We start from the raw sequence: 66656 nt of genomic DNA, 5'->3' as shown, positions 1-66656 counted from the left end.
CATGTCTGAGCTGGTGGTCCTTGGTTTATAAGAAAGCAGGCTGAGCAAGCTATGAGGAGCAAGCCAGTAAGCAGCACCTGCCCATGGCCTCTGCATTGGCTCTTTCATCCAGGCTCCTGCTCTCACTGCTTTTGATAGTGAGATGTTATATAGAACTGTGGGTAGAATAAAACCTTCCTCTGCAAGTTGCTTTTGGTCATAGTGTTTCATTGTAGCAATAGAAACATTAACTAGGACAAGAGACAGACAAATAAATAATATATGCAGAAAGTATGAAGTACTTGTACACAGAGATAAGCACTAGGGAAATAAGGAAAGTTAAACACACAAGCTTATTTCTTCTAAGGAAGAAGATGTTTATCTATTTCCCACCAAGAAGGGAGTCAGGGCTGACCTGGTCCTAGATGACACAGATGTTGCTTAAGCTGTTGTAAAGTACAAATGACTTTGCTCATAAAGATGAGTTTTATGGACTGAAAAGCAATGCTCAAGATCTATGGGGAGAAATCTGGGACAAAAACAAACACAATAATCTGCAGAATTTGGATGAAGTCTGGCCTTACAGATATCAAAAGATTACCAGATTGTAAACTACATCCATTCCCAACATTCTGGGATAGGCCCATGGTCTAGTAACATTCCTCAGTCTCACTGATTCAACTCGACTGCTTGACCAGTGCACCCCTGGGGACCTATCTGTCTTCTTCTCAAATACTGGGTCTACAGACATGTGCCATTGCATCTGGTCTTCACCTGGGTGCTGGGAATGTGAAATCATGTTGTCATGTTTACATAGCAAGCATTTTAATCATTGAGAAATCTTCCCAGTCCTTGTCAGTTTTTATATTTATATACTAACATGGAAAGGATTTCTTCAGACATCTGATTTGGCATATCCTTTTTTTAAAAGTTTTGAAATTTTTATATATTAGCACTGTATTTACATCATTTCTACCCCTCCCTATCCCTTCTCCAACTCTTTCCATGCCCTTCACTCATCCTCCCAAATTCATAACCACTTCTTATTAAATACGTCGTATACATGTATGTGTGAATAAGTATATACACATGCATATGTATATACAGCCTGCTGCGTCCGTTTAGTATTTGTGTGTAGAACTGACTGCTTGGGATTGGATAACACATCAAGAGGTTAATTCCTGGAAGAGATTCTTTCACTCGTTTAGCAGCTAATAGTTACCTGTAATTCTTCATCTAGGGGAAAGCCTTGTGATATTTCCCCCACCCACATTAGCTTGTCAACTTGTGTTGTCATTGGTAAGGTCCAGCTTTGGTGACTATATTTCTAAGATTTCACTGATTCAGTCATTCTATCATACATAAAGCATACTATCCCACCGTAGACATCCTGGTTCTCTTGCTCTTAAAAATCTTTTCATCCCCTCTTCTGCTTGTGTTCCCTGAGTTTACATGCTGTTGATGTATTGATTGAGGCAGACCACCACAGAGAATTGATTTCTGCATTTGTGGTTTTCTGTAACAGTCTCCATTTGCTGCAAAAAGGAGCTTCTTTGATTAAAAAAATGAGAGCTACACTTCCCTGCAATTGCCCAATGAATCCACTAATGAAGCGAACAGACAGCAGGAATGGTGGGCATGGATGAACTCAAAAGCATGGTTTCCTCTCATGGTGGATTTTCTGACTGCAAGTGCTGCTAAGTACCAAATATGTCAACAGCAAGAACCAACACTAAACCACAGCTTGACATCATTCTCCAGAGATATCTGTCAGTGATCTGGTTGCAGATTAACTACATTGGATACATCATCATAGTATTCTACTTGGTGTTGCTTTTGTCTACAAAAGTTAATTCATAATGAAAAAGAAAAAGGTGAATCTGATCTATATTCTCGTGGTCATATAATTCACTGATTTTAGCATGTCTCCCTCTACTGTGGCTTAATAGACTAGCTGCATTTGAAAAAGTTACAACACAAAGTAAGTGGTAACAGCTTTGAGGGCTGAATAAGATTGATAGTGATATCTTCTTGTGCTGAAACTACCCTTAAGTATGAAGCAAAAATCACTCTTGAAAACCCTATCTCTCAATCAGAGCTCTCTGACTCTACCTCACCAAGAGCTCCCACAACTCATATGTTTACCTTTCTCTATTTCCTTTTGAAATTGTTTCTCTTTTCTTTTTATAAACATGTAGATTAAAATATTTTGTTGCTAGTATTGAACTTTATTTGCATTACTTTCTCAAAGTATTTTAATCTCTCTATGTCCAGGTGCTAGAATATCTTATCAGTTTTGCCTCTATTTGTTTCTTAGGCAAAGTGAATACTTGTACAATTTATGCTAACATTTTAAATCAGTCCTTTATCTTACCTAAAACCAGAACAAACTAAAGAAAACACTAAATAACAGTCAGCATCTATATATTTATATATATATTTGTGTGTATGTATGTGTATATATATACATATATATATAATTTTCTGACTCTAAAATAAACACAAGAGCTACCAAAGGGAAGTTATAAATGGACATGACATCCACAACCTCAGAAAGAACTGTCAAAATGGGTACTAAACCAGATGTGGTGGCTCATGCATATAACCCTATAACTCAGGTGGATGAAGCAGAAAAAAATGTATTGATTTCAAGACCATCCTGGAATAGAACAAAACCCTGTGACAACACATACATATAACACATACTCACTCATTCACTTTCCTTGAGCATATGAAACATGCTAAAATGCAAACACTATTTCCCTTATTTGCAACACTAAGATACGTAGAACAGATTAGTACAACTCTAATACATCTTATTTGGTTATGAGTAATGGAGAAGGCTATGATATACAAATCATGATTTAAAGCAATTCTATTTAGAGGACTGAACCTGTGCCCAGAAAAATAAAATTAAAAAGCAGAGAAAAGGAGCCTTTGTATCATGGAAACTATGCAGAATACATGCAAACAACTAATGTAAAACATGCAGCTCATTCAATTCTGATTATCACAGAATATAAATAAAGGTAAATATAAAAGGAAGGGACAATTAGCATAAAATCCATAACATTAACAGATATTGAACAAGAAATGAATAAATAATAAAATCAAAGTCATAATTGTCACACTTATCCTAAGCTGATGTCCCTTACCACGCATGGTATTCTAAGAATATTGAGACATAGATAAATAAAATAGTTCTTTGACTGATAAATATGATTAGAGGGTTGAATCTCCTAAGAGTAAGTTTAAAATGTTCTTACACTTAGATTTTTTCATAGAAGCACATGTTTGCTTTTATTATTATGACATAATTTGGACAGTTATATGAAAGTTTTTGAGGAAACCAAGGAACAAATCACCCGTTCAGCAAAAAGCCAGATATCGGCACCTAGAATTAAAATTTTTCCAAACTCAGATCCCTAGATGCCAGTGTAAAAACACTGTTATTAATAGCCATGACAATATTTTTACACTATAGCATGGCACTGCCTTAAAAACATTCACAGAGCAATGCAATGAAGCCCAGAATTGGTCTAGGGAACAAAATAAATATGACTCAGCAAGCATATGCAACAGAAGTATAAACAGACAAGTGGGGCAATGTCAAAATAAAAGGCTTCTGTAAAGCAAAGGAGACAACTGGCAAAGACAAAAGATAGATCAGAATAAAATATTTGAATAGTATTCATCTGATAAAGATCAATGCTCAAGTGTAAGGAACTTGGGTGATTTGAAGCAACCGGTTGCTGTGGTCTTTGAGAAAGTATGGAATAGGGATCCTTCGAAGGAGAACTAGACACTTCAGGAATGCTGTCAAAGAATAGCTACAGATGAAAATAATACAGATTTGAAGAGTCTACCATATTCTAGCTGGGCCCCTGAAAATGAGTCCTTATCGGTGATCTGTCTGCAAACATGTCCTATACTAAAGATATTTGCATTATCATAACAATAATCAAAACTCATAGTAGGGCTGTTGGGGAATGTACACTTGGGACTAATCAACTATATTGACTAAAATGGTAAGCAAAGCACTGATTGCATCCTTACCAGTTATCTCTAGAGTGTGTCTGGTTGGTGTAACAGTATTGAGTGGTTTTATACTACTCTTATACCCAAAAATTTATCAACCAGCAATAGCAGTCACTCATAGTGTCTGTACTTTCCCAAGTACTTAGGTGTATAGTTTGGCACCTGTCACAGTAGCCAATTTCTCTCACCTACTTTTTGCTGGCTAAAGTGGAAAATTAGTGAAATAGCTCATGGGCTCTCTTAGGGTGCTTTACAATTTCCCTGCTGGTCAGCCTTACACTATCAACAGACTGTCTAGCAGCTACAAAGAGATACATCACCAAAATGTTCATGCCTTCAGTACAAAACTGGAGGGTGGAGTAGGAGCACATCTACCCATTAACTTTGTTTAACCTATTTATTGTGCCACTGGTATTTTTTTCTTTTAATCCGATCCCTACAAGGACAAGCTAAACTGATGAAACTCAGTACAACAAATTGTATTTGACCCCAGCACAGAAGCCTGTGTGTCATGAAAATTATAACTTCATTTCCCTTTTATTTTTGTTTATTTTTGTGTGTTTCTTCTCTTGTAGTAACCTTTAACTGTATCATAGAATAAAAATCAGTTGTAGAGTTTGGAGAAACTATAGCAATTCTCAATCTCTTTGCTCACTCACTCATTTTAACTTTGGGGCAAAAGTAATTACAACAGGACCTGTCACTGCTTGGTTTGGTTTCTATTGCTATAATAAACACCATAACCAAAAGCAGCTTGGGGAAGGAAGAATAAATTTAGTTTACTTGCCTGATACAGAGAAGTCAGCTCAAGAACCTGTAGTCAGGAACTAAAGCAGAGACCATAGAGGAATGTTGTTTACCTTCTTGCTTCTCTGGCTTGCTCAACTAATTTTATTATAGTGATCTGGGCCTTCCTATATCAAAAACACAATCAAAAAATACCCAAGAGACATGTCCACACACCAGTCTGATGGTGGTAAACCTCAACTGAGATTTCCTCTTCTCAGCTGACTCTAGTTTATGTAAGGATGACAAAACCTAACCAGAACAGTCAAGATACTGACATTTAGAAGCATAGTCTCCATGATGTAAAATATTCATTTTGTAAATGAGCTTGATCACATATCTTATTTTCTAATACATCAACTTCTCTAAAGAAGGAAAGTTGAACACACATTCAGAGCTATATAGCAAGACTATTGTTTCAAACAAAAAACAAATGGGGCTGGAGAGATGATGGTTCAGTGTTTAAGATCACCTGCTACTCTTACAGGGGACTTAGATTTAGTTCCCAGGACCCACATAGCAGCTCAAAAATTATACACATAAAATAAAAGTAAATAGTTTTTAACATAAAATTTTCTAAGATTTCCATTCTTAAGTTTTGTTTATTCTAAATAATTTTGGATGTGCATCTTCAAGAGTAATCAAGACTTACTGTTAAACAAATGAATACATATGTCCCTTGAGCATTTTTCACAATCCAAACAGACTCATTATTTTTTATATTTTTACTAACATTTGAGAATTTAATGTAATATATTTTGATCATATTCCCTCTCAAATTCTCCCCTTAGCCACTCCTATCTCCCCCAACTTCTTTTTTTTAATTTAGTAACCAATAGACTCCAATTCTGGGCACAGGGCCATCCAAGGTAGTATGATTAACCTAAACACACTCATTTTTTTATCCCTTGTTCTTTAAGAAATTCTGCACTCATTGATCCCTTCTTGTTTTCTCCGTGAAATGTGGGGCATAAATTGTTTAGTTCACTATTTCAAATATTTTAATTTGATCTATGTTACACTTACAGAATATTTGGATGAGGGTGAGGACTTTGTTATATTAGAAGGTGTGAATATCCAAGATTAGTCTACTAAAATATTATGTAGTAAAATGTTTCTCAGTAATTCTAAACAAGAATTAGTCTGTGTGTAGAGAAAAAGAGTCTGTGTTTACTCAGCCATAAACAAAGAATCTACTCTACCAAAGGCTCAGGGGACATTGCAGAAGGTGTGAAAATATTATAAGAGCCATAAGTGGTATATGACAACAATGAGACAATATTTTCCAGACACAGTAGTGCAGCCACACACATGAACCCACAGTGATTATGACAGCGTGCATAAGACTCATAAGAGCTCAAGACAGACAAAAATCTCAGCATGAAGGGGGACACGAAGATGGACATATTCCCATCCATAGATGAGGGTCTATTAGCAATTGACAGCTGCTGAGGGTGGGAGAATCTGTTTTCTTTAAGGATGTAACCCTTAGTAGGTCAATCATCCTCCAGGGGTTGAACCCACACTCAAGAGTATTTGGGCAACATAAATTGGACTCAATAGACTTTTATAAAAGTAGAGAATGTGAAGATGGAAGTGGGTTGGCCTGGAGGAGTTGTGGGAGGGATATGAATATGCTCAAAATACATCGTATAATATTGACACATATTTTATTTTTAAGAAAGAGTCTAAACTGGTATGGTGAATTTGGTCTTCCTTGTGCTTCTAGAAAGAACAAGGGTCTAGACATTTAGATGAACTTTGGTAGGGAGGATGGTAGAGCTGACCTTGCAATGTGGTCTCTTACAATTTATTCCTAAATATAAAGCTATCCTTGAAGACATTAATTATTTTGATAGACTTATTGAAATAATTGTAATGTAAAATACTTGCCCATATGTAGTGTTAGCAGTTAGATTAATTTGGAGATCATCAAGCATCTGTGATGATCATGACAATTGGCACTTCCAACACCTTTCAAGGTTTCAATAGAGTATTTTATATGAAAAGAGACATCTGTTGTAATCAATTGTGTGGGTTTTTTAGATTTATTTATTTATTTATTTATTTTTATTTAAATTAGAAACTAACTTGTTTTACACGTCAATCCTAGTTCCCTTTCCCTTCCCTCCTCCCCTGTCCCCCACCAATCTTCCTATGCCATCCCCTTTCTGCTCCTCAGGGAAGATGAGGCCTTCCATGGGGATCTTCAAAGTCTGTCATATCATTTGAAACATTTCGTAGGCCCTCCCCTGTGTGTCTAGGCTGAGAGAGTATCCCTCTGTGTGGAATGGGCTCCCAAAGTCCACTCATGTACTAGAGATAAATACTGATCCACTACCAGAGGCCCCATAGATTGCCCAGGCCTCCTAATCTATCAATGGTGTTTTTTTCATGGCTTCTTTAACTTATTGTATTTCACATCACAAACTAGGTGATATGGTGGTTTGAATAGTATGGCCCCGTAGACTCATGTGATTGTATTTGACCCATAGGGAGTGGCATTACTAGGAGGTGTGGCCTTGTTGGAGAAAGTGTGTCATTGTGGAGACAGGCTTTGAGGTCTCATTATACTCAAGCTACACTCAGTATAGGACACTGGTCTGTTCTGCTGCCTGTGGATCAAGATGTAGAACTCTCAGCTCCTTCTCCAGCACCATGTCTGCCTGCATACCACCATGCTTCTCACCATGACAATAATGGACCAAACTTCTGAAACTGTAAGCCAGTCTCAAATAAATGTTTTTCTTTATAAGAATTGTAGAAGGGAACAGGAAGATTGAGTCAGGAAAAATAGAAGAGAAAAAGAAAAGAGATACCATAATAGAAGGAGCCATTATTGGTTTAAAGAGAAATCTGGCACTAGGGAAATATCCAGAGATCTACAAGGATGATCCCAACTAACAATCTAAGCAATAGTGGAGAGGCTACCTTAAATGCCCTTCCCCAATAATGAGACTGATGACTACCTTATATGCTATCCTAGAGCCTTCATCCAGTAACTGATGGAAGGAGAAGCAGACACCCACAGCTAAGCACTGAACTGAACTCCTGGAATCCAGTTGCAGAGAGGGAGGAGTGCTGAGCAAAGGGGTCAAGATCAGGCTAAAGAAACCCACAGAAACAGCTGACCTGAACAAGGGGAAGCTCATGGATCTCAGACTGATAGCTGGAAAACCAGCATAGAACTTAACCAGGTCCCTGAACGTGGGTGTCAGTTAGGAGGCCTGGGCTGTCTATGGGGCCACTGGTAGTGGAACAGCATTTATACCTAGTGTACAAATGTACATTGGGAACCCTCACCCCATAGAGGGTTACTCTTCAGCCTAGACACATGGGAGAGGGCTTAGGCCCTGCCCCAAATGATGTGACAGACATTGATGATCCCCTGTGGAAGGCCTTACCCTTTCTATGGAGTAGAAGAGGGATGGGATGGGAGTCAGTCTGGGGCATGGGAGGATGGAAGGGACAGGGAACTGAAGTTGATATATAAAATAAGATGTTTCTAATTTAAATTAAAAACATAATTGTAGATGTGTTGATTCTTCATAGTAATAGAAACCCTAAGAGAGTGACCAATAAATATCACTTTTCCAGTAAAATGGTACATTAAGAAACATTATAAAGTCAACTATGGAAACTCGTGTCTATAATCCTAGAACTTGGGAAAATGAGGTAAAGGGAAGACTTTCATGACTTTGAAGCCAGCATGGGTTACCTAGTGAATTCTAGGCCAGTCTAGGCTACAGAGTATGACTTTCTACTTTGAGATTTCTTCATATATCCATCAGAATGGCCAAAATCAATAAATCAAGTGACAACTCACATAGAGTAAGGGGAACAATTAACCTCAACCATTGCTGATAGGAGTGCAAACTTGTACAGCCACTATGGAAATCAGTATGTTGTTGCTCGGGAAGAGGGCAATCAATCTACCTCAAGATCCAGTTATCCCATTCAATCATAGACCCAAAGGTCACTGCCACAGAGAGCCCAGGAAGGTTTAGAGTCAGCTCTCCTGTGCAGGAGAGAGGTCAGTCTGTACCAATGAGAGGTGGGACCAACTCAGCAGGACCTCCAGGCATCTGCATTCCCTTTGGTTATAACCAGAATGCTAGACATTGATGCAATCCCTGGCTGCAGTGGGGCCGTGGAACAAAACACGACTTTCTGCAACAGTTTGGGCCTGGATGAAACCATGGCCATGTGTGGTAGCACAGGCCACTGAGGTTGACATTGTCCTACTTGAGCTGGGTACTGTGTTGATGGCCATGTCTTTTCGGCTACAACCCAGACTTCTCCGTGGCTCCAGGGGAACAGCACAGTCCATCCTGGTCTGTATGGCCCTGATGGCAGTGTGGCCATCGGACACCAACAGGCCCTCAGGTGTTAACCCACGCCCTGGGCATCTGCACAGCCTTCAGTGGTAATAGCAGCCACTGACATTGATGCATATCTGGGCTACATTAGTGCCACAGAAAGAAACCAGTCAATACTTGGGCCACTGTTGGCAGTGCAGGCCACCCATATTGTCATGGCCCCGGTATCAGCATGTTCCTCAGTCTTCAGCCTGGCCACGGGTGGTGACTCAGAACATGGGCGTCTGTGTGACCCTTGATGATGACACTGGCCATGGACATCAACACAGACCCTGGCTATGTAGGGCCTCAGACCCAGACACAGCCTAGGCAGTAGTCCGGGACCAGACCACACCATGTCACTGGGTGACAAGCAGGTCTCCTACATCAGCCTGTTCTTCACAGCTTTTGACCCTTCTCTCTCTATAGGACATGAAACTCTCTGCTTCTCTCTCCCTCCCAAAACCCACCATATATTTGCTCACAATAATGGTGCCTGAGCACTTGGTGCCAGCAAGGCCCATAGCTTTTGTTCATCCACCCAGCACAATCTGCTCCAGACAGGCATGTGCACATCTACCCCTGGTTGCTCTTGGCTTGTTGCTATCCACCCTCAAGATGAGCATGTGAGACACTCATTCTCCCCCCCCCCCATTTTTTAATTTAAATTAGAAACAAGTTTGTTTTGCATGTCAATCCCAGTTCCCTCTCCTTCCCCCCTTCCCTGCCCCCCACCAACCCCTAATCCCATCCCCTTTCTGCTCCCCAGTGAGGGTGAAGCCTTCCATGGGGATCTTCAAAGTCTGTCATATCATTTGGATCAGGACCTAGGCCCTCCCCTGTGTGTCTAGGCTGAGAGGATATCCATCTATGTGGAATGGGCTTCAAAAGTCCATTCATATACTAGTGATAAATACTGATCCACTACCAGAGGCCCTATAGACTGCCCAGGCCTCCTAACTGACACCCATGATCAGAAAGTCTGGGTTGGTCCTATGCTGGTTTCCCATCTATGAGTCTGGGGTCCATGAGCTCCCCCTTGTTCAGGTCAGCTGTTTCTGTGGGTTTCCCTAGCCTGGTCTTGACCCCTTTGCTCATCATTCCTCCCTCTCTGCAACTGAATGCCAGGAGTTCAGCTCAGTGTTTAACTGTGGTTGTCTGCTTCTGCTTCCATCAGTTACTGGATGAAGGCTCTAGGATGGTATATAAGGTAGTCATCAATGTCATTATTGGGGAAGGGAATTTAAGGTAGCCTCTCCACTATTGCTTAGATTGTTAGTTGGGGTCATCCTTGTAGACCTCTGGACATTTCCCTAGTTCCAAATTTCTCTTTAAACCAATAATGGCTTCCTCTATTATGGTGTCTCTTTTCTTGTTCTCCTCTATTCTTCCCCTTACTCCATCTTCCTGTTCTCCTCCCCGAACCTCTTCTCCCCTTCTCTTTCTTCTAACTCCCTCTTCCCTTCCCCCAGGCTCCCAATTTGTTCAGGAGATCTTGTCCCTTTCCCCTTCTCCAGGGAACAATGTATGTCCCCCTTAGGGTCCTCCTTCTTTCCTAGCTTCTCTAGCAGTGTGGATTTTAGGCTAGTAATCCTTTGCTCTATGTCTAAAATCCATATATGAGTGAATACATACCATGTTTGCCTCTTTGTGACTGGGTTACCTCACTCAGGATGGTTTCATCTAATTCCATCCATTTGCCTGTGAATTTCAAGATTCCATTGGGTTTTTTTTCCATGCTAAATAATACTCCATCGTATAAATGTACCCCATTTTCTCTATCCACTCTTGAGTTGAGGGGCATCTAGGTTGCTTCCATGTTCTGGCTATTACAAATAATGCTATTATGAACATAGTTGAACATATGTCCTTGTTGTATGAATGTGCATCTTTTGCCTAAGAGTGGAATTGCTGGGTCTTGTAGTAGACTGATTTTATTTTCCTGAGGAACCACCATACTGAATTCCAAAGTTGCTGTACAAGTTGGCACTCCCACCAGCAGTGGAGGAGTGTTTCCCTTTCTCCACATCCTCTCCAGCATAAACTGTCATTGGTGCTTTGTTATTTTAGCCATTCTGACAGGAGCAAAACGGTATCTCAGAGTTGTTTTGATTTGCATTTACCTGGTAGCTAAGGATATTGAGTACTTTCTTAAGTGTCTTTCAGCCATTTTAGATTCCTCTGTTGAGAATTCTATATTTAGTTCTGTACTCCACTTTTTAATTGGATTATTTGGTGTTTTTGTGGCTAGCTTCCTGAGTTCTTTGTATATCTTGGAAATCAGCCCACTGTCAGATGTGGGGTTGGCGAATATCTTTTCCCAGTCTGTGGGCTGCCGTGAAACACTCATATATATGTATATATGTTTTTTTTATTTAACTTTTTACGCATGTCACTTTCAGTTCCCTCTCCCTCCCCTCCTCCCCATCCCCCAATCCTCCCAACCCTTCACCCCCCACTCGATCCCCCCTATGCTCCCCTGAGAGGGCAAGGGCCTCCGTGAGGGATTTTCAGAGTCTGTCACATCATCCTGGGAAGGGCCCAGGTTCTTCCCCATGTGTCCAGGCTGAGAGAGCATCCCTCCACGGAAATACTCATTTTTAAATGTGACATCTCTACCAAATCCCTCCCCTGACCACCCAAGGAACACTGGGGAAGAGGCTTAAGAGTGATAGGTGATGGAAGACATGAAGAAAACAAGCCCTTGGGGAAGAGGGGAGGGAGAGTGAACTGGGATTGACATGTAAAACAAGCTTGTTTCTAATTTAAATTAAAAAAGAAAAATAAACAAGCCCTCAAACATGATCAATGTACAGAGGAATTCACAGAATCCAAGACAGCAGGAAGTACACTTGTGGGGTCTGCACCAGGTCCTTTGTTTATACATTGTAGCTTCCAGTTTAGTGTTTTTATTTCTGAGAGGTCAAACGAGGGGGGGTTCCATTTTTGTGCCTTCTCTAGAGATTTTTTTTCCTTCTGTTTGTTTTGTGCTACTCTGATGTGTTAAGTTTTCTTAATCTTACTATATTGTATTTTATTATTATCCCTTAGAAATATGTTTGTTTTCTAATGAGAATCAAAATGCAAGTGGATCTGAATGGGAGGGGTGGGGAGAAACTGGGAGGAGCAGAGGGAGTGAAATCATATTCAGAGTATATTATGTGAGAAAAACAATCTATTTTCAATAAAAAGGGGAAACACAGAAAAATAATCTATGTCATACTCATGCATTTCTAAGAGTATTAAATATATTCCCTTGCCAGTAATTCTAAAGGCATGCTCTAATTGCTCAGTTTATCTTTTTTGTATAATTCAATTACAAATTAAAACACTTTGTTAAGTCTTAGTGGAGTATTGTTTTGAATTTAAAACATTTCTTCTCAAGATATCAACTCTGATTAACTTTATCAAGGTGATCAAAGTTCAAATTATTGAGAGTTCATAAATTCTCATTTTATTCCATTTCTAAACATATTATGGTGAGTGTGCTTTAGTCTTCTTCCTCAATTGTGATGTGTGCAGAAAGGAGCTGTGTACATCTGCAGAAAGCAAGCATTGTTGACAGAAGCAGAGAGACAGCAGTTCAGTGGTCAGGCAGTTCTCATAAACGTTAGGTCAGGAACATACTGTATAAGAATGTCTGGCTGGTTCTCAGATCCTTTTACTCTAAGAATTTATAGTGAATTTGTGCTTGCTCTAAGTGAACAAAGACCACTTAAGCCAAAAAAAAATTTAGCACTTAAAGTATCCTTAGAAATTTTTCACAAGTAGGCATAATTACGTTCAGCAGTTCACTCAATTGTAAATACTATCATTCTGTGGCTGTCACTTAGGATTCTTAATCTGATTGCTTTTAAGATTGATCTGTGTTCGATCTGTCAATCATTTTTCTTTTAAATGCCAAATAGTATTTTATGAATACAATTTGTTCAGGCACTGATTAATGATGTCTGGTCTGTTTCCAGAATTGAGAATTATGATATACACCATAACATGAGGGATCAGGAAGATTGAGTTGGAGGAAGAAAACAGAAGAGCAAGAAAAGAGATACATTAATAGAAAGAGCCATTATAGGCTTAAAGAGAAATCTGGCACTGGGGAAATGTCCAGAGATCCACAAGGATGACACCAACTAAGAATCTAAGCAATAGTGGAGAGGCTACCTTAAATGCCTTTCCCCTATAATGAGATTGATGACTACCATAAATGCCATCCTAGAACCTTCATGCAGCAGCTGATGGAAGCAGAAGCAGACACCCACAGCTAAGCACTGAGCTGAACTCCTAGAATCCAGTTGCAGAGAGGGAGGGATGATGAGCAAAGGGGTCAAGACCATGCTGGGGAAACTCATAGCAACAGCTGATCTGAGAAAGCGGGAGCTCATGGACTCTTGTCTGACAGCTAGGGAACCAGCATAGGACAGAATCAGGTCCCTTGAATGTCAGTATCAGTTAGGAGGCCTGGACAGTCTATGGAGCCCCTGGCAGTGGAACCAGTATTTATCCCTAGTGTAAAATTGACTTTGGGAGCCCATTCCCAAGGAGGGGGATACTCTCTCAGCCTAGATACACAGGGGAAGGGCTAAGCCCTGCTCCAAATGATGTGACAGACTTTGAAGATCCACTATGGAAGACCTCACCCTCCCTGGGGAGTGGATGGGGATAGGATGGGGGAGTTGGTGGGGAGCATGGCAAGATGGGAGGGAGGGGGAACTGGGATTGGTATGTAAAATAAGATTGTTTCTAATTTAAATAAAAATTTACATTAAAAAACACACATATATCAACAGATGTATAGAAATATACATTTGTTTCTGGTGGATAAACTTCATGATTGGGATGTCTAAGTTACATGTTTAAATTTTAAGGAAATGCCTTCCTCAGCATCATCACTGTTTCTTAGAAAGCATGCTGTGCCAGGTGGTGGTGATGCATATCTTTAATATCAGAACTTGGGAGTCAGAGACAGGTCGATCTCTTTGAGTTTGAAACTACCTAGTATACAGAGTGAGTTCCAGGATAAATTTAAAAGCTACAAAGAAACCATGTCTCCACAAACCAAAAGAGAAGAAGGAAGGAAGGAAGGAAGGAAGGAAGGAAGGAAGGAAGGAAGGAAGGAAGGAAGCAAGGAAGCAAGGAAGCAAGGAAGCAAGGAAGCAAGGAAGCAAGGAAGCAAGGAAGCAAGGAAGCAAGGAAGCAAGGAAGCAAGGAAGCAAGGAAGCAAGGAAGCAAGGAAGCAAGGAAGCAAGGACATTGAAGTGATCGTGTGAATGAAACACAGGTCAAAGCTTCAGCTGCTTGTTAACACTTGCCTTTGTTCGAGTTTTCTTCTTTGCACTCATTGAAGTCCATCTGGTAGACTTGCCATGCTATCCTAAGACAGTGCTAATTAGTTTTCCCATTAACTAATAATGGTTGCAAGTAACTTTTCATTGGCTTTTGTAATGTTTGTGTCTGTCTGTGTCAAATAAGTCTCCAGTGAAATATTTACATCTTTCATCTAATTAATAGAGATATTTCCTATTTGTTGCATTTTCAGAATTCTGTAATATTCCAAATATTCCAAGATTTTTATGATATATATGTTCGTAAGAATGTTTTTGTTCATTCTGTGGCTTATCTTTCCTTTTTCAGTACAATGTATTTCAAAAACTTTAATGAAGTACAATGAATCATTTTTTCCAAAAAAAGGGAAAGAAGGAGTGAAAAGAAGCGTTCATCACTCAACTAGTGTTATGTATAGCACAAATAATGTTAAAAATTGGAGGGCTAAGTTAGTTTGTTAAACATCCTTAAATTGTCCATCTTTCAATGTGGATCCAAATTTTAAATTCTTTAATAATAAACAGCATGATTATCAACCAAGATGGGAGTCCTCCAAAAATTTCAGCTGCTATGAATTTTTTAATTGTTAGAAAATTCTTAAGAGCTAGGTTACCTAATATAACACAGAACACACAACCAAATTTAGCTTCATTACTTCCTAAAAGTTTTTATCTTTTTTTACATTCTAAGTTAAAATATTCTTTTTTAAATTTTTCATTGTTTATCTAAAATAAATTTAATTGAGTGTCCTACATTATTTATTTATCCATTATAGACACTCTGTTGGAGTTAGTGGTATGATTACTGAATGCCAAATTTGTAAAACTTAGCCTCAGATAAACAACATGGAACTATAGGAAGGAGTTGGGTTAATTTGCATCTTGGCAAACGGTAGCTTAGCCTAAATTAACTGTGTGTGGAAAAGAATGACCTCCTGAGAAGATAAATGGACACACAATACCCAGGCTAAGGATAGACAAACACACTGTTTGTCAGATTAATTCAGGTTTAATTAGACTATCTCCAGTCTCACACAATACCCAGGCTAAGGATAGACAAACACACTGTTTATCAGATTAATTCAGGTTTAATTAGACTATGTCCAGTCTTCCTCACAAGACAGGCTACAACTTAAAGAGGTAAAGACAAGGACAGATCTCTAAAAGTGTAGAGATCAAACTACATCAAATCAGCCAGAAACAAACTGGATATTTCTCTAAATGGATACTACCTTAATGCTTGTGGCTGTTGGTGAGGCCTTGGTAGGGATCTCAGGAAACACATTCATTGCATTGGTAAACTTCATGGGCTGGATCAAGAGTAAGAAGATTGCCTCTATGGATTCAATCCTCACAAGTCTGGCCATGTCCAGAATTTGTCTACAGTGTATCATCCTGTTAGATTGCTTTATAATGATGCGGTATCCAGACACCTACAACACAGGTAAAGAAATGAGGGTTATTGACTTCTTCTGGACGCTCACCAACCATTTAAGTGTCTGGTTTGCCACCTGCCTCAGCATTTTCTATTTCTTCAAGATCGCAAACTTCTTCCACCCGCTTTTCCTCTGGATCAAGTGGAGAATTGACAAGCTAATTCTCAGGGCTCTCCCGTTGTGCTGTGTCCTCTCCTTGTGTTTTAGCCTTCCAGTCACTGAGAATCTGAATGATGATTTCAGACGTTGTGTCAAGACGAAGTGGAGAATAAACTCTACTTTGAGATGCAATGTAAATAAAGCTGGTCATGCTTCTGTCAAGGTAAATCTCAACCTGGTCATGCTGTTCCCCTTTTCTGTGTCCCTGCTCTCATTTCTCCTCTTGATCCTCTCCCTATGGAGACACACCAGGCAGATGCAACTCAATGCAACAGGGTACAAAGATCCCAGCACAACAGCTCACATCAGAGCCATGAAAGCAGTAATCTCCTTCCTTGTCCTGTTCATTGCCTACTGTCTGGCCTTTCTCATAGCCACCTCCAGCTACTTTATGCCAGAGAGTGAATTAGCTGTAATTTGGGGTGAATTGATAGCTCTGATCTACCCCTCAAGCCATTCGTTTATCCTAATCCTGGGCAACAGTAAACTAAGACAAGCATCCGTGAGGGTACTATGTAAAGTAAAGGCTGTGCTAAAGAGAAGAAACTGTTGATAGCATGGACAGATCTGAAGAAAAGCTCTCACTTTCTAAGGCAAAGGAAGACTAGTTCATTATCTTTCATTCTTACGTGAATATTGGTTTCGTGCAGTGACATTCTTCTGACAGCCTTAAGATGAATCTTGGGAAATTTCAAGTACAACTTTGTATGTATCTATCTCTGCTTCTCTCTCCTTCTCTACGGAACTGTCATTTCGAGAAAAAAAAACATTTCTGAATAAATTATAACAAATAGCCACACCAGAAAAGGACATTTTCATAGTCAGCTCTGGATCACTTCTCCAAATGCAAAGCCATCTGACAAATTCAAAATGACTGTAACAGCATCTCACTGTTGTTTGCATCCTCACAAAAAGAATGAGTTCATCCTTATGACCCTTACTTAGCATTTTCTTCTCAGGTCATCAAACTACGTTCATGATTGGAGAAGAATCAAGCACCAAGTGAGAGTTTTTGTTTTGGAGACATGTAATTATGGCTAGCCTGGAACATACTATAAGAACTAGGCTGGCCTAGAACTCACAGAGGTCTGCTTGCCTCTACCTCCCAGTACTAGGATTAAAGGTGTATACCTCCACATCTGTCTCAGGTGATGATTCTTAACATGTGCTTTGGAAATATATTATATATGGGAAATTAATAGTGATTATAAGGACTGTTCACATATAAATTGTGATTAAATGTTATATTAAATTCAAATTTTATATAAGATTATACATCAGTGGATGAAAAACATTCTAGAAGTAGGTTAGTAAGTTTTACGTAGAAACTTTCTTTTTAAAAAGTTCCTATGACTGAACATTGAAGCAAAATTTTCCACAAGGAACACCTATAACTTTGCTTCTGGATATAACTTCTAGACTGTACCAGGCAAAGATTATAAAGATATGATGACAGGATACAACCTTCAATACTAAAAGTAGAATCAGTTATACTAAACCTGGGTACATACCTGAAGACTATGTCAGCATGTACAGAGATACTTACATTGCCATGTTTATTGCAACACTATTCATAATAGCTAAGACATGGAACAAAACTATATATCCATCAACCAATGGATCAATAAAGAAAATGTATATATATGTAATGGAGTTTTATTTAGACATAAAGAAGAATGAAGTATATCATTAGCAAGAACATAAATAGAATTGTAGTTTACTGTGATAACTGAAATAAGCCAGACCTGGAAAAACAAAAACTGGGTGTTTTCACTTAAACAGAGAATATAGACTTAAATGGATGGATGGGTGGATATTGATATAGTATAAAAATATAAAATGGACTTCTAAGGATCTTATAAAAGTCTAAAGGAGCAGGGAAGACATGGGAGAGCATAACTGCGGTAAAAAATAAAGACAAATATTGCATGCCCCCTCATACATGGAACCAAGATTCAAAAGTGTGTGTGTGTGTATGTGTGTGTGTGTGTGTGTGTGTATGTGTGTGTGTGTGTGTGTGTGTGTGTGTAATAGGACTACTCAGAGAAGGAAAAGGACTAACAGGAGCAGCAGGAGGGGAATGACAGGGAAGTACAATGGTAAACAGTAATGATACATGCAAAGTACCATGATGTACACAGGTAGCAATATCATACAGAAACCCATAATTTTGTATGCCTACTTTTTAAAAAAGTACAATAAAAAAAGAGAAACATAACTGATGAGAGAAAAGGAAAGAAAATGCAAGGCCAGGAAAGGAAGTAAAGGAAACAAGAGAAAAAGGGGAATGGTGAGAAGTGAAAAGAAACAAGAAGTGGAATAAATGTGGCCTAGGATGAGGGGTTGAGCTATAGAGACCCCAGTGTGGTGAGGCATGTCTGCAACTCCAACACTTGATAGTCTGAGAGGGGTGATAGAAGGGGAATTTATGGCCAGTCTGGGATACATAGACAGACCCTATTTCAAAGAATGAGAGACCTCAAGGTTGAGGTGCATAAATGTTGCAGGGGAGAAAGAGAGGAGGGAAATTCTGTAATTATAGTAAAATACCAGGCAATTAAAAAATTGAAAACAATGGAACAGGAAAATGGCAAGACAAGAAGGGGCTTGATTAACAAGTCTGGCAACCTGAGTTCATCCTTGCTAGGATAAAGTTGTGTTAATTGTTGAAAACTGTGTAGAGATAAACAAAAACCTTGAATAGTAGATTTGCCCAGCTTCTTTTACTGTAGCAATGATGAGTTTTCAAGCTTTCTCTGTAAGAGTTCAGTGAATGGGTGACACATAGCAAAGCTGAATTCCTTTCTGGTTCTGTTCCTCACATGCTCAATAGAAAGCCATTCATACCTTGAACGGCTGGTTATCAGACACAGTTGTAGGTGCTGGAAATACATATGAAATATGATAAATCCCATGATCTTCTGTCAGGTACAGTCATGGAAAATACAATGGAATACAAATAATAGTCAAATATACATATTTACAAACCATAATTATGCAACTGAGAGTAACTAAAGATGAGGAATAATTTTATTATCAACCTGATTAGGCTTGGAATCAACCGACTGGCATACCTGGGTGGTTTTTCCTCGAACTCATTAAGCATGGAAGACTCTCCTCCAGAGTGAGAAATACTTTCTGGTAGCAGCAAGAAACAGATCTGAGATTGCTAGTGAGTTATTCTGCTGCTGCTTCTACCACAATCCTTTGCTGACACTGTAACCTAGATTTTTTTCAATCCTTCCAAAGTCAGATTGAAGAAGAGAAAATTCTTATGTATCCTGGAGCCCTTCAATACCAGATTGAAACTCCTGAGGCATCCGCCCTCCTAGATTGAGAAGATACTGTGTCCCCTGTCTCTCAGTGTGCCAGAGATATCATATAAACCAAAGTAATAAAACATGTTTGTACTATATTTGCATTCTATCAGTTCTATCTCTCTAACAATTCAGACTGAGGTGTCAGAAGTGGGGGTCACTGCTATGATAAACCTGGCCACGTGATTCTTAAGTCTTGCAAAAGAAGTATGGAAAAATTTATACTTTGAACTGTAAAAGCATTCAACTACAGTAAACAATGCTTAAAGGATCGTTGGAGTGGAGGTTTGGAAAATAAAAGTGTTGGAAGAAACACAGACAGTGGAGGTTTGTCTTATGGTATCCTAGAGGAGAAAATGGGTTGTATAGGCACTAGGTCAGTGAGAAACTATAATACTTAGTCCAGATATAATGACAAAAGACCTAGACTCTTCAGGAATAGACTGATTTCCAGAGTGGCTGTACAAGTTTGCACTCCCACCAGCAATGGAGGAGTGTTCCTCTTTCTCTGCATCCTCTTCAGCATAGACTGTCATGGGTGTTTTTGATTTTAACCATTCTGTCCAGTGTAAGAGTTGTTTTGAGTTGCATTTTCCTGATAGCTAAGGATGTTGAACACTTTCTTAAGTGCCGTTTAGCCATTTTAGATTCCTCTATTGAGAATTCTCTGTTTAGTTGTGCACCCACTTTTCAATTGGATTGTTTGGTGTTTTGGTGGCTAACTTCTTGAGTTCATTGTATATTTTGGAAATAAGGCCTCTGTCAGATGTGGGGTTGGAGAAGATCTTTTCCCATTCTGTCAGCTGCCATTTTGTTTTGGTGACTGTATCCTTTGCCTTACAGAAGCTTCTCAGTTTCAGGAGGTCCCATTTATTAATTGTCTATCACAATGTCTGTGCTACTGGTGTTATGTTCAAGAAGCAGTCTCCTGTACCAATTCACTCAAGGGTACTTCCCACTTTCTCTTCTAAGAGGGTCAATGTGGCTGGATTTATGTTGAGGTCTTTGATCCATTTGGATTTAAGTTTTGTTCATGGCGATAGATATAATCTATCTGCAGTCTTCTTCATGTTCACATTCACTAATGCCAGCAGCATTTGTTGAAGATGCCTTCTTTTTTCATTGTATAACTTTAGCTTCTTTGTCAAAATAAAGTGTTCATAGGTGTGTGGGTTAATATTAGGGTTTTTTGTGCCAATACCAAGCATTTTTCAGGCCCTATAATAGAGCTTGAAGTCAGAGATGGTGATGCCTCCAGAAGTTCCTTTCTTGCATAAGGTTGTTGTGGCTACCCTGGGTTTTTTGTTTTTCCATATAAAGTTGAATATAGTTCTTTCAAGACCTGTGAAGAATTGTGTTGGGATTTTGATGGGGACTGCAATGAATCTGTAAATTGCTTATGGCAAGATTGACATTTTTACTATGTTGATCCTACCTATCCAAAAGCATGGGAGATTATTCCATTTTCTGGTATCTCCTTTAATTTCTTTCTTTAAGGACTCAAAGTTATTACTGTATAGGTCTTTCACTTGTTTGGTTAGTGTTACTCAAAGATATTTTATGCTCTTTGTGGCTATTGCAAAGGGTGATGTTTCTTTGATTTCTTTCTCAGCTCATTTATCATCTGTATACAGTAGGGCTACTGATTTTTTTAGTTAATATCTTATCCTGCCACATTGCTGAAGGTATTTATCAGCTATAGGAGTTCTCTAGTAGAGTTTTTTGGGATCACTTGTGTAAACTATCATATCATCTGTAAATAGTGAAAGTTTCGTTTCTTCCTTTCCAATTTGTATCCCCTTGATATCCTTTTGTCCTCTAGCTAAGACTTCAAGTACAATATTGAAGAGATATGGAGAGAGTGGGCAGCCTTGTCTTGTTCCAGATTGTAGAGGAATTGTGTTGAGTTTCTCTCCATTTAGCTTGATGTTGGCTGTTGGTATGCTGTATATTGTTTTTACCATGTTTAAGGATGTTCCTGTTATTCTTGATCTCTCCAAGACTTTTACCATGGAGGGGTGTTGGATTTTGTCAAAGGCTTTTTCAGCATCTAGTGAGATGATCATGTGGTTTTCTTTTTCAGTTTGTTTATATGGTGGACTATGTTGAATCATACCTGCATCTCTGGGATGAAGCCTACTTGATCATGGTGGATGATTTTTCTGATGTGTTCCTGTATTCGATTTGCAAGTATTTTGTTGAGTATTTTTGCATCAACATTCATGAGGGAGATTGGTCTACAGCTCTCTTTTTTGTTGTGTCTTTGTGGGACTTGGGTACCAAGATAACTGTAGCCTCGTAAAAAAAAAAAAAAGTTTGGTAATGCCCCTTCTGCTTCTGTTGTGTGGAAATCTTTGAGGAGTAATGGTATTAGCTCTTCTTTAAATTACTGGTAGAATTCTGCACTGATACCATCTGGCCCAAGGCCTTTTTTGGTGGGAGACTTTTGATGACTGCTTCTATTTCATTAGAGGTTATAGGTCCATTTAAATTGATTGTTTTTGATTTAATTTTGGTAAGTGATATCTATGCAAAAAAATTGTCCATTTCCTTTAGATTTTCAAATTTGGGGGAGCACAGGTTTTCCAAGTGTGACCTGATGGTTCTCTAGATTTCCTTAGTGTCCATTGTTATGTCACCCTTTTCATTTCTGATTTTGTTAGTTTGCATGTACATACTCTGTCATTTGTAAGTTTGGATAAAGGTTTGTCTATATTGTTAATTTTCTCAAAGAACCAACTGTTTGTTTCATTGATTCTTTGCAATGTATTCCTGGTTTCTACTTTATTGATTTCAGTCATAAATTTAATTACTTCCTGGTGTCTACTCCTCCTGGGTGAATTTGCTTCTTTTTTTCTAGAGCTTTCAATTGTGCTACAATTCACTAGTGTGACTATTCTCCAGTTTTTTCATGTGGGTAATTAGTGCTATGAACTTTTCTCTCAGCACCTCTTTCAAAACGTCCCATAAGTTTGAATATGTTGTGTCTTCATTCTCATTGAATTCCAGGAAATCTTTAATTTCTTTATTTCTTCCTTGACCCAAGGATGGTGCAATTGCACATTGCTCAATTTGCATTCGTTTGTAGGGTTTCTTCTATTTGTGTTGTTGAATTCTAATTTTAAAGCATGTTGGTGTGATAAGACACAGGTGGTTATTCCAATTTTTTTTGTATCTGTGGAGGTTTGCTATGTTTCCGATTATGTGGTTGATTTTAGAGAAGGTTCCATGTGGAGCTCAGAAGAAGGAATATTATTTTGTGTTTGGACGGAATGTTCTATGGATGTCTGTTAAACCCAGTTGGGTCATAACTTCTGTTAGTTCTTTTGTTTCTTTGTTAAGTTTCTGTCTGGAGTTCCTACCTGGTGGTAAGAGCCGAGTGATGAAGTCTCCTACTACCAATGTATGAGATTTTATGTGTGATTTTAGCTTTAGTAATGTTTCTTTTATGAAAGTGGGTGCCTTTGTGTTTGGGGTGTGGACATTCAGAATTGAGACTTCATCTTGATGGACTTCTCCTGTGATGAATGTGAAATGTCCTTCTTCGTGCCTTTTGATTGATTTTAATTTGAAGTCTAATTTGTTAGATATTAGGTTTGCTACACCTGCTTGTTTCTTGGGTCCTCTTGATTGGAAAATCTTTTCCCAACCCTTTACTCTGAGGTAGCATCTGTCTTTGACGTTGAGATGTGTTTCTTGTATGCAGCAGAAGGATAGATTCTGCCTTCATATCCTTTCTATTGGCCTGTGTCTTTTTATAGACAAATTGATACTGTTGGCATTGAGGGACATTAATGACCATTGATTGTTGATCCTTGTGTGTTTTGTATTTATTGGTAGTGGTGTTATTGTGTGTGGATTCCCTCCCCCCCCCTTTTTTTTTCTTTTGGTGTTTGGTAAAATGGGATTATCTATTGCCTATGCTTTTGTGAGTGTGGTTATCTTCATTGGGTTGTAGTTTTCTTTCCAGTACTTTCTGTAGGGTTGGACTTGTCGATATGTATTGTTTAAATATGGTTTTGTCATGTAATATCTTGTTTTCTCCATCTACAGTAATTGAAAGCTTTGCTGGGTACAGTAGTCTGCGCTGGCATCCTTGTTCCCTTAGAATTTGTAGGACATCTGTCCAGAACCTTCTGGCTTTCGTAGTTTCTATTGAGAAGTCAGTTGTAATTCGGATAGGTCTGCCTTTATATGTTATTTGGCCTTTTTCTTTACCTGCTCTTATTATTTTCTCTTTATTCTGTAGGTTTGATGTTTTGATTATTTTGTGGTGAGGGGACTTCTTTTTCTTGCCCAGTCTATTTGGTATTCTGTAAGCTTCTTGCACTTTCATAGGCATATTCTTCTTTAAGTTAGGGATGTTTTCTTCTATGATTTTGTTGAATATGTTTTCTGTACCTTTGAGCTGTATTTCTTCACCTTCTTCTATATCTATTATTCTTAGGTTTGCCCTCTTCAGGGTGTCCCATATTTCCTGGATATTTTGTGTTAGGGATTTGTTGTACATGAGATTTTCTTTATTTGATGACTATATATCCTCTAATGAGTCTTCAACACTTGAGATTCTCTCTTAAATCTCTTGTATTCTATTGCTTATACTTACATCTATAGTTCCTGATAATTTACCCAGATTTTCTATTTCCAGCATCCCCTCGTTCTGTGTTTTTTATTGTTTTTATTTCAGTTTTCAAGCCTTCAACTGTTTGAATTGTTTCCTTCACTTGTTTGTTTGGTTTTTTTTTTCTTGACTCTCCTTAGATTCTTTAAGAGATTTGTTTATTTCTTGAAATTTTTGGCTTGTTTTTTTTTCTTCTATCTCTTTAAGGGATTTTCTCATTTCCTCTTTGAGAGTCTCTATCATCTTCATAAAATAATTTTTAAGGACTGTCTCTTCTGCTTCATCTGTATTGTGCTTTTCAGGTCTTGCTGGTGTGGAGCCTCTATATTCTGGTGGAATCATATTGGTCTTTCTATTGCTGAGTGTGTTCTTATTCTGTCGTCTTCCCATCCCTTCTTCGAATGGGTACAGGTGGGTCTCTCTGTCTCCACCTTGTCTCCCTGTGGCATATGTGAGCCAAGACTTCAGCATCTGCAATTCTAGATGGTCTGGCTTCTCCTGATACTCTCCACACTCATGCAGAGCTCAGTGGGCAGAGGGGCTGCCAAGACTGGGATATAACAGTAATCTCCTTCTTCCTGCCTGAAGCAGCAGTGGATGTGGGAGGAGCCAATTGTGGGGTGTGGCCGGACTCAATTCCTTCCTGTCTGGGCAGGTCCACTCGATGCCAGGAGCAGGCCCAGGAAGATGGAGGAAGAGGGTGATGGGCAGGGGTTGGATTCCGAGGAGGACCCAAGCTCACCTGAAGCAGGGCACAGCAGGTGTGGGGAGAGCCGAGGGTGGGGTATGACAGGACTCACGTCCTTCCTGTCTGTATAATTGCCTTATTTATGTCATTCTTTTTTGTGGCAGAATATTCCTTTACACTGTGTGAAGACATGTCACTGTGATTGGTTTGATAAAAAGCCAATAGCTAGGCAGAATTTGGAGGGCAGAGAGAACACTGAGAAGAAAGAGGCAGAACCACCAATCAGATGCAGAGCAAATAGAATGAGCACTATGAGGATGAGGTAATAAAGTCATGATTTAAAAAAAGATATGGGTTGGATTAAGATATAAGAGCTAGTTAGAAACATGCCTGTGATATCTGCTGAGCTTTCATAATAAGTCTACATGTCATGACTTGAGAGCTGTCTGGCAGGACAGAGAAAAATCCATTTACACTTTGTTGAGAGTACATTTGTACATGTATGTATACACATACAGTAAACGGATCTTTTTCTTTCTTTCTTTACCAGTGATTGCAGTAATCTGTGTTGTCAAATTTAATTTTTGAGATACTAAGCACTTCTCAAGGGACTCAGCCATTTATTCTGGGGAAGGGAGACTGTGTTCTTGGCTGTACATTGGACAGTTATGTCATGTTAGGCATAATCATGACCGTGTTATTGTCTTTGCTTGGAAATTAAGCATAGCATTGAGTTGGATATCAAGTTGACAAGGAGTTGATTTGTGGTTAATCCTGATTGCAAATATGATTGGATATGGAATCAACTCAAAGAGATACCTGGAGTAGAAAGCAGGGGCTAGAAGGATAGAATCCTAGAAGGATTAATTGAAAAGGTGTGTTGGTTTGAATAAGAATGACCCCATATATTCATATATTTAAATGCTTAGGCAGTGGCACTATTTCAAAGGATTAGGAGATATGACCTTGTTGGAGAAACTGTGTCACTGAGTGAGAGTTTTGAGGTTTAAAAAGCCCAAGCCAGGGACTATGGAGAAGGTTTAGCAGTTAAGAGCACTGATTACTCTTCTAGAGATCGTGAGTTCAATACATGGTGGCTCATAGCTACCTATAACAGGATCCAATGCCCTCTTCTGGCATGCAGGTGTATATGCAGATAGAGCACTCATATACATAAAATACATACACAAATAAAGAAGCCCAAGCCAGGCCAAGTGACTCTCTTCTTCCTGTTGCCTGCAGATCCAGATGTAGAACTCTCAGCTCCATCTCCAGCAGCATGTCTGTCTGTATGTATGCTTTAGGCCATGTTCATAATGAACTAAAAATCTGAAACTGTAAGCTACCACCATTAAATGCTTCCCCTTATAAGAGTTGCCATGGCCATGGTGTCTCTTCACTGACTAAAGCAGAGAGCTGGCACCTTCCCCAGAATAGGCTGTACCTTCCTCTAGCAGCCCAAATAGAAAAATGTCTGAGTAAAAGGCACGGTTGCCTTTGCCCATCAGCCTTTGCTCTCTGCTAAGAAGTTCATCTTCTCTTGCTGCCACCATCCTTCAGTGATACAACAAGCCAGTTTATTTGGCCTTCCACGATAAACTCAAGACTAGGAGCCCTTTGGGAATCCTCCAGACTTCTAAACCATGCTGTAACTGTAAAGGAATCTAAACTCACAGACTGAGCAGCTACGGGGTTCTACGCCTCTGCAATGTTCAGATGGCAGTTGTTGAACTATCCAGCCTTTATCATGGAAGCCAAACTAACAAATTCCCTTAGTGCTACATATTCTTTCTAATCGCTCATTCTTCTAGAGAACACTGGCTAACACAGAATAAAAATTCAAATATAATTAGTATGAAATGCTCTGGAGAAATCGCATCAGGAAAAAAATTTGTAACAGAGTAAGTACAAAGGCCTTAGGAGGCAATACTTGAGATGTAATATTTTCTAAGTATGTTTTCCCTAATACTTTAGGCTCCTCAAATAGTTTTATTTGAAGTTGTCTACTCCCCACCCACCATGTGGCTGCATAGAAGCTTTCCCTCTTCTCCATGTCCTTCCTCTAGGCAGCTGCAGAGATTCACAATTTTCCTGTCCTACAATTCTTATTTTAAACTCTAATAAGATTGGCCTCACACTTCTTCTGAGTCCTTTCTTAAATTACTTTATTAACAAGACTAAGATCTTTGATAAAGGACCCATTTCCCCAGTAACACTGGCACCAACATTTTCAGTAACAGATATATGCATGTATTTGGCTTCTTCCCAAAATAGTTCTTGTCTAGCAAGAACTATCCTTAGGCAGACATGGTCTCTCTCTCTCTCTCTCTCTCTCTCTCTCTCTCTCTCTCTCTCTCTCTCTCTCTAATCTACCACATTTTTCTTTCATAAGACAAAACATATATAGATAACCATCTGTGAGTTCCATTCTAGGCTAGTCATTACTGTGGGTATGAAGTAATTCTACCTCAGATCAGGAAAGTAATTTATCAGTTAGAATGATAAAAGTTAAGCTTCTAGAACTAAATATGTGCAGATCAATGTACTCTTCATTCTCTATTGTAAGATTTATTTTAATTTTTATTTATGTATATATGTATGTTTGTATATACACATATGAGTCCAGGTGCCCATGGGAAACAGAAGAAGGATTTTGATCCATTAGAACTATAGTTAAAGGTAGTTGAAAGCCACCTGACATGGTTACTGGAAACCAAACTTGGGTCCTCTGCAAGAGCAGTAGGCACTTAGAACCTCTCAGACATCTCTTCAAGCCAAGAATTTTAGCCATTTTGAAAAAAATCCCCCAGCATCCACTGGGGATGAAAAGCATTGATATTGCTTGTAGGAACTCAGTAGACAATGGTACCTGGACACCACCATGACAGCTATAAGACAGAGAAAGAAAGAAAGAAAGAAAGAAAGAAAGAAAGAAAGAAAGAAAGAAAGAAAGAAAGAAAGAGACAGAGGGAGGGAGGGAGGGAGGGAGGGAGGGAGGGAGGGAGGGAGGAAGGGAGAAAGGAAGAGAGAGAGAGAGAGAGAGAGAGAGAGAGAGAGAGAGAGAGAGAGAGAGAGAGAGAAAGGAAGGAAGGAAGGAAGGAAGGAAGGAAGGAAGGAAGGAAGGAAGGAAGAAAGGAAGAAAGGAAGGAAGGAAGGAAGGAAGGAAGGAAGGAAGGAAGGAAGGAAGGAAGGAAGGAAGGAAAGAAAGAAAGATAGGTGTTTTAGCCATGTGTGGTGGGACTCACCTGTAACCTCAACACTTGAAAGACAGAGGCAGGGAGCTCAGGGGCTCAAGGTCACCCTTTGCCATACATATATCAAAATCAGACCTACCTGGACTGTGTAAGACCCTGTCACAGAAAGAATGTGTTATTAAAGCTCAAAGCAGGCAAGACAAGGGCTGGTGACTGGGCTGGGAGGGTATATGCTCACAGAGAGCTCCCATGCGGTATGGGCTGTGGAGGAGGAGAAATTGGAAAGGATTCCACAGAAAACTCTACACACACATCCTGGTGTTTCAGTGAGGGATAGAGACATGGTCCAGAAACGGAAGTCAGTTTCAAACTAGGAAAGATACTGTAAAGAGCAAATTGAACTGGAGTTTGTTGTTCATTGTATTGACAATGAGAAGATTTTTTTGGAAAGAGTGGTGTGATCAGACATTGCTTCGCCAGCATTTCAAGCTAGCATATGAACCCATCCACATAGTAAATGTGTGCTTACAGAGGAATAGCATCTCCTGATTAAGAAATTTGTTTTAATGTGAGCAAACTGCAAGTTTCTCTGGGGGACTAAAAGACACCTTGATGTGAAAGATTTAAAAAATGGGACCTAGAACTTTTAGTAGAAGAAAGAATTGGAACTCTGATGAACTTTAATCAACCAAGGTCAGTAGCTGAGATCTTTGCAAAGCAAAGAAAGGTGTGACACGATGGGTTTATTTGTGAATGTCCTGCTTATTCTCTCACCTTGTATGACATAAGGCAGTGTTGCTTGTATATGACCTTCACTGTGCAGACTTCACAGTCCAACTAGGTAGCAATTCACTGCATAGGAAATTAGTGTCCATTACTTTTTATGTCCAAGGTTATAAAGTTATTGGATTCCCTACTTTTTCCTAGGCTTTAGATAAAGGTTTTCATGGAAAATTGGGAAATATCAGGGTAAATGATCCGAGCATTCCTGCAACATATGAAGGCAACTTATGTCCTTTCATCCGCTCCTAAGACAGTTTCAAAGGCTCCTACCCTCAACTCCAGTTTATATGTTATATGCATTTTGCATACTGCAATTCCCCCAAGGCTACCTTCAGTGTCAACAGATGACTTTAGAAGTTGATCAGCAGAAAGGGGAAAAAACAAACAGCCAGGTATGTAGGCTGCTCTGATCAGATTCCAAATCGCCTTAACTTCTTCATTAACATTAATGCTGAAAGCAAAATACTGAGAAACTTTGGGGAAACCATTGGAGTCTTCAATTTTATCTTCTGCTTTCTGGGATTCCCTCATTTCACATGTCTGCAGTCAGGAAAGCGAAGATCTAGGTGGAGCACAGTCCCTACAATGACTGTATTGAGCCCACCAGTTGCTAGAGGCTTGCCTATAATCAGTTCTCCTCTCTCCCTCTCCCTCTCCCTCTCCCTCTCCCTCTCCCTCTCCCTCTCCCTCCCTCTCCCTCTCCCTCTCTCTCTCTCCTCTCTCTCTCTCTCTCTCTCTCTCTCTCTCTCTCTCTCTCTCTCTCTCTCCATCATTCATCCTTCTTCCCTGTCTCCTTCGCTCCTCTCAGAAGCTTGAGAGGTAGAATGATAAATATATATGCATATATGCATATACATGTTTCTTCTATGTTTATTTGTGAAAAACATCTGGTAAGTGAATTTCCTCTTGCAACTTTTTCTAAGCTTCTGTAACCAAGTTCCCCAAACTGGAATGGGGAAGAGGATGCTCCACCCACACAAATGGTGTTGCATGTTTTCTGTTATAGTTCTGGGTGTTAAAATTGCAAAATGTAAATAGGGCTCATTCTCTCTGAAAGACTTGGAAAGACTCTGCTGTGGGCTTCCCCCCACCCTTACTTCTGGTACTCCTGAGCATTCTCTTAAATCCAAGATACACAGAAATGTGACAAAATAACACTTGGGCATTGAAATACTGTCAGAGAAGCTCACAAAGTAAGTTTCTGTTTAAACTAAGAAAAACTTTGTGTATTGATAATTTAGTCACTGATTACAAGAATATTGCCCTTTCCTTTTAAGCACACATTAAGCATCAACAAATTACTAACATCTAAGTATCTGTGAAACTCCAGAGTACAGATCAGGTTTCTCTATGGAGAACTATATCCTAGAAGAAAAACAGGAGCCAAGGTATTCATGCTGATGATTTTATTGATGCTCTGAACTTGGGGGAAGGAAGGGGCAAGTGGTTTGTTTACTCTTCTGAAAGTTCTCCACCATTCTCTGAAACGAAGAAAAGCACTTTAGTGGTCAGACGGTCCTAAACATAGCAGGTGCCTGATACCTTCACCACCCAGAAGTCTCACTAAAATATTTTATATCGCTCAACATTGTGGCCTGTGCCTGCTACTCTAACACTCAGGATGCTAAGGTGTGAATACCACTCAATATGAGACCAGCTTGGTCTGCATAGGGAATTGCAGACCAGCCTGGGCTACAAAGTGAAGTTCTGTCTCAAAACAAACAACTGCATTAAGAGAGAGAGAGCAGAAAAAGGAAGTGACCAGGAGAAGGGGCAGAGAAGGAAGAAGAAAGAGGAGAGATATTAACAGATAGAGAAAGAGAACTTAAAGACACATTAAACTAATCTATGAGGGAAATTCTGACAGGGCAGAAGGGACACTTCCTGCTGCCAGAAGGAAGAGGGCCTTTCTATGTGTGTATGTGAGTGAGGCAGGGAGAACTATGGCAAGAACATATCTCGGAAAGAATGTTAGAGAAAAAGAGAAGATGTAAAACTCAGATAAATGAGACAAATAGGGGAGTTTAAAGAGAAATTTACTACATGAGAGAGTGTAACTAGTCCTAAGGAATCATTGGAGACCACCTTTTGCTGGTTCTCCTTGCACTGGTCACCAGGACTGCTGTCATACTGACCCTTCTGGTTTCTCTTGCCACCTTTTCCACGTTGTGTTTTCTGGCCACCTTTTGCATTCTGGCCTTTCCCTCCTTTCTGGCCACCGCGGCCACGGCCTCCTTGGCCACTGCTTTCCTGTTGATTTCCACTCTGACGGTCCTGACCTCTCGAGCCCTCACCACCAGAGCCTCGATTGCCACCTCTGCCTTTCCCTTTGTTGCTCTTCTCACTCCCTTTGATGAGGTTCTCAGCCATCTTGCCGTGCTGACTTATTTGTTCTTTAACAAGGCTCTTCATTTCCTTTAGCCCTGCATGGAAATTATTAACTTTTTGGGGAGAGAGAACACATATCCAGAAAAGATCAAAATCAGAGAAAGGATCACCATGAACTTAACAAGATAATCACAGAATCTATGATTGACTTGATTTAGTGAGAAACTGTTTTACTGGGTCAGATGGCATTAGGTAGTGAGCAGGTCCAATACCTAGAAGAAACGGGTCAGAGAGATCTTGCCTAAGAGTGCACAATTACTTAATCAGGAACATTTTGCTTCTCTGTTCCAATTTATACACCTGCCATTATTATTTAGTGCCATCAATTCAGAACTTAAACTTGGCATGTTACATATGAAATCACCCATATTTCATCATATTTCTTGATGCCTGAGAGAAATCATAACATATAGTGGTTGTTACACAACCAGTCTGTTGCTTAAAAGATGACTAGAAAATCAATGTGCCATTCATAATTCCTTTCACACCCTGATGCTAACTCACATTTTCGGCTCTTCCTGTTACTTCAACTATATGGCTTTTTAACCTTCCAAGACTAATGAATATATGTACAGGCTATAATGCAAACATAGATTTAGCTGTGGGTTATGCCATCTCTTATATGAGATCTTTCTTTTCCTCCTATGCTGTGAGATATATAATTTTCTGTGCCCACTTTCTGAACAGTGATCCTCATTGTGCCCAAGCTTCCCCATCTATTAGGTTCTAGGTACCTCAAGAATAGCAGCCATGCCCCTTTTTCTGTTGCACCCTCAGTGATGACAAAAGGGACATGCCTTGGTGATTGTAGATGTGACTTTTTAGTGAATTAGTATTAGAGGTAATAATATAAGTAATCAAAATGTTTCTTTCAGGAAATGATAAATATGTGTGTGACCATAAGGGCAGCCAAGGCAACGAAAGAAAGGCAAAGGAAAACAGTAACCTCATATTGAACATCACAAAGGTGGTTCCAAAGCAAACATTGCTTTTCCTCTTCTTTTTCTTTGTCTTTCTCGTTTTGTTGATATTATTGTTAATTTTGCTTTTTTTCATTTTTTTAACCTTTTGCAAAATTACAATGTGAAACTAAAAACTAAATAGAATAATGGATAGATGAAAACTTTTAAACTTAAGCATAAGTTTTTTAACCTAAAAAGCTAGACAGATTTTATGCTAGGTCAGTTGTTTTATAGGTTTCCCCAGCATGGTCTTGACCCCTTTGCTCATCAGTCCTCCCTTTCTACAACTGAATTCCAGGAGTTCAGCTCATGGACTCCAGACTGACAGCTGGGGAACCAGCATAAGACTGAACCAGGCCCCCTGAACGTGGATGTCAGTTGGGGGGCCTGGACAGTCTATAGGGTCTCTGGCAGTGGAGCCAGTATTTATCCCTAGTACACGAGTGTGCTTTGGGAGCCCATTTCCTATGGAGGGATACACAGGGGAGGACCTAGATCCTGCCCCAAATGATGTAACAGTCTTTGATGATCCCCCAATGGGAGGTCTCAGTCTCCCTGAGGAGTGGATGGGGCACTGGAATGGGTGGATGGTGGGGGATGGGAGAATGGAAGGGAGAGGGAACTGGGATTGGTATGTAAGATTGGTTTTAATTTAAATAAAAAGCAATAAAAAATAAATAAAATATAATGATGGCAAAAAATTATACTAGACCAATAATCCAGAAGTTACTAGACATAATTCAAAATAATTCTCAATAACTTATTTGAAGTTGAAATATCTCACCTGATCCATGGGAATCTTCTTCCTGGGATTCTGTAAAGGAAGAACAGGACATGCGGGCGTGCACACACACACACACACAAGAATGAAATTTAAAATGTAATTACGAGTAGAGAGATTAACAAGTCAGGAAGCATTCTTAAGACAAATGCCTATGTGAGAGCTTGCTTGTTGCCATGGGGTTGAAACCAGAGTCTCCAATGATAGGCAAGTGCTCTACCATTGACCCGAATCTCCTTTACTTTTCACTTAAAAAAAGAGTCCTGCTGAATTTTCTGGGCTAGACTTGAACTCACTATGTAGCCCAGTTAGACATTAGACCTATAAACGGCCCTCTCCCATCTCCTCAGTAAGGAATAAAAGCCTGTGCCATCAGGTTCAGCTCTAAGAACTTTTTTTTAAACAACAAACTTGTTCATTATTTCATTTTATCTGATTCTACCATTTCTTTACTTGGATGCTTACTGATTGAATACCCATAATATGTAAGTAAATTACCTAATATAGTCACTATTCAAATGAGTTATATGTTGTGCTATCCAGTGTTACGTCAACTTGATACAAGCTAGAGTCATATGAGAGGAAAGAACCACAGTTGAAAATATGCCTCCATAAGATCCAGCTATAAGCAGGCAGGCAGGCCCGCAGGGCATTTTCTTACTTAGTGATTGATGGGGTAGGGGCCATCCCATTATGAGTAAGTACACCGCTGGACATGGTGGCATGTGGTGTATAAGAAAGCAGGCTGAGCAAGCCTTAAAGAGAAAGCAGGTAAATCATGGTCCTCCTTGGCCTCCTCATTGCCTCATGTTCCTAAGTTCTTGCCCTACAAGCATTTCTGGCCTAATTTCCGTCTCTGATGGACTGTTATCTAGAAACATAAAAGAGATAAACCCTTTCCTCTCCACATGGCTTTTGGTCAATGTATTTTATCACAGCAATGGAAACTAAGACATATATCAATGGCATCAAAACCCTTGTAAATGGAAGAGATTTGTGCTACTTCACTGCTAGCCACAGTCTGTAGGAGTTCTTAGAGAAAACCCTTTGCAGATGAACTGTGTGTGTGTTCTGCTGATTGAGGACTACTAAAACATTGAGGGAGCTCCCACTCTCTTGCCTTTTGAGACTTCCTAAACCATTTTTAGAACTTCTAAATGGCAAAAATCCAAGTATGACACATTCTAAAGGAAAAAGAAGCATACCCTTAAATAGAGACTTACGTTGCCCTTGAAGAGAATTTTCATCATCTAGAATTTTAAAGGAAAAATATGATAAATTAAAGATTTGCATTAATAGATTCCAAGTGTGCACTTATATAAGTCATGAAAATACAGATATAAAAAGAAAATGCCTAAGAGACTGCCAGGGAAATTAAGATATATATTATACACAAAACGCATGTATATGTGGTTTCAATACAATGAACGGTCATTTCCAAAGCAGAACCGTAGTCTCCATCAGGGACTGAAATTAAGAGGAAATCAAGCAACCAGTTGAATTCCTCCCTTTACAGTGCATCGCATGCTTACTGTTATGATTTCCTGAACAGATGCCACTTGAGAATCGAACCATCCATGGCCATGTGACTCACTTTGTATTAGCAAGACTTTACTACCCACGAAGCTTTTTCCCAGAAGACAAGCTTTTCAAACAATGATTGATTATTTCAGGAAATTATCCAAAACCCTTTTAATCAAACACAAGTCTGTTCAACTCTCTGAAGCCATAATTGTTTGTTATCCATGACTCCTTTCATAGATCCTCCATCATATCACAAATTATATATTTTATCCAATCTTAACAAAGACTTCATTTCAACAAGTGAACCTCAGAGCTGTTTTTGTTTTGTTTTGTTTTAATATCCAAAATTTGCCTCTTGATTTTACCCAGGAATTAAATTAAAGTGACACTTTCTTTCATCACATTAACAAGAACTCACTTTTATTCACCAATAGATTGTTTTGATGGTATCATGAGATACCTAAATTTTGCTAAACTTTTAATATACATTTTCACTCAAAGTTGCTCAGATTTCGGTAAACAATTTTTCTAATTGAACCCTTGCATTTTACTGAACTGCAATGCTTTGAATGGGAAGCAAGTGAACTTGGGAAGCAGTAGAACCAAATAATGAAACTTTCATTAAACATGAAGATTCAATAAAATTCTTAATATTTCTAAATGTTTGGGTGTTTGTTGGAAAGAAGACAAAATATCCAGGTAAATTACAACATTTTCACCATATTCACACAGATAGTGAGTGTGTAAAATCTATGTATGTTCAAATAGTAAACTTTATAATGTAAAGATGCTGTCTTAGGATATACACCCAGATTTTCAGACATGTATCTTTACCAACAGTGAAAAATGATACAAAAACTAATGTTGCCTTCCCTTTTGTTGGCCTATTCTCTGGGTATTAAATAATTTCTTATAAGAAGCAGCCCAACTGTACTTTTTTTCCATGAATTTCAGCCCCATTTCCCTCTTACCTTCATCAGCCCTCTGAGCTGAGGTCAGAGTCAGCAGGGCCATGGAGAGCAGAACCAGAAGCAACTTGGAGGCAGCCATGGTGTCTTTTTTCCTTGATGCTACACGAACTTCAGCACAGCCTTTATAAGACCCAAAGAAACAATGGCACCTTGAAGACCATGGGTTGGGCACTTCGCACCCATATCTAATTTGGTACCTGAACCTCAGCCAGACTATCTGGATTAGATTAAAGAACAGGTTGTGTTCTTCAAAGGAAACCAATAATTTCTTCAAGTTCCTTTAAACAATGGCTTATTCTCCTCATTTATTAATTCTAAGTGTTACTAATTGTCTTCCATGTTTAATATTCCACCTGTGCTTCTCTGTTTTGTTATAGGATCCAATACTGCCCTGACTTTCCACAGCGTCAGTGACTTCAAGATAGTTTCCTATAGAATGAGCCAAGAGAATTACAAGGAAAACATATTCTAAAAGCAAAACAAAAACACAATTACAAAAAGAAAACATGGGTCAAGAAAACCTAGGATACGTTTTCTTCCTTGGCTTAGAAAAAAATCAAGAATAGTTGCCAATAAGAGCAAACTCAATGAGTAAAGATTTCAAAGACAATATTTAATCAGAGTTGAGATCATGAATTTAATGTATTATCAAATCTTAACACAAAATAATCAGAATACTAACTGGATTGGAAAACAACTTCCTGTAAGGGTCATGAGTGAACTGAAGGTATTCAACTTGGAAAGAGAAGGTTACAAATAGGTACACCTATCATCCTTAGTGATATAGAACAAAGAACAATCTTGTGTGATTCCTTGTGGAAGGTGCAACTATCAATTAACAAAAGGAGGACATTTTTCTAGCTATGTAAAAATAATTCCACATAATTATTGCAATTGTCTTACACAATTTTAATCATTTTAAAAGTATCTTAATATTTTTAAATGTCTTGGAAGAGTATAAATAAATTTATTAAAATCAATGATACTTCAAATAATGAATATGAATTCTCCATTACAAAGACCTATGACCAGTTTCATGCATAGACCCACCTGATTGGTATCTTTATTGTTTATCTGACCATTATGACCTTCTTCCCTCTCAAGAATATATGCTCTCTCTTTGACATTTTCTCCTAAGAAAGAAGACATAGCTTCTCCATGATATCTGTAATATATATGCTTAAATATACAGTTTAATCTTTTTTCTTTTTTAGAATACATCATATTTTTTCTTTCATTTTACTTCTAAAGTGAATTTTTACTCCTATTCTTTTTTCATGTTTACATTCTACATAAAGCACTCAATAGATGATAGAACAATAAATAGACTGATCACAGAGATGAATTGGGTAGACAGATGATAGGTATAACTGGATAAGAAATGGAAATAGATAGATGATAGATAGGTAGGTAGATAGATATTGTAGATTATAAGCTGATAAGTAGGTAGGTGGGTAAATACATTATAATACATAAAATACACTTAATGTGCAACAAGATTTGCTCTGTTTATTGTGTGCAGGTACTATCTCACTTGGTCTTTACATGTTTAGCTTTTAAAATATTTAATGTATTTAATCTTATATATAAAGGAACTGGTTTGCATCTGTATTTACTCTTCAAATTTTTGTTCTTGAGAGTCGCAAGATGCCTCAGGGAATTAAAAGCCTCTCAGTCCCAGTGGTTGTGAGCTACCTGGTGTGGGAAACTAAACTCATATCCTCTGGAAAAGAAGCATGCATTCTTAAATTCTGAGCCTTCTCTTCCTGATGGCAAAACTAATTCCTATACCAGCCCTGTACAGTAGGACATCTTGTTGATAAACAGAAATGACTGGTTAAGACGATGGTGGTTAGAAATGTAGCAAATTTCATGCATTCCATTGACTCATCAGTGTCCCAACGTTGACCCTGTTGATGGCAGTCATTTCTGTCAGTTCTGCTATCACTTCTGTAGGGATCATTTCTGCAGTTGGCTGGTTGCCAAGTGTAATGTAGAGCTTCATACCAGCTGTTTCTATGACTATGTGTGAGAGAATATGATTTGTAGCCATGGATTTTTATTTCATAGAACAGAAACTACACTAGCTTTTCTGAGTTAGACATGTAAGAGGCAGATTCATGGATTACTGTGGAAAAAGTTTAATAGTCCCTCACTAGCCAATGATTAGCCTTGATTTCAGAATTCTGGAATTATGACTTCAAAATGGTTTCTGAATTGAGCTCAGTTAGCCTCCTGTGAAGAAAGAGGGACAAGGGTAGATGGTTAGATGCAACTTACAGAGTCATAACAGGCCTTTTCCCTCTGTGTCACAATGGCAGGAAAAGACAAAAAAGAACAGAAACAGACAGATCAACCCAGTAACAGAAACTCGGCCTACAATCTCAGTGCTGAGGTGCAGAGACAGGCTGATTGGAAGTTCAAGAGCAGCCTGAGCTGTCTGATGAGGCTCTGTCTCAGAAAACAAAACCAGAGTGAAAGAGAATGGAGAGTGGGCCATCCTCCCTCAAGGAACTGTTCTTCCGGCTAACAACAAGAACACGGGAACTTATTGCTCATTCATTACACTCCTTGGGAATAGACTCAAAGTCACCCCTTCATCATAAAAGCTCCTATTTTAAGTAATCTGAACCATCAGTACAACAGAACATGATTACATCATCAAAAATAATTTAGCACATCCAAACTAAGTAGTTATTAACTAAAAACAAGCACTACCATTATCTCACGTACATATGAAAAAATTACCCATGCACCTATTTATCTCTGTATGGCTGTCCAGCTAGCTTCTTTCATTATCTTTCTATGAGTGTATTTACTTCATGGATAAATATACATCATATATATACATACATATATGCCCATATCAGACACTGGTGTTAGAAAATATGTGAAATTATAAACAAAATATTATTTATTGGTTTATTTTTGAAAGTGAGATTGTAGAGGTCGATCGAACTTTGTATTGTCCTTCTATATTGTTTAAATTTTTATAATGATGACATCTTACATCTTAAAACTGCCAATAAAAATGAAGACCTTGTCAGCATGCTCAGACTTGACACACTCGGTAGACCATGTTGCAATTTTCCTCAGCCTCAATTTCTTACTTCGTTCTTTGCTTCTTCCACCTTAGGTCTTAGCCTTTAGCAGTGACCTTGAGTCTGAAGCTTGCTCCAGTCAACAACTGGCACACTCCTTCCCATGATCCAATAATTAATATGTCACAAACCTTAATTCCATTTTCCTATGAAGACATGTCCTTCACTATAATTCCTTAATTACAGGTCTTCCTTCCAAGCATTATGCTTTCATCCAGAATTGTTTTGAATAACTGGAAGTTATAGCCTCGTTTCGGTTCTTATGCCTAACATTGAGAATGATGATATTTTTGTGATTAACTCTTCATGAGCCTGGTTTATACACTCAAGTATTGCATCTTTAGAGTCACTCAATTATTAACCTAACTTGAAAAACTTACAAAGCAGGTATGATTATCACACTGTTATAAGTAAGTATATTGAGATGTAATTCTTATTTGCATAAGAAGTTTTGGAGATGAGATTTTACTTGGTCCATTTATTACTTATTTTCTTTTTGTTTTATGCATATTGGTGTTTTGCCTGCGTGTGTGCCTGCACAAGCTCATGTAGTGCCATTAGAGGCCTAACCTTCCCACTAGATCTTCAGTGCCGCTGGATCCCTAGAACTGAAGTTACAGTTGGTTAGTCACCATATGGGTGCTGGGGACTGAATCTGGATCCTCTGCAGAAGCAACAAACAATTGTAACTTCTGAGCCATCTCTCCAACTTTTTGTGTGGTCCTTTTAATTTCGGCAAAATTTGTGAGTTTATACCCTACATTATGCCATGTGCCATTATTTGTTTATCCTTATTTTTTATGTTTAATTTTAATTTCAGTTATATTCTTGATTTGTTTGTGAATTTCTCACATGGACTAACAATTTTTGGTCATTGTTCTTGGAGCACAGAACATATAAACAATGGGATTTTTTTTCTTTGTTTTTGGTGTCTACTTTTGAATCCTCAATTTCTTCTAGTTTTTGAACTTGCTAAAAATATTTAGTAAGAAATGCCAATTTTCTGATGCTCAGGGCAAGCATCTAAACTTTAGATTCAAAAGTCAAATAGCAGTTCATAAGCACATAGCTTGATTGGAAGTGCAGGGACAATGGAAGGCAGCAAAAAGCAAAATACATTTGGTTCTCAAATAAAATGTTTATGTCAGGTCAGCAGTCAGTCCCCTTAGAGTCCTAAAAAATTTTTTAAATACATATTATTCCTAAATTTTATTTCTTAAAGATTTACTTTTCTATGTTTGTTTATCTCACATGAAATTTTCTTAATAATTTTTAAAACATATTATCGCCAAATTTTATTTCTTAAAGATTCACTCATCTATGTTTGCTTATCTGACATGAAATTTTATTAATAAATTAATTGAATATGAGTAGATTACATTCTCTATGAAAATATATTGAATGGCTGAATTAATTGATAAAAAGAAAAATGTTCTCACATAAAATGGCTACAAAAATAAACTAAACAAATTTAGATTTATGTCAACACCAAGTTTGGAAAGTAAGGAGTGGAAAGATGTATTCCATACAAATGGTGACCCAAAAGGACAAGTGACATGCTAAGTCATGAAACAAATCTTAACAAATCTGAGAAGAATGATTCCTTTTTATTAATTTTTTTATTTAGGTAAGAAACAATCTTGTTTCACATGTCAATCCCAGCTCCCTTTCCCTCCCCTCCTCCTCCACCCTCCCCACGAGGTCCCCCAGACCCCCACCCAGTCTCCACTCTGATCCACAGGGAGGATGAGGCCCTGCATAGTGGATCTCCAGTGACTCATTTCATCAAGGGCAGGGCCTAGGCCCTCCACAAAGAGTCCCAGCTGAGAGAGCATCCCATATTGTGGCATGGGCACTCAAAGTCTATTTGTATATCAGGGATAAATACTACCCAAGACCCCATAGATTACCTAGGCCTCCTCACTGACACCCACATTCAGGGAGTCTGGGTCAGTCCCATGCTTTCTACACAACCATCAATCCGGGGTCCAAGAGCTCCTCCTTCTTCAGGTCAACTGTTTCTGTGGGTTAAACCAGCCCAGTCTTAACTCCTTTGCCCATCAGTTCTCTCTTTCTGACACTGGGTTCCAGGAGTTCAGTTCAGTGTTTGTCTGTGGGTATCTGCCTCTGCTTTCATCAGTCGCTGGATGAAGGTTCTGTTTCTTTTTTCTTTTTTCTTTCTTTTTTTTTTTGGTTTTTAGAGACAGGATTTCTCTGTATTGTTTTAGAGGCTGTCCTGGAACTCGCTCTGTAGACCAGGCTAGCCTCGAACTCAGAGATCCGCCTGCCTCTGCCTCCCAAGTGCTGGGATTAAAGACGTGCACCACCAACATCCCGTGAGAAGAGTGATTTCTGTGCATCAACAAAACAGAAGGGAAGTGCAAAAGTTTACAAATCCATAGACATCTAACAACCCACCTTTGAACAGGGTGGAACAGAAAAAGAACATAGATGACATATTGATTTGGGAAAATCATTCAAAGAAGACAGCTTCATGATAAACACGTAAATTTTAAAAACAAGAAAATCCTATGGAGTATCCACCAGAGAAGACTACATGGACAGTTTGGGCAAGTAGGAAGCCTTCATTGGCTGCCTGACAAGTACACTGGGTGTCCAGGGCCTCAGTGTAGTCCCAAGTTCTCAGGGTGAGTTTTAGGCAAAAAAGCCAAGTCCTTGGTTGATATACTTCATTTAACAAGAGCAGCTAGCCAGACACAGAACTACAGAAGCCAAAAAGTCAGGTTAGTACATTTAGAGACTTTCCCAGAACTATGGGCTTTCAGGAATAGGTCTTTGTTTGCATTTTGGCAGGTGGTACTGTCTACATGCAGAGTTTTATGGCATAAATGGCATTTCCACGAAGGAGTTGGTTTGTGAAGCCTGGGGGCCTGTTACAGAAAGATCTTAACCTCTGTACAGTTCAAACTTCTAGGTAAAACAAAAACAAAATCCTGAATTATAAAATACAAAAATAAGAATCAAAATAAAAGGTCCTAAAACAGAAAATGAGAAAATATAAGCACAGTAGAAAATACAATGAAATAAGAGTTGTTTTTCCAAATAAATAAAGTTGACAAACTTTGAAAAGACTAAAGACAGCCAGAGAAGACAAGGAAAACAAAATTTTGCAATTAATGCTACAGAAATAAAAATCATGGGAGATAATTATAAAGACTTACCAGCAGATAGAAGAGCAGGAAACAACTTTTTTAATTTTTTAGAAGCATATAAACAGGGCTAGACTTACAGCTCAGTAGTAGAGTGCTTATGTAGCATGCACAAGGCCCTGGGTAAGAGCAATCTGGGGCACACGACCAACACAGACTGTTTCTCACCAAGTTGTGGGAAGAACCTCTTTCTGACTATCCAGCTATGAGATGCACTTGTGGTGCCTGAAAGTCAGTGTTATAGACCCCAGAAATTTCACCATTGTCACAAGCTTCTGTAGCCCTGAGTGCATGCCAAGCCTGCCTGAGATCGTGCACAAACTAGTGAAGCAGAAAGTACTTGGATGTGAGATTGACATCAACTGCAACCAATGCTCACACATATGTTGTCAGCCACACCCTAACCATCACTACCCTCATACCTCCATGCACCCAGAGCAGCTGTGACATGATCTGCAGATAGTGAGGAGCTTCACCAACCAGGTATAGTAGCATGCACCTGTGCTCCCAGCCTTGGAAGGCTGAAGTCGGAGACTCATGAATTCTAGCTCAGCCTGCATGACATAGTGAGAGCCTGTTCCAAAACATCCAAAAATAGTGAACCCTGGTGACCTAGAACTGTCATCAGGGCTACCCAACAGCTGAGGCAGGAAGATCATCAATTCCAGAGCAGCCTATGTTACAACATGAGTTCAAGGCCAGTTTGGGTAACTTAGAAAAACTCTGACTCAAAATAAGAATTAATATATGAATAGGTCTGGAGAGAGGCTCAGTGGATAAAATGTCTTCTGTGGAAGCATGAGGACTGGAATTTGGATCCTTAGAAGTCCCATAAAATGGTGCAGAAGCCACCTGTATCTCCAGCAGTCAGGAGACAGAGCCAGGGGATTGCCAAAGTAGAGGGGCTAACTAAACCAAACAGAATTGTTGAGCTCTGGGTTCAGCAAGAGACAACCTCAGTATATAAACTAGAAAGTGATCAAGAAAGACACTTGACACATAATTTCAGGCCTGAAAAACATACCTGCACACACATGTGATAAGAAAAGGAAGGGAGAGAAGGAGGGAAGGAGGGAGGGAGGGAGAATGGAGGGAGGAGGGAGGGAGGGAAGGAGGGAGGGAGGGAGGGAGAACAGAGGAAGGAGGGAGGAGGGAGGGAGAACGGAGGGAGGAGGGAGGGAGGAAAAGCAAATGGCGAGAGTATCTTTGTAGTAGAGCACTTGCCTCACATGTACTAGGCCCTGAGATCAAATCCCAGCAACACAGGCTGGGGGAGAGTTCCTTTTCCTCTTCCGCCTCTATCAATGTGCCTTCTACTGAGAATCACTGGTGTCAACAGGAAAGCATTGAGTACAAGGTGCAGGTCGTATCCCCACTTGATTAGTCACAAAGGAGTAACCACGGCTCGGGTTAGCATGACCATGAAAACAACCCAGACCCATCTGTCACATGGAGTGGCTGGGACTCACAGTATGCAGGCCTCACAACAAATATGGTGCATCTTTATAGCTGGACTTGAATTGATACAAAGATTTTGAAGAAAGATGTTAATATGAAGAGAAGATTTGTTATAGAATGGAATTCTGTGTGTCTTTAAGACAAAATATCAATTCAAAAAACTCATGAATAAAACAGCGTAATTCTCCTCTGAACATGAAATATTTGCGTGCTCAAAGAGGACACAGGCAATAACCCTCTGTTGCCTGTAAGCCAAGTGTGGAAACACTTCCCATCATGCATCCAGGGATGCTGTGGATCTATGTCTCCAGGAATCCTCATACCAGCTAAGCCCTCCCCTGGACCATGCACATCAAGTGCCCACAGGGTCACTTGTTCTGTGTAAGCAGTGTTGTGAGACTAGATATCAGGCAGCCCAATACTCAAAGCTGACTGTTTAGAAGGAAGTGGATAGGAATCACTCTGGAAAGTTCCATTTGGGATTTCCCCTATTGTCTCTTTAGGAATTTGCCTAGAAAACTAGGCCAGAGGTGTGTGGAGGCTCTTTGACTAAGAGGAAATGCTTGTTTCTGTTTTGGGTCTGTTTGGTTTACCTGGGGAAGTGGGGAAGGGCAGGTGTTGACGGGGCTTCTTTGGCCACAGCAGCAAGGCTGAACACTCGGGCACCTTCTCCAGGAAACTGCATCTTGGGAGAATGTCTTCACGCTTATGCTACTTAGGTATACATACAGAGTTCCGTGCCAGCCAGTCTCAAAAAGGAAACAAGGGAGGGAGGGAGGGAGGGAACAAATGAAGAATAAATAGTGGGTGAACACAGCTGCTTCTGAGCATGCTCAGTTCAGTATTATAATAAGCCAAGTTTATTCTACATGGCTAAAAGCCTTGTCTGTCTGGTTCTTTGGAAGTTCAAAAAAACATTTCAACTGAAGCAAAAAGATATGATGCTTTGAGGATGTTTGGGAAGAAATTGCATTCCCCGCCACAGCACGTGCTGAGGGAAGGTGCATGTGCTGTGCTGTGCAGCCTTAACATAGCCACAACAAGCAGCCTGCCTAAGCTACTCTGAGACTCACCTAAGAGCTGGTTAGGTTTTTTAAAGTGTGTGTGTCTGTGTGTGTGTGTGTATGTGTGTGTGTGTCTGTGTGTCTGTGTGTGTCTGTGTCTGTGTGTGGTATGTGTATGGGGTGTGTGGGGATAAGTGTGGTGTATGTATGTATGTATGTGGTGTATATGTGTGATGTGTGTGTGAGGGGGGGGAGAGAGAGACTTGAGACTTGCCTGGTATAAAGTTCAGAGAGTAACATCCAGATGTCTTTCTCTACAGCCCCAACTGTATTTCTTATATAGCATCTGTCTGTAAAGCTACTACTCTCCATTTTGGCTGGGCTGGCTGAACACTGGGGTTAAAGTTGAATACTAGCATGTACAGCTTTTTACACAGGTGTGTGTTCCAAACTCCTGATGCCTCTGTACATCACTCCTGTAGCCAGTTACGCAGAAATTATTTTGACAGTGGCTTCCTGTGTTCCTTAAATTCAAGTTTATTGGGAGGAAAAGTGACAGAATTTTCACCCCCCCTCAAAAAAAACCAGACTTGTTTCTCTAATCCCTGAAAGGCTCTGCTAAGCATCACACCTTGGCATAGGCAGGGGCACTGGTTTGAAACTGGTTTTCAGACTACCATTTCTGGATCCTGTTCAGGACATCTAAGATTGAGACTCTAATGGGAACAAATTCTGGTCATCTGGTGTCTTGCATAAAACTGGAGTGTCATTTTAATATGTTCTACAGAAAGCATACATGTAATTCATATCTGTGGATTTGACAATGAAAATCTCCGAGAAGACTTTGAGTTCTTGTCGGATACTAACCTGCAATGTCATGGTAACCTCCACACTTACATCTTCTGCCCTAAATTCTAGTGAATTTCTGGAATTATAGTAGCAGCAAGCATCACTCTATCTGATAGAAAATTCTCTCGATATTAAAGTGAAGGTGTAGGTTTAAGCAAACACAAAAGGCTGGGCCTTAGGCCATCAAACTCAGAGATGAACAATACAATAGAACTGAGATATACCAGGCATTTAGAAGCGTCAAGCTTCCAGAGTACTGTAAGGTAATGGCAAGGGCAAAGAAATCAGTCTGAGATCTGAATTTAGGAAACTAATGTCAGTGATTACTGGAGTGCCTTTGCCATGGGAAGCCTACTTTTGAAAAGGTTGGCTGAAGTGTGGTGGTCAGCCCGAGCCAGGGTAAAATGAAGGAGCTTGTTTTTCATGTCTTTTATTTTAACTAAGTTGGTTGAGTTTGTTTTCTTTCCTACCGTAAGCACTAATAAACCTAAATTCATAGCTGCAGTCATATAACTATCATTTCTACAGTTCATTTTCTCTGTCTTGCTCATCAGGATAACTAGACCACCCCTGTGCCACCTCATAGTGACACAGGACTGTCTCTGCCCCCCTTGTCTTCTTCTGCTTGCTTTTCTGTTTGCCTGATTGTATTTTCAGTGCATCTTACTTTGAAATGTGGTGTCTGACAAGTAAGACTTAGGAAAATAGCCTCGAGAGACCTTAAAAGCAGTATCACTTCTGAAATATTTGATTTATGAGCAAAATAAGTAAATTTTTAAGTACTACCAAAGAAACTTAAAATATGTTCATACTAAGAATTTTCTGGTTTTGTTAAATGAAAAAATAACTGGTAAATTTTTTTAAAATTGACAACTAGCCAGGCGTTGGTGGCTTTAATCCCAGCACTCAGGAGTCAGAGGCAATCGGATCTCTGTGAGTTCACCGCCAGTCTAGTCTACAGAGTGAGTTCCAGTACAGCCTCCAAAACAATACAGAGAAACCCTGTCTCAAAGAAAGAAAGAAAAAGAAAGAAAGGAAGGAAGGAAGGAAGGAAGGAAGGAAGGAAGGAAGGAAGGAAGGAAGGAAGAAAATTGACAACTAAATCAAATAAGTCAAAATAATGGAAAGCAGTCTGATTTAATGAACAGCTAAAGCTAAAAAAAATCAACTCTTTCTCTTACGTAGCTCTAGGACTACCTCATGTGTAAGGCTAATTGGAAACAAGACTAGTCCATTGCATTATATAGCTGCAAGCTCATTTCTTTCCTGTGCTTTAAGAACACACTTTGGACTCAACAAAATAAGACCAGGACTTGGAGAAGAGGCAGGATAAATTCAGACCTTGACCACAGCACAATACTGAGCTGTAGACAAAGACTGGCCACAAAATTCAAACAATCACAATTTCCTTTATTTTTTTTCTATTACCTTATCAAGAAAGATGTAACTTAATCATCACATGCCACAAGAGATAATTTCCAAATTCTAAGAAGTTTTCTTGGGAAAATTATAAAAAGAAACACATGCATAGATACCTGAGTAGAATTTCTGCCTTGGATTTTCTTTCCTTTTCCCCCAACATAAGAACAAATTAGAATGTCAAATTAGAACAAACAAGAAAGTGTTCCTACCAGTTTCTCTTTGGATCAAACAAGTTATTATCCATGTGATTCATGTTCCTTCATGCAATTTAATGTTAGGATTAATTAAGTAATTCATAAATTAATGAGTTTCAAAGGATAGAAAAGGAAATAATTCTTCACACTGAAGGGGACATTACCGGCTCTCAGTGTTCTCACTAATCCATTATTTGCTTTAACAAATGTCAGTAGCTTGGATTTCTTCCATTTATTTCCCAAAAAATAAATAGCAAAAGATCAAATCAACATAAGATGAAATATCAAAATAACATTGACTTTATCTCAGTGGGAACAAGGACAGTATATGAAATCTTAAAATTACATTCCAGTGATCAAATAGAGAACCATGTCTTTTTGTAAGTCCTCTAAGTTCCACATCATAAAGAAACTCCAGGGACACCCCCTGGCCTCAAAGAATAACACCATGTGCTTTGTAAATCCAGTTATTCTAGATGTGCCCAGAACACTGCTGACTTTATCAACAGGCAAGGTTAAAGAGATCCGTTATGGCCACTACTCAGGGCCTGGCAGGGGCAGAATTGATGACAGGGTCTCATTACCTGGTACTTAGTTATACCTTAGATTTTAGAGGTGAATTGAGCATGACAAACTCAACCAAATCAAGCTGTATTCACCTCTAGCCACTCCTGGAAAAGCCAAAGACTGTTACAACACCTTGCAGTCGTTGACATCTGCACACATCTCCTGGGAACAATACCGAAAACTTAGATTCTTGCTTTTTTATCAGAATGAGGACTTGCAGGGTTGACTTAGGTCTTGACTGCCACTTGGGTTTAGACCTCAAGAGATGCTTTAAATCCAAGATACACACCCAGGCTCCCCTCACCTGTAAAAGAAAAAAAAAGTGTCTCTACAGTGCTGGGCTTCAAATCCAGGACTTTGCACATGCCTAGTAAGTGTTATTCCACTGAGCTCTATTCCTAGCCTACCTAATGGTTAATACAATGGTTGCTGGCCACTCATAGCTGCCTGTTCCTCCAGGTACTTGTCCTTGCCACTGAGCCTCTGGCATAACCCTACAAAGGCCGGTCCATCTTCCTTTGTGGAACTAAATCTGAGAAGCAATTTGTACTCCAGGCTCTCCTTTGATGGGTCAGAATGGTTTCCATGTGAGGCCATATTCTGGCTTCCTGACTGGCTGGCCCTAGATGTCTCTTTCTTCCCCCTCTCTTTCTCTCTCTCTTCCTTTTCCTTATTCTATCTTCCCACCATCCCTGTCTATCCTCCACTGCTTAGTTATTGGCCATTCAGCTTCTTATTAGACCTATCAAGTTTCTTAGGCAGGCAAAGTGAAACAGCAACACATCTTTACATAGTTAAACAAATACAGCATGAGCAAATGTAACATATCTTTGCCTAGTTAAAATAATATTCTATAACCAAATTCTAATTTTGACTAAATATAAAGGAATGGTTTTAGCATCAACATAGTAAAACTCTATACAATAAGAACAATCATCATATGGGGATACCAGAAAAGACGGAGCCAGTATAAGTTGAAGGAGAGATCTGGCACTAGTGAGATCTTCACAGATCTACAAGAATGACACCAACTAGCATTAGGCCTACCTTAAATGCCCTCCCATGATAACGGGAGTGATGACTACCTTGTATGCCATCCTAGGGCTCTCGTCCAGTGGCTGATGGAGGCAAAGGCAGACACCCACAGCTGTGAACCGAATTGAACTCCTGGAACCCAGTTGCAAAGAAAAGTGATGGCCAGGGGAGTCAAGATTGGGTGGGCAGACCCACAGAGGCAGCTGACCTGAACAAGGGGAACACATGGAGCCCAGACTGATGACTGGGAGACCAGCATGGGACTGATCCAGAAACCCTCCCTCTGAACCTGAGTGACAGAGAGGAGGCCTTGGCAATCTGTGGGACCTGGGTGAGTGGAGCAGTATTTATTCCTGGCATATAGAAGGACTCTGGGAACACATGCCATGTGGAGGGATGTTCTCTCAGCCTGGATACATGGGGAAGAACCTGGGCCCTTCCCAGGATGATGTGACAGACCCTGAAAATCCCTCATGGAGGCCCTTGCCCTCCCTGGGGAGCAGAGGCGGGTGGAGTGGGGGTAATGGGTTGGGAAGACTGGAGGGTGAGGGAGGAGGGGAGGGACAGGGAACTGAAAATGACATGCATAAAAAGTTAAAAAATATATGGAAAAAAGGAACAATCATCATGTAAGAATTACAACATCTAGTTCCCTTACATCTGGAAATTTGGAGAAATCACTCTATTATCTAATCTGTCTTGATGAGTCCAAAGCTCTGTACCTATTTGTACCTATTTTGCCTTCTATCTTAAGTGAGGAAATCTGTAACTACAATTATCTATTCTTCAACTCCATCAAAGACCCAAGAAGGATATAATATTAATTGAGTAAACAGAACATATAGAGGAAGCAACTTCCAAAACTATAGAAACAATAGAAAGAGCTGACTGCCTGGACAGTCACCCAAGGTTCTTCTGCAACATTGAGGCACCCATCTTCAACCTACAGACCTAGAATATCTATCTGGAAGACTTTCTATGAAGCAGGAATTTTGAAGGGCTGTCCCAACTTGTCTTGGAAAAATTCAGCAGTTGCTTTCCTTTGTGTCTTGCTTATCCAGTTTGTCAGCAGTAAAGACAAGGACAGTTACCGCCCCCAATGGCTAGCTGTGCCACAATGAAAGCAAAATGGAGGTTTTTTAATTCCCATCATCCTTTTATGAAGGAGATTGGCGCTATGGGGAGTAAATGTGTCTCACTGTCATGAAAAGCCTTTATCTGTCTTCATGATTACTCTCTACTGCCACTTTTACAATCATCCTTCCTATATTACACAGCAAACTCAGAGAATGACTGTCAACTCGTGGAGATAAAACACAAGAAGAAACAAATGGTAGCCATGAGGACTCTAAGCAATATCCTCTGCTATCTGTACAGTCTGTTCTGGGAATGGAAACTAAAAACCTAAACCTCAGATAGAATGCTGGAGCAAGGTGCCCACTTTCCAATCCCTTCCTCTCTAGATCAGAATCTGATTGATTTTGTCTCTTGATTAATAACCAGGATTAGGGAGGTTCCTCACAGATAGAAACATTTATTTGAGAATAACACACTGAAGCATGCTAGGAGTGTTTCCAAAAGCAGATGGACCACAGCACCAAACGCAGCTCATGCCTAAAACACTTATTACATTGTAAACTCATGTTTTCAGAAATATGTTCACAACTGTCGCTTGGAAGACAGTGTTACCATGTTCTTCCTTATTTACAATGTTTTCAAAACTGTTGTGTTATTCTAGAGGCTTTGATTATCAAAATGAAAATGAGTTCTAACTGCCTGCATGTGCCATGTTTGTGGTTAATCTAACACACACACACACACACACCATGAATAAATGAAGCTTGCAAACTTAAAAAAAGTGTAAGTTCACTTTGATACTGGAAATTTTGAAAGCTAGCTTCAGTGGAGAAAGAATCAGAAAGCAGGGCAGTTAACTCATGCCTGTAATCCCAGCATTCAAGAAGCAAAGGCAGGTAGATCTCTGTGAATTCAAAGCTAGCCTGGTCTACATAGTCAGTACTAGGCAATCCAAAGCTACATTGAAGAAGAGGGAAGATGAGACAGCAGAAAACAGAGTAGTGTGAACTGAATAGTTACAGTGCAGTTTCTGACAATGAGAGCTATTCTTTCAAGAAAATAGTCGGTTAGAAAGTTGCTAGTTTGAGGATTTGGTAGGATCAGCTTTTCAATAAATTTGACCCAAAAAAAGTGCAACTGCCAAGGGAAGAAGTAAAAGTAGAAGTGAGATATCAAACGTGTATAACTAAGCACAAAGCTTTAAAAGTTGGTCCCTTGCAATGATTGAGGAAAAGGTTTCGGTTCGTTGGACATTTCTCAAGGCTGCAGCGAGATGTTTTTTTTAGTGTCATATATGATGTGCATGTGCCACCTGGTGGTGATTTTAGGTATAGCAATAGCATCCTTTAAATTTTTTAAAATCATTTTTATTATTATTATAATTTATGTGTGCATTTATATGATGCTTATTTATGTGTGTGAGCCTGATTGTCTGTATGTGCACAACATGTGTGAAGTACCTTCAGAGCCCAAAAAAAGGCATTTCCTGGCCCTGGAGTTGGAGTTACAGGTGTTTGAGAGCTGATTGATATGGATGCTGGGAACCAAACCTGGGGCATCCCTCCCCCATGGATGCTGGGAACCAAACCTGGGTCGTCCCCCCAACCTCCCTCCATAAAGAAAGTATGCATTCCTTTTGTTTGTTAGAGATTTGGGGAGGTTGACTTTGTGAGTTTGTTTTAAGACAGGGTCTCACTATGTAGCTTTGGCTGGCCTGGAACTCCCTATGTAGACCAGGTTGGCCTGAAAATCATAGAGAGGCTCCTCCCTCTGCCTCCCAACTGCTGGATTAAAGATGTGCACTGTTACTTCCAGCTAAACAAGCTCTTTTCATCTCAGAGCTGTCTCTCTAACCCCTGGAGATAGCTTCCCTAGCCCCATTTTACACATCATTTTCTACTCTTTTGTCTTTATTTTGTTTTCTGAGGTGTTTTTTTCTTAATATGGATTCCTATTTTTACTTTCTTTGTTTACTAACACATAGAATTAAGAGGGAGTAATGCAATTCAAATTCAAAATCTTATGTGAAGCTATAAGATTTTTTTTAATGAGCTACCAGAACAAAATACATAATCTGAAATTTTACACGAAACTGTATCAGCACCCCTGGGCTTAACCTCTATATGCAATGGTTGATCTTTGTTGCCAACTAGATTGAGAGTCACTTAGGACCTATAACTGTGGGTGTGCAGGTAAGAGCATGTGCATGGTGGCTGTGGGCAGCCCCACCTTCTGGGTGGCCCTGGACTCAGTAGAGGAGACAGTGGGCTGAGCAGCAGCATTAACCCCTCTGTGTCCTAACCTCAGATTCAGCTGACACTCCTGCTGCCACTCTGGCCTCTTTTCTCACAAGCTATGGGGCTGGGGAGACAAAGAAAACAAATAAATAAACAAAAAAACCTTACTTACACAAGTCTCATCTTGTTCGATAATCACAGGAGTGAAAAAAATCTTCTACATTCCTTTGACCATTCCCAAACTCCCTACAACTGGATTAACAACTGAAGAACTAAGTAATTTATTTCAAACCATACAAGGTGATAATGACTTAAATAGTCCAGGAAAACTTACAGGAGGCCCATGTGGATCGCTTGGATCCAAAGCTTGATTGCTCCTCGTCATATTATCTTCTACTCATTATTCTACAGGAATTCTTATGTGGAGAGAAGATAATATTTTAGAATGGATACTTTTATCACATAAACAGTAAAAAGCTAAAGACCGGTGTAAAAACGTTTTCTGAATTGATTATGAAACAATTGAGACTTCATCAGTTAGCAGGAATAGGCACAGCATAAAGCTGGTGCCTTTCACTAACGCTGAAACTGCCTCGTTATGTGCAGAAAATGGACACTAGAGAAGAGCTTGTAGAAAATGGACACTAGAGAAGAGCTTGTAGAAAATGGACACTAGAGAAGAGCTTGTAGAAAATGGACACTAGAGAAGAGCTTGTAGAAATTTGGGGTGACAGATTAGCAACAAATATCACAAAAGCAAGAAAGAAGAAAGAAGAAAGAAAGAAGAAAGAAAGAAGAAAGAAAGAAGAAAGAAAGAACTACCTAGATTCTCCCTCACATGGAGCCCCTGCATTCTATACTGATGCAAATAAGTCTGGAAAGGCAGGCCGTAAGTCAGCAAAATACGTAAAGACGCTCAAAGCCCTTGGGATTCAGTTCAAAAATCAAAATTATATGCTGTTCTCATGGTATTTTCCAGAAACTCTTAACGCAGTTACTGACTCTCAATATGCAGAAATAGTTGTTTTACATATTTAAACTGCTGAACTTATTCCAGATGATTCATAATTAACTCTGCTATTTATTCAATTATAACAAGTAGTCAGAAATCATCCCTTTTATATAACATATATTAGATCCCATACAGGTCAGCTAGGCTCTCTAGCACAAGGAAATGATGAAATAGAACAGTCGTTGGAAGGAAATGTGCTTGAAGCCTCAGGATTTCATAAGAAACATCATGTTAGTAACAAGGTTTTGAAGAAAGGTTTTCTATCACTGGGCAACAAGCCAAGGAATTTATAAGGAAGTGTTCTACTTGTTCTCTATGTAATCAAAGCTCCATTACCAGCAGGAAGTAACCAAAAAGATACTCAAGGAAATGAAATTTGGCAAGTGAATGTGCTTCAATTTGCAGAGTTTGGAAAATCCAAATGTGTACACCATACCATAAACACACATTCATGGTTTCAATGGGCAATTGCTTTAAGTTGAAAAGGGTGATTCTGTAATTATACATTTACTAGAATTCATGGCAATTTTGTAAATACCTGTAAAAATTAAGACTGACAATGCTCCAGCATATGTCTCTAGTAAAACGAAAGTTTAAACATAAATATTATGGTTATACCACACAATACTACAGGACAAGCAGTTATAGAAAGACATAATAGCACTTTAAAATATGTGCTTAACAAACATAAGGGGGTAGTAAAGAATCCCCAGAGACAGATTATAGTGTGCTTTATTAACTTTAAATTTTTTGAATACTAATGCAAAGGCAGAGGAATGACAGCTGCAGTTACATTAGATAATAGAAAAAACTGCTGAATAAATTCGGCCTGTATACTTTAAAGATGTGTTGACATCAGAATGGAAGTGGGGATATGTGTTACATTCGCAAAGAAGCTTTTACTTTTGTTTCCACAGGAGAAGAAAAGTTGCAGATACCATAAAGATTGTATTTGAACAGGAAAGACCTCTTAATTAGGAGAAGCGATGGTGGGGATGTCCTTCTGTATATATGTTTCTCTCATTGGTTGATGAATAAAACACTTATTGGCTGGTAGCCAGGCAGAAAGTATAGGCAGGCATACCAGATGAGGAGAATTTTGGGGAGAGGACGAAAAGAGAAGTCAAAGAGACTCCATGTAGCTGCCAAAGGAGTAACAGGTCCTATCATTCTCCAGTAAGATAAGGCCATTTAGAAATACATAGATTAATAGTTATGAGTTAATAATTAGGAGAGAACTAGCCCACAAGAAGCCTAAGTCATCATTCAAACAGTTTATAATTAATAAAAGTGTGTTTATTTGGTGGCTAAATGGCTATGGGACCAGGTGCCACAGAAACTTCTATCTACAAAGCAATAGATAGTTCATCAAAAAAAATTTGTCATTCAATCCAAGCTAACTTATAAAACTAATAAATACCTTTCACTTAATCATGTAAGAAAAAATCTTATTAAGATGAAACATTTTTTCTCTTGCCAAAAACAGAAGAAAAAAACATTTTACCTTAACAGAGATATAACCTGCAATAAAAGGATTCCCCAGAGTTAGTGTTGGAGCAGAGTTTTCGTTTTTGTCTTTCCCAGAGAATAAAAGCATCCAATTAAAGTATCTCAAGACCACTGGACAAAAGAGATATCTGAATAAGAAGCATGAATCATCAAAAAAGTGCGAAGAAAAAAGAGTAAATTGGCCTATAGGTATAACACAACTCCAACAGAGTAGAATTTCATTAGTCTTCTCAAATGCTTGTTTTTGCTGCTCTATACAAACATTAAAGATAAATGGTCTTTTAGTGGTCCTGATTCAATTAAAATTAAAACTGGCTTTGTAGTTAGAGCATGGCTCTCTCCTTCTTACACCCAAGCTTGGTTATTAAAGAAAAACCCCAAATCTCTGTCTCATGTCAAAAGATCTACCTGGTATAAGGCAGAAGAAAACCAAAATTGTCATACTATTCTATTGCCACTAATCTCATAATTCTTTGGTTTTATTTTGACTCTTTAAAACTTTTCTTGCGGTATAAATATTGTCTCAAAATCTATAAGATTATTATATATATAAACATGTGTCATATTAGTGGTCATAATGAGTACTAATTCTAAAAATAAGCTTCATCTAGCTTCCTATATGTGTTTTGGTGTATGAGTCTTAGACAGGCAACTAAGAACAAAATTTGTATACCATAATTGTATTTAACAGATTATAGTCCTTTAACCTCTCTGAGATCTGCTACATACGACATTTAAAATGCTGAAGTTTTCTGCCATGGACCACAACCATTCTGGGCAGAAGACCTTTGAGGTCTCCAGGATAATGGGGCCCTACAACAAGAAATCCACATGGATTGTGGTCATGCCACTAAGCTGACAAATATCACCTAAAGATAAACTTTGGACTACGAACATCTCAGGACAATATCAAGGTGGTAGATAAGATGGTCCAGCCTTAGAGACTATTCCAGTCAGGACTTCACAAGCCCTGTACTTTCCCATCACACAGAAACTGAATAACAAATGATAAAACTAGATCTCCAAGGACTTGACTATTATCCCAATTTTCTCAGGGCCCCCTAAAGATACCATCACCCCTAGACAACAGGAAGTAATTTTAAGAACACAATGCCCGCATTCCTAAGAGTGGGGTGGTGGTGTTTGGTCATTTGGTGGATTATGAATGTTTCACATCGTCTAGGGGAGTTAGTTGTAAGTTGTTATTGGTCATGGTCAGAGAGAAAACTAATCAAAGGAGCTTAGATTCAGGGATATCTTTCTGAAAAGAAAAAATGGGGGACATAGGAATAATAGGATAAAAGGGTAGATTATTGAATCTACTTTCAAACTAAAAAGTAACTAATCATCTCAAATGGTTTTACATTGTTATAGATTTGTGTATAGTAACACAAATTAAAGTTTATTTTTGTTACAACATACTGTAATGTATTGTACCTATGAAGCTCATTTAAAATTGTAATATAAAGTTCTAGTCTTTGAAAGTTACTATTACAAACTGTTTAGGATAATTGAGATAACAATGAAACTTGTAGTAAGGATTTAGTTGTAGAGAGTAATAAGCTATATTTAGCCTCATATATTTTAAATAGATGGCTGATCTTTAAGCACTTCAAAGATCTACAGAATATGGCATGTAAGATGTTTAAATAACATAAGGCTTTTCATGACAGTGAGTTAGGTCTGTTCCTGGCAGAACCAATCTACTTCCAAAAAGGATGATGGACATCAAAGAACACCCTTATGGAGTTTGCTTTCAATGTGGCAAAGTTAACCATTAGGCAAGAAACTGCTCTTGCCTCAACTACTGACACTATGTTTGCCAAATTGGACAACAAAGGCACACATAGGAAGTTGACTGCTGAATTTTGCCAAGACAAGGTAGGCCAGTGGTTCAAAATTCCTGTTTCACAGAAAAGTTTGTCAGATATTCCAGGCTTATAGACCAAAGATGGATGCTCCAGTATTTCAGAGGAACCATGTCCAGGAAGTCAGCTGTCTCTGTCATTTATATAGTTTTGGAAGTGGTTTACTCTGCAATTCCTGTTTACTCAAGTAATATTTTATCGTTATCAGGTCTCTGATGGGGATTGAAGACTAGATAGTTTATACCATTTTCTTTGTTACCAAACTCAGAAGAGAAACTTACAAAAGAGATGTAAAATTTATAAGATTGAGAGATATAAAAGCTTAATTAAGTTCTTTAAGAAAATGTTTTAAGATCTAAAAGGGTATTTTTAAGCTGGTATTAACAAGTTATGATGGAACGTGGTTTAGGTATAAAACTTTGGACTCACCAAGATGGGATAGATAGTATTTTCTTGGAATTGGCCAAATACAGATGAACTGAAAATTGTGGATGTAATTCTTACCTGATGATTGTTCTAAGTATGGGAGATGTAGTATAGCCTTAAGGGCACACAGATGAAAATAAGAAAGGGAAAATGACATTCCATGCAAATGATAACTAAAAGAGAACAAATACATCTACTTTGTGTCAGACAAAATAGGCTTTAAGTTAAAATCTAAAACAGAGACCCAAAAAGGTATAATAAAACCATAAGATATTGATTTGCTATGAGATAACCATTGTAAGTATATAGATTCAACATCCAAACACATAAATATGTAAAGCAAACCTTAACATATGCAAACTGAAGAGTATAAAGGTAAAGTGGGAAACCCATGTTAAGATAAAGTGTTTAATTTTAATTGGCCATGTTAGTTAAGTGAGATAAATGGGGCTTTTGATTGCTGGATTTTAATATTTTGATAGCAGGACCTTGGTAGTCATTGTATTTTCTAGACCTTCTTTGAATTATGTTAATGTTTGCTGTCTGTCTATCCAGAGGCATCCCTTTGTCCCTCGAAGACAAATATCCTTTCCACCTATCCCTAGTTCCCTTCCCCTTCTCCCTCTTCCTCTATATCCTCTCTCTGTCCCACTGGGGCAAAATAAATTCCCTTTGTGCTGAAAACTTGGTCTGAGGACTTGAGTCAATACTTTTTCTTTCACTGGCACTTAGCTGAGGAATTGCCTCCATCAAGTTGACCTGTAGGCAAGTCTATGGGGCATTTTCTTGATTTGTGGTTTATGGGGGAGGATTCAGCCCACCGTGGTGTCACCCTGGACAGGTGGTCTTGGACTGTATAAATCAGCAAACTGAGAAAGCCAGGGTTCCAAATCTGTGAGCATCCTTCCTCCATGATTTCTGCTTCAGTTCCTCTCTCTTTACCTGCTTGAGTTCCACTCTAACAACTTTCCTCAGTGATGGACTGTGGTGTTTAACTGTAAACCAAACAAATCATTTCTCCCCCAAGGGGCTTCTGGTCAGTGTTTATCACAGAAACATAAACAAACTAGACAACTGGTTTCATTTTTATGACTGTGATAAAATACCCTGAGAAAAAGCAACTTAGGGAGAAACTGTTTATTTTAGCACACAATTCCAAGTTGCAGTCAAGGGCACAGGGATTTCTGACAGTTGGTCACATTGCATCCACAGTGAAGAACAGGGAGAAATGAACGCATGTGTGGCTATTATTCAGTTCACTTTCTCCTCTCTTATACAGTGAAAACCCAGACCCCAAGAATGGGAGCACTCCAATGGATGATCTTCCCACACCAATTTTCATAAACAAGGAAAAGTCCCGTAGACATAACCACAGGCCAATCTGATCTAGATAACCCACATTAAGACTTTTTTCAGGTAATTGTAGGTTATATCAAGTTGACAATTAGAACTAACCGTACAGTGGTGTTTTATTGCATATTTGAATGTATTTTATGACTATAAAACAATGGAATTATAATGGAGAACTTACAGGAGAGAGCCATGCATATCCTTCAAACCATTTTATCCTTCATTGCATGTTTCCATTCCTCTGCCCGACCAACACCTCCCAAAAGAGTATCTGCTAATCTTCTGAACTACAGATATTAATATATTAGCTAGAACATATTCTAAAGGTATGGTTACCCTCTCAGAGTTCAAGTACAAGCTAAGTGTGGTGACATCTGTTTATAATCCTAGCATGCTGGAAGATGACACAGGAAGATTGCTACAAGTTAGAAGCGAGTCTGAATTTATATAACAAGACTCCTGTCTCAATATGCTTCCCAGAGCTAAGATCACAGACTTGTGCCACTATGCCCAACCTTGAAGTATTCTATTCTTATGTCCTTTGCTGTTTTTACATGAGCTCTATAGTCAGAAACCATGAGGTAATGGTCTGAGTGACATGATCCTAGATGACTGAATTCCACCAAATGCTACCAAATGTCAATTCTATCTTCTAAGAATACCTCCATAAGCACCTTTTTGACTTTCTGTCAAGAGATCTCATGTACCCTTAGCACTGACCACGCCCACTTGGGCGTGGTCACATGTGCATGGGGGAGGCAGGGATAAAGGACTAGGAGGAAAGGACTTTGGGCTTTCTCTTGCTAGGGATTCTAGTCGGGTCTCCGAAGTCACTGAGACCAGCTTGGGTTGCCGGTTGCTCTTGTAAGTACCTTCCACAATAAATAGTCATCTTTACCCCTCTAAAGTGCTCGATTCATATTGCAGGGACACACTGCTGTTTGGCTTCAGCTTCCATTTACTCCTTTAATATTGTCTGCTAAGGTTTCCCCTCCTCCTCACATGCCCTAAATGGTGAGCTTGTAAGGAAACATGAATGTGTCACAGAGGGTAAGTAGTTAGTGTGTTCCAACAGTGTACTTGTCAGCAAAGGAACACACCAGCTCAGTTACCACAAAGAAATGACCTGAGACACCTCAGGTCAGCAGACACAAGCCAGACATCATATGATCATGGAAGCCAGCCATTTTCTCAACTGGAACTCAGTTATCTCTAGTTTCCTCTGAGTTTAAGGCCGAGACACAGGGTTCTGTTCCTCTTTTCCCTTTACAAACACAATGACAGAGAACAGTATTTCCTATTGACTTAGTCTAGAAGACCTTGATATTCTTATCTATTTTCTCACCAATATATCTCAAGAGTAGCTATGACATAGTATATAATTAATAATTGTATGCAAAGTCACTAATATTGTATTGATTTTAAAACCCTCACAATTAATTTTAAAGATGAATTTTAAAATAAATTACTCAGTTGGTGCTATAGTTCTGTGATTGCCTAGCATCCTCAAGGACTGGAGTTCCCTCTGTTCTCAGTTTAAAAAGGAAAGAAATTCTTAATCATATTGGGAAGGCAAGCTGTCATTAGAAAACTAAGGACAAACATGAAAAACTAAGCCACTCCAGTCACCAAAACTCCAGGTAGACTGACTCCGCGCATTGGACCCTCTACATTCTTTTGGTAAGTCCCCTCCTGGACTCTGTCCCCAAACCCCTCTCCCCTGCTCATTGTTGTATCCCAGCCCCCAACTTCTGTAGAGACCCCTTGCTCAGTCACAGGGCACACAAGCCAGAAGACTAGAGAGGAAACAAAAAGCAAGGAACAACACCACCCACCCAACAAACCAAAAAGCCCAGAAATTAGCACCTAGACCTTCAATCACTGGGAACCCAAATGCCTAGATGCCAGCCTAAGAACACAATCACCAACAGCCAAGATAATGTGTCACTACCAGAGTTCAGCTTTCCTACTAAATCAAGTCCTGAATATTCTAACACAGCTGTATCACAGGTTCATTAATGAAATCAACTGAAGACCCAGTCATGAACCCACACACCTATGGACACCTGAATTTTGATAAAGAAGCCAGAAAAACGCCATAGGAAAAAGAAAGCATCTTCAACAAATGGTGCTAGTCTAACTTGATATCTACATGTAGAAGAATGAAAATAGATCCATACTTATCATCCTACAGAAAACTTAAGTCAAAGTGAATCAAAGATCTCAACATAAAACCAGATATACTGAACCTGATGGAAGAGAAAATGGAGAATAGCCCTGAACTCATTAACGCAAGAAACTACTTCCTGAACAGAATACCAATAGTACAAGCATTAAGATCAGCAATAAATAAATGGTACCTCATAAAAAAAGCTTCTGTAAGGCAAAGGACACAACTAATAGGACAAAACAGCAGCCTACAGAATGAAAAAGATTTTCACCAACCGCATATCCAATAGAGGGCTAATTTCCAAATATACGAAGAACTCAAGAAACTAGGCATAAAGAAACTAAACAATTCAATTTTTTTAAAAATGAGGTATAGATTTAAACAGAAAATTCTCAACAGAGGAAACCAAAATGGCTGAGAAACACTTGAAAAAAATGTTCAACATCCTTATACATTAGGGAAATGCAAATCAAAATTACTTTGAGATACACTGTTCAGAATAGCTAAGATCTGACAGCTCATGCTGGAGAGCATATGAAGCAAGAGGACCACTCTTCCATTGCTGGTAGGAGTAGAAACTTAGTAATCAATATGGCAGTTCCTCAGAAAATTGGAACTCAATCTACATCAAGACATATATAGCCAAAGGATGCTTCATTCTATCACCAGGGCACTCAACTATGTTCAGAGGGGCTTTATCCATAACAGCTAGAAACTGGAAACAACCTAGATGCACCTCAAGAATGGATAAAGAAAACGTAGGACGTTTATACAATGAAATATTATTCAGCAGTTAAAAAAAAAGATGACATCGTGAAATTTGCAGGCAAATGGATGGAAGCAGAAAAATATCATGCTGAGTGAGGAAACCCAGACCCAGAAAGACAATCTTGGTACATACTCACTTACAAGTATATATTAGCTGTTAAGTAAGGGATAATAATGCGACAATCCACAGACCCAGAGAGGCTAAGTAACAAGTTGGGCTCAAAGGGAACACAAGTATCTCCCTGGGAAGGGGACTGGGAATATATTTTGTGGGTAGGCTGGGGGCAGGTGAGGGTGGGAATAGGAGGGTTCAGGTGGAGGTGATGGAGGGAGAAAGTACAGGAGAGATGACTGGAACTGGAGGACTTTGGGGGGCGATGTGGAAACCTAGTGCAGAGGAAGCTCCTTGACCCTAGTGAGGGTTCCCAGAAATGGGGGCTATAGAGCCTTAACCACTCATCTTCTGTAACCAGGCAAGTCTTCCAGTGGTGGGACTGGAACACAAGCTCAGCCACAAAACCTCTGACCTACAGTCTTTCCTGCCGACAAGATGTGCTGGAGGCAGTGGTGGTGCAGAACTTGTGGGCGTGGCCAACCAATGATGATCTACTTTGAGTCCTAAGCCACAAGGGGGCGCCCATACCTGACACTGCCTGAATGACTAGGATCTAGAGGCTGGATAGAATCAAAGAGGACCGGATGTGTGTGTGTGTGTGTGTGTGTGTGTGTGTGTGTGTGTGTGTGTGTGTGTGTGTGTGTGTGTGTGTGTGTGTGTAATATAACACATGTGATATATATCAACCAGGTTGTATATAATATAACAATATACAATATATGTTGATGTATATATGTACATATATATAAATTATATCAATGAATTGATCCCTAATGAAATTCTGCTATACTCAGAGAGACTGCCTCCAGTAGCTGATGGAAGCATATGCAGAAAACCACAGCCAAAATTTAGGAGAGAGAGCCCAGGTTGGAGGTCTCCATTGAGTCACTTTCCTTGGAGCTCCAGGGAACCCAGTAGAAATTGGGAGGAGGAATTGTGGGAGTCACAGGTATTGAGGACACTGGGAGAACACAGTCCACAAAATCAACTAAGCAGAGATAATGGAACTCAGAGAGACTGAAGCAGCAAGGCAACCACAGAGTCTGCATGCATCTGTGCCAGGTCTATGTATTATGGTTGTTGGCTTGGTGTTTTGGGGGAACTCCTGACAGTGGGAGTGGAGCTGTCTCTGATTCTTTTGTCTGCTTTTAGGTCCCTTTTCCTCCTACTGGATTGCCTCGCCCAGCTTTGAGAGAGTGTTTGTGCCTGGTCTTATTGTGCATGTTGGGTTGATGGGGGGGGGCAATGCTCTCTAATGGGGGGAGACTGGAAGGGGACCTTGGGAGAGAGAAGGGGGGAACTGGGAAGCATGGAGGAAGGGGAAGCTAAGGTCAGATGCATTGTATGAGAGAAGAATAAATTTTAAAAAATAATTTAAAAAGAAATGAAAACTAAGGATTCTTCTCTGCCTCCAATATGTAAGAATTTAGAAGACTCACATACGAAGGCATATCTCCAATGAGAGAGATTAGTTCTTAAGACTCTCCTAACTCATAATTAAGGAAAGTAGGGAAGAGTGGGGAGTCATTAAGAGAGGGCACTCATTTAGATGACTGCTTAGGGGTGGAATGCAAAACAATCAAACAGGTTAGCCCTGTTTCCACACCCACTACAAAACACAAACATCCACCTCCATAAAACACGCACACACACACACACACACAGTCACACAGAGAGACACACACGCTAACACATATACTCAGAGACACACACACAAACACACACACACAGACACAGAGGCACACACACTCAGAGAGAGACACTCACACACACACATACACACACACACTCACAGTGAGTCAAGACCAAGAGCCTACACTGGGAAATGACTTCACAAAAACAACAAATAGAAAAAGAAAAAAATGGGAAGGTACACAGAAAGCATCAATATTAAAAGGAAAGAGTGTCAGTCATTATAACTGTCTTTGAAAATTCAAGCAAAACCAACTGACAATATTTAAATCAATGAATAAGTTTATCAGTTAAAGGATTACTGAAGGATTTAAAATAAGTACCCTGTAAATATCTGCTCTTTAAACAGTAGAAACCAACAAAAAAAAAATGGAGGTTTTTTTTTCAAGCCTTTTTACAAAACTTAAGTGCCAGATATTTAAAAGAAAATCAGAACAGTACTGATGGAGTTAATGGAAACACAACAGGGAACATATTTACTTTTGGGAAACTTATTCTAAGATGTCAATTCTCTCTAGATTTATCTATCAAGTCATGAATCCTAACAGAACTTTTTCACAAGATTTACTTATTCTAAAATCAATCTGCCTCCTCTCCAACTCCCAACCACTCTGATAAAATAAAGAAATGTGCTACGAAGGGAAAAGAGAAAGCAGGGATGTCCACAATTGATTAATAAATGCTCATTTCTTGAGTACACGCTGTCGATTCAAGTGTTCTTAGATATATGATTAGACAAGGAACTTTTCTAGGCCAACCGCCTAACTGAGAGCTAGGAAAATGCTAAAATAGCCTCTAATGCTTCAAATGAGGCACAAGAACCACTGCAGCCCACGGGGCTCTGAAGCAGCCTGGCTTAGTGGAACCTAGATGAAATCCGATGCTGTGCAGAGCTCCTCTGAAGTTGTGGGATGTTTCCGGAAGTAGGAAGCAGAAACTGTAAGTTCTCAGGAGTCTGGAGTAAATGGGAACTAGTCCTTCAAGTGTCACCCAGGACAGCACATCCACAAAAAGGATCAACAGAAAACTCTTCTAAAGGGAGAAGATGGACAAGTCACAAGGAAATAGAACACAGAAGAACAGGAGCCTGCATAGATACAGTGCTCTAAGGTAGATTCGTAAGTGAGCAAGTTGTTGTTGTTTATTAGAGTAATGAAAAATAATCAACTCTTTGTATGAACAGCATTTATTTTCTGAATCAACCCTGTGAGAGGGAAGACATGCCATTAGACATCAGAAGATCTTAGATTTTCTTCCTAGATTCATTAGTGGCCAGTCTTGAAACTCAAATTACTTAGCATTTGAACATCACAGAGGAGGGAGGCCTCTGAATGAAGGTGGATTGACTAATCTCATTCAAGTCCCAGCCTTGTATTCAGCTATACAAACCAAAGCAAAACAACTGCTTGGGCTCACTCTCCTGAAGCTGGAAGACAGGACTCAGTAAAGACTGGAATGCACTTCTCTTGGCTGCAGTCCCCTTTTAATCTCTCAGCCTGAGTTTCATCCACACGGTGGCAATAACACTGAATGAGAATACAAGGAGACTTAAAATTCTCAGAAACTGTGTTCTTCAGAAGCTAATGTTTACAGTTCTCCCTTCCCTGTTTCTATGAAGTCACCAGGCTGCTGGCGCCAGTAGAACAAAGGCCACACACAAAGCTTGAGAGTGGGAGAGATGACTCCCAGGGGAGGCCCAGCTATGACCAGGCCCTTTGAGGCACAAAGCAGGCCTTACCGTTCTCCTACTGATTTCAAAGTAAAATATGTGAGACAGGAGAGGGAAGAGAAACTACTAAAATATCTTGTTATTGAAAGTAACAGAGGTAGCAGGCAATGGAGGCAGAATTCCATCCCAAGTCAAACATCTAGGAATTTTACCCTTCAGCAAGGAGATACCCGTGAAGAGAACTGACTGAACATCCTCATTGGTACAAGAAATGATGCTTTCACTATTTTTCTTTACAAGAGAAGGGAAGCTTCATCAAATCGGCTCCTTTTTATCATGGGCTAATACAAATCACTCCCTAGTCACTGCTAAATAATGCTTTGACAGCACTAGCAACTTCAGATTCAGAGATTTTGTATCAGGGCCACTCCCGTGTCTCTCCTACCACTTAAACAGCCCACAAAGAGCTGAGAGTGAACAGGTGTAGGTCTCTGGATACAACCTTTGGCACCATGAAAAATAAATAAATAATAAATAAAGCAGGGACCATTTTTCCCATTGCCTCTCGTCTTAATGGAATTTAGAATTAAACAATGCTATTTCTTCCGGATTGAGTTAAAAGGGGAGGGAGATGGCATTTAAAGTAACTATGGAGAGTTTCAAAGTATCCAAAGATAAAGCACTTCTTTGGTACAAAATTTTGAAATTAAAAAAAAATCAGAAAACCACCCATAATTATGATAAGTTTTCATACTGGCTGTAATGGTTCATTTTTAACTGTCAACTTGCCACTTCTTGAGTCACCTGGGAAGCGAAGGACAATCTAGATCAGGTAGAGCTGTGGACAGTTCCCATTCGGTTGTCAGGTTATGCTAACTGATGTGAAAAGATCAAGTCTAAAAGTGAGTGATGACATCCTCTAGGTTTGGGTCCTGAACTGTATAGCAGTGGAGAAAGGGAGCTGAGCAGGTAGCATGGATGCATCTCTGCTTTTGACTATGGGTGTGCCTAGCTACTTCAAAACTCACACCACTGTAAATTCCTTGCCGTGGCGGACTGCAACCTGCAACTGTGAGCAGAAATAAACAGCTTTCTTCCTTGCAGGATGTTCTATCACAACCAGAGAAATGGAACCAGAACACAAATCAAGCTCATAATCCAACAACATTACACCTAACTGAAGTGATGGCTATGCTTCTGGTCCCAGCACTCTGAAGGATGAAACAGGAGTATCTCAGTGAGCTCAGTGTCAACCTGGGCTGCAGATGAAATCTATCTCCCACCAAAAACAACAGCAACAAAAAATCTGAAATGGGAAATGCTCCAAAGTCTAAACTTTTTGAGTATCAGCATGATACTATGAGTGGAATATTCCACACCTACATCATAACAATGAGTCATACCCAAAACACAGATGTGATAAAAATATACTATATAATTACCTCCAGGCAATATGTGTAAGTTTATGAAACAGAAATGAATTTCATGTTTAGACCAGGATCTCTTCCCTACTGGTTTTCTTGTTAAGTACATGTAAATATTCCATAAAAAAATTAAAGACCTGACATACTTCAAGTCTCTAGCATTTGCAATAATGGATTCTCAAGCCATATTTTACTCCTTTGTGTTCTCATCTCCATGCCTTTCTTGGCATATCCAAAGTACTCTTCCTTTCTGGAACTGACTCTTCTCTTTCACACAGCTTTAACTCTAGAAGAGACAGTCCCATGTGTTTGATTCCCTACCCTCAATTTCTTAGAAAGAAAATTTCATCTGGTCTGACTACAGTTGCAGGGTAATTAAACATGAACAAGAGTAGTGATAATCGATGAAGGACATTAGGAGACCCAAACACCCTAAATAAATGTCGGGCTACATTTATAAAAAGGGGATGTGGGGGATAAAGAAAATTATTTAAGGGCTTGGGGAGTTGGCTCAGTCAGTGGTAACATGATTTTTATGCAAACTTGAGGACATGAGTTTAACCTCCAGGACCCACACACAAAAAGCCAAGTATCTAGTGAATACCTATAACCTCAGCACTGGAAAGGAACAGACAGCAGGATCCCTGGAGCTTGAGTGCCAGCCAGTCTAGCTAACGCAGTGAAGTCCAGGTCGAGTGAGAAACCCTATCTAAAAATTAAGGTGAGGCACTATGGGTGCCATCCCTGCTACAGAAAAATAAATAGATGAATGAATGAATGATCTTATTTCCCAGATAATTAGAATTGAATTCCAAGTTATTTGGCATATTTATGCGCATCCCTATTACCACAGTGGTAATACTATAAAACTTATGAAAGTATCAAGTAAACTACAGATTTTGACAGTTTTTCACAGCACTTAAAGTTAAGCAAAAAAATTAGACAACTCTTAATTCATATTTATATTATCTATACCTCACCTGCTCATTTTAGCAAGAATTGTTTTTTGTGTTTGTTTAATATGGATTGATAATAGGGCCAAAAGGAGAATCACAGATTTTTTTAAAGCCTCTTACTAATGGATGGACAATTGGCTCAGTGATTGTGAGCTCTGTCTGCTCTTCCAGAGGATCCAGGTTCAATTTTCAGCAATCTTGTGGAGACTTACAACCCTCTATAACTCCAATTCTAGGGTTTCTGATGCCCTCTTCTGGCTTCCTTGGAGACTGT

General features: G+C 39.3%; 2 protein-coding genes across 2 annotated transcripts; one reads left to right on the top strand and one right to left on the bottom strand.

Annotated features, from left to right (window-relative positions):
- Nucleotides 1–15706: 15706 nt before the first annotated feature.
- LOC101840544 (taste receptor type 2 member 7) lies at nt 15707–16633 on the top strand. Its single transcript, XM_005072861.2, has one exon. The coding sequence runs from the start codon at nt 15707–15709 to the stop codon at nt 16631–16633; it is 927 nt and encodes a 308-aa protein (XP_005072918.1).
- Nucleotides 16634–30074: 13441 nt separating this feature from the next.
- On the bottom strand, nt 30075–35396 carry LOC101842428 (H/ACA ribonucleoprotein complex subunit 1-like). Its single transcript, XM_040743692.1, has 4 exons — nt 35310–35396; nt 34038–34064; nt 30819–31124; nt 30075–30164 (listed from the first exon to the last, which is right to left on the bottom strand). Exons 1-4 carry the CDS (start codon nt 35386–35388, stop codon nt 30136–30138), a joined length of 441 nt encoding a protein of 146 aa, XP_040599626.1. The 5' UTR covers nt 35389–35396; the 3' UTR covers nt 30075–30135.
- Nucleotides 35397–66656: the final 31260 nt, after the last annotated feature.

Source organism: Mesocricetus auratus, unplaced genomic scaffold (assembly GCF_017639785.1).
Source record: "Mesocricetus auratus isolate SY011 unplaced genomic scaffold, BCM_Maur_2.0 Super-Scaffold_100001, whole genome shotgun sequence".
Taxonomy (NCBI): Eukaryota; Metazoa; Chordata; class Mammalia; order Rodentia; family Cricetidae; genus Mesocricetus; species Mesocricetus auratus.
Note: the sequence above shows the minus strand (reverse complement) of the source record. Positions and strands in the feature narration are given on the sequence as shown.

Excerpts from the sequence above, each read along its gene's own strand:
- LOC101842428 (XM_040743692.1), bottom strand. The coding sequence starts at position 35,388 with ATGGCTGCCTCCAAGTTGCTTCTGGTTCTGCTCTCCATGGCCCTGCTG. Across the intron at positions 31,125-34,037 it reads AAATTCTCTTCAAGGGCAAC|TTAATAATTTCCATGCAGGG; the intron begins GTAAGTCTCTAT and ends CTCCCCAAAAAG. Across the intron at positions 30,165-30,818 it reads TGGCAAGAGAAACCAGAAGG|AGAATGGTGGAGAACTTTCA; the intron begins GTCAGTATGACA and ends TCTTCGTTTCAG.
- LOC101840544 (XM_005072861.2), top strand. The coding sequence starts at position 15,707 with ATGGATACTACCTTAATGCTTGTGGCTGTTGGTGAGGCCTTGGTAGGG.